At 40.7% G+C, this 69,924-nt stretch overlaps 1 protein-coding gene across 4 annotated transcripts; it reads right to left on the bottom strand.

Annotated features, from left to right (window-relative positions):
* Positions 1 to 23,729: 23,729 nt before the first annotated feature.
* hhip (hedgehog interacting protein) lies at positions 23,730 to 60,511 on the bottom strand. 4 transcript variants are annotated; one of them, XM_084931629.1, is made up of 13 exons: positions 59,681 to 60,511; positions 55,886 to 56,078; positions 51,258 to 51,402; positions 48,351 to 48,552; positions 41,242 to 41,393; positions 39,537 to 39,710; positions 39,275 to 39,418; positions 37,816 to 37,934; positions 36,513 to 36,636; positions 35,615 to 35,760; positions 34,313 to 34,394; positions 26,258 to 26,406; positions 23,730 to 26,076 (listed from the first exon to the last, which is right to left on the bottom strand). In XM_084931629.1, exons 1-13 carry the CDS (start codon positions 59,948 to 59,950, stop codon positions 25,880 to 25,882), a joined length of 2,097 nt encoding a protein of 698 aa, XP_084787755.1. In that variant the 5' UTR covers positions 59,951 to 60,511; the 3' UTR covers positions 23,730 to 25,879. The 4 variants fall into 4 exon arrangements, with proteins under 4 accessions (XP_084787755.1, XP_084787756.1, XP_084787759.1 ...); XM_084931630.1 differs by lacking the exon at positions 59,681 to 60,511 and adding an exon at positions 59,083 to 59,641; XM_084931633.1 differs by lacking the exon at positions 59,681 to 60,511 and adding an exon at positions 58,837 to 59,073.
* Between the last annotated feature and the right edge of the window lie 9,413 nt (positions 60,512 to 69,924).

Genomic DNA, 69,924 nt, shown 5'->3' with positions numbered 1-69,924 from the left:
TGTTACTTTTTTCTTCTTCACTCACCTTTTTGACTCACTTAATCATTTGTTATTATTAATCTGTCGCTCTCCTTCACAGTGTATTTTTTGTCCCATCTTCCTTCTTTCACCCCCAACTGGTCACGCCCTGAGCCTTATTCTGCTGGAGATTTCTTCCTGTTAAAAGGGAGTTTTTTCTTCCCACAGTCGCCAAAGTGCTTGCTCATATGGGGTCACCTGATTGTTGGGGGTTCCCTTGTTTCCTCTGCATTATTTTAGGGTCTTTACCTTACAGTATAAAGTGCCTCAAGGAAACTGTGATTTGGCGCTGTATAACTAAAACTAAAATTAAACTAAAAAAATTAATTACTTTGCACTTGACCAGAAATATAACCTTAAGGGTTAAAAAAAACTCTTAGGGGCTAAAATCACCAAAATTCTTAATAAGATTCTAAATTAGATTAATTAGATGCACTTACTATCTACTTAAGATCTACTCTAACTTCTCTACTAACCAAGTTTGAGTAAAACTTGAAAAAGTGCAATGGAAATGGGAGACTGCTCACCTTAAAACTAAAAGTTGTGCCTTAGTGCTACAGTCAATATGTTTCAAATAGTGCAACTTTTATTTTGAAGGCCAAGGGTCTCACAGTTTTAGTATCCTCAGAGAGTAGTTTGCAAGTGTTTGTAAAGAAGTCAGCATATTCTTAATCACTTGACTGTACATATCATGACAATTGACAGACCTTCAAATTGGCGGAGCAGTTAGCATCAGATGGACACGTGCGTGCAAAACCTCCATACCTTTAGACAGATTTAGAAGCGTCTCATTAACCCAAAGTTACTTCCTGGAGGTGTCACCAAGAAGTCTGCGGAGCAGTAACACTTTGTAGAAGGTCAGTTTTAGATAAGGGCTAGCTAGGTAGGTAGGTTGCTAGCTAGGTTAGCATGCAAAATGGTGAACAAAAAGGTTGCCATAACAACAGAATATTCAGCATTAACCAAAGGTTAGTTTAGCTTTTACTTTAACAACTTCTTCACTCAGTCAAAACTAAATTTAAAAAGTCTATGTTGTCTCAAAATCTTCATGATATCTTTTACTTGTATTTGGATTTTTCTACTCTTCTATATATGAATCCCCCACACTTGAAATCAGTTGTAACCAATGTTCGCTCTAAGCTGCGTGCATGCTCAATTGCGCAGTGTTGGCATGGTCTCTGCGCACATAAAATCTGTGTTGCGCACATAAAAAACCAATCTAACCTGAATTAAAATTAAAATAAATAAGTTAACAATTCTGTTTTGCAGTGTTAGTCAGTAAGTGACTGGCTGCTCCAGTATGGGATTAGACGTTGCCACCTTATCCCATAGTCCAGCCGCTGATGTGATTCACATTCGTATATACGCAGCTAATCAACGTCGACAGGCTATGACAGCGTCCTTATGTGCCGACACCGGTGTTTTAGCTAGCAAAACAGCGTGGCTGATGTGGAGTGAAGCCACGTAAATGACAACGTGTACAACCATTGGAGATGTGAGCAGGACAGACGGAACAATTGACGGAAAAAGTGTGGACTATGCCACAATTTAAAAACTATACCAGTTTTTAAATTGTATTGATAGGCCACGTAAAACCAGAGTTATGATAAAAATATATGCAGTGTTTGTTTTTTTCCTGAATACTATTGTTGTTTATATTTACTGCGGGAAGAAACCGTAAAAACAGCGTTTTATAAGGAAAGCACTCTCCGCCTGTGAGCAAAAACACATACACACACACCCCTCCACCCTATTGGTGGAAAAATGTACTCTGTGGACCAATCAAAAAATGATATGGCAACATGGCATTTAGTTGTTTAGGAAGGGGGGAAGTGTTAGGAGTGACGGCGGTGTTTTGAGATGTGAGAGATTTGCGATGTTTAGCACAAATCTTGTGTAGTTAGTGTGTAGTGAAGTCACTAGTTTTGTTGTGTGTGTCAGAACAATGAGACGACTGCTGAATGTTACAGGTGTTACAGGAGTGATACATCTCCTGTTGTCAGGCCTGCTTGTGATGTTCTCCTTTATCTCATAGTGGACAGAAATTATTTTTTGGAGTGTGCGGCATCAAATTTGACGCAGAACAGCTGATTGTTCTGTAAATAGTTTGAAATGTTTATTTAAAAAAACGCCTTGGCTGCATTTTTAGGTAAACAGCTGCAAAAAACTTTGTTGTTTGCATAACTCAGTTACTTTTTTGAAGAAGTAACTATATAATTAATTGCCCAACGTTGGTCATTATATACTGTATTTTGCAGACAGAGAGTTACAGGACTCTCTCCCAGACTCATACTCATAATACAAGTCAGAGCAAATAAATAAATGAATAAATAAATAAAGTTGTGTTTTCAAAATTGGAGTTCAAGTTATTTTTACTTCCAATAGTGTTAACATACTACACAGGTCATGAACAAGATTTTTTTTTAAATTTTCATTGTAAGTGGGATAAAGCAGTTAATTAAAAGTAGTCTAACATAAATGTAAATGCTGTAATTTGATTCTTTTAATAAACCATGTAACTTGGATGGATTCTAAGCTGGCGTGACCACAGTGCACACGTCTGCTGTTGCTCACAGTGGTCCAAGCGACCGCTCAGGGAGTTTGTGTGTTCGCTCAGACACATGAAAAATTAGAGGGAACATTGGTTGTAACTCTTGTCAGACCTTTCTACAGTTTCTTATACACCCAGACTCATACTATTAGCAAAAAAAAAAGCTTAATTCTTTTTAATCACGTGGCTTTGTTTTTTCTACATCTTTGATTCTATATTACTTCAACCATGCCCATCTGCTTATTTTTTATTGGATCTGTCAAGCATACTGCTGCCTATTTAAAGCATCTGTACACTGTAACTACTTATGAAACACTTTCCTCATCCCGAGTCTTTAACAAAAAAAGTCTTTCTATTCTATACAATCACAATTTCTCCCTTATTATTTGCTTTCATCGGCAAATGTGTATTAAAACTCAATTGCCTGCAGGATCACCATGTGAGCTGCATTTGTAGCTGCTCTTAAATCTCCATGTTAACAGGCTATTAAATGATCTAATACAAAGCAACTGGATTAATTTAAGATGTTCACACTGTACAGGAAGAAAGAGTCACAACCATTACTTTTTAAAAAAGGCTTTTACAATATTCTTATGGTATTACGTTCACTTTTACCAGCTTTAGGGAAAACTGAAAAAAATCTGCATGTTTTTTAAGAAAGTTTAACAAATTCAAATTTCCTTCAAATAGAAATACTTTCAGAAAACTCTTACCCATCCCGGTGATCAGCCAGAGAAAAGAAAACAAAATGTGCCATCACCACAAAGACTTGCTGACTTAGTTTGGTCATTTTGTTCCACCAGTTTCTATTTTAACCTCTGAACTACATATTAGCTTCTGCTATCCTCGGACGTTCTCGTTTTTCAGTGTCTGTGTGCTCGAAAAGCAGCGTTATCTTCTATCTTGCATGCCAAGGGGCATTTAGGTGTATGTGTGAGTGTTGAAGAGCGGAGGGGGTAATTGCAAGGTGCTGAGAGCAAGAGGTGTGACAGCTCACCTGTGTAAGAGACGCAAAATATAGAGTGGGACACAAAGAGAGGCGCAGGGACGAAAGAGAGAAATAAAAGAGGGAACGAGGTGTGAGATTGCAAAGAAGCTAAAAAAATCAGATCACTGGTCTGGGACCACTTACTGACTTGTTCCAATCCATATCACACTGCCTTCAACAGCAGATGTAGTTTGTGCTGCTGTCATTGTTCTAACAGTGCCTCCAAAGTCAAAGTGTTTGAGTGCCTATCTGCAGTCCACACTTATAACCCAATGAAAATGCCCCACTGAGACCCTGAAGAAAGATTTGGGCTTTAAATAGGCTAAACTTTAATACAGTAGCTCTTTTCCAGTCTTACAGAACAAAGCACTTAAAGCGCATACACATTCACAGAGCACATGCCACACACGCTGCTGATTGGTCTGAGGCAGCTGGATTGTTTTCAGACTGTACTGTGTGCCTAAGCTCATGATGTTGTTCTAATACAGTAGCTTTATCTTCTTTTTGTAAAATCAGTTGTTCTGCTGTCAGTAGACGCGACCTCTTTCATGTGAGTGCACTTGCACCTAGTTTGGAAAACTCCGGGTTGATTTATCAAGCTTTGTGTGACCGTTTAGCCTCACTGCCAATGAGGAAAAGAAAATCCAGATAAGGGAACGATATCCTAGGTATGTTGAACTTTTCTTTGGAGTAAAGGCCCCACGAGACCACAAGGGCAGCACAACAGACGATCCAAAAAACCAAAACAAAACATGAAAACAGTGGACTGATTGGGGATGAGAAACAGGTGGGGAATGAGGCACAGGTGACAGTAATCAGACACAAGTGGAGACAATCAGAGCGACAAAGGCACGAGACAAAGACAGGAAGGGAAAACAAAAACGGGACAATCAACAGAAAATTATCTATCAAAGAAAACGAGGGAACAACCAAAAGACAAATAACCGACACTGAGACATGTAACACTGGGGTTAAAGCAAATGAAAGTACACGAGAAATGCAAGAAAGAGTAGCTACCAACCAAAGCTTAGCACTTTTTTTCCCTTTTAGTGTTGGTTGTTGCTTACAGTACCGACGGTTGGGACTGAGATCTCAGGGTTGGAAATAACCGCTGGCAGCCTCAGAGGCTGTGTCTTTGAAGCCTTAACTATTACCAGGACTGATCAGAGTGCAATCAGTTGTATTAAGCTCAAAGACGGGGTCCGTGTCTAGAGGCCTGGTGGTCTGCTCACTAGGCTAGACACACACTCACACTCACACACACAAATCCTGCTTTAAGGCTGCATCTGTCTGATGGATGAGCATGAGCTGGTAAAAAGTCTTTTCTTTCTTTTTAAAATAAGTTTATGTCATGAGTTAGCCTCCCTACAGCGCCCCTTAAAGCACACACCAAACTGATTATGAATCTACCCACAAGCATTATTCAGCTCATTCATCCAGTTTTCAGTAAAATGGACCTTTTCTGCTCGCTGCCGACACCTCTGTTTGTCTGGCCTCAAAGCAACAAGTAACACATATTTGGCATGTTCCTTCAAAACCGTTCAGCTAATTATGAGATTACTGCAAGTAGGTGGCCCCGGGGTGTCACCGCTGCAGAGGAGACCATAAAACCAGCATAAACACCCTCAGACTGCAAACCACACAGTTTTTAAAATCAGCCAATGATGCTTGTAGAGAAACTGGATTATTTGTGGTGCTGTGTGGGACGAAAGAAGGTGCCGTTCAGGGTGAGTTCACTTTCAACCCACACGCACAGAGGGCCCCACCCAGCCCTTCACCTTGGATGGTTTTTGTCAAACGTGTCACCACCACATGTCACAGAGCGAGTTGGAAAGAAACCATAAAATGGTTGTGCGTGGTCTGCCTCAAATTAGTGCCAAACCTCACTCCGTATCTGTCACACACAATACCATTAAACTTAATCCCGCCTGCCAAAAAGGGGAACGCGGCGAGGGGGAACGGGGGAAAGCGGAAAGTGGCCATCGACAGCGAAGAGAGAATGATAAACGCTGTCGGTGTTAGCTCAGTGTGTGGCAAGTGCAGGAGTCGATCGGGGGAGTTGAGCTCTGCTCTCTCCCATCTGCCAGCATGGACGCAGTGGGAGAGGATCAAGATTTCAAGTGTGCCTCTGAGCCAATCTGCAGATTCTCCCCCCACCGCCTTCCCCTGCCTCTGACCACATTAGAGCTGTAACACATTGGTGGTCTTTGATTCCTCAGCTTGAAAAAGGATGCCCCCACAAAGAGATCAGATATCATTCGGAGCTCCTTCGCAACCCCAGCTCGCTCCAAAGTACAGTGTGTCCGTCATAAATGATAAAGTTGAGTGAATCGCTGTGAAGTGAAAATACGATTCCTGGAACAGTTTTGGTGGTTAATCGCACAGAACATACAGTGAGCCCTTCTGCTCTTATTAAATTGCACTTAGTCATATGTGATAGTGACATGCGGGTGCGCTAAGTGACAATTCAGATGCGTTCTCACATTTTTTTGAGGGGTATTTAAAGTCAAAAGCACGGAAAGTCGAATTAAACCTAATTTTACAGCTGCTGGTAATCATTTTGGAGTTGAACGTTGTCACTAATGGATTAATTTAGACTACCTTGTCCAGGCTTCTTCTGCAAATTTTTTTCATTAGTTGGAGTTTCTGGAATATTAAAATGTGTAGAGGATTTACTTGAGAATAAATTGCAGTTTTGTTAAATAAAATTATAAAAACGTGTGTAAGAAAGTCATGGAATCATTTCTCTTTGAACGACATCGATTTTTGACATAGTTCATGGATTTTCTTAACTGCTTCTTAACTTGCAGGGTGCTGGAAACTATTCCAGCTGTCAGGACACCCGGGACAGGTCGCTAGCCCTCATGTCTAGAACTGAGAAAAACACCCTCTAGTAACTACAGTCCATTTAGATTTGTCAGTCAACCGAACAAGTGTGTTCTCCGGCATAGTAGGAACATTCAAACTCCACACAGAAATGCCTCAGAACACCCAGAGGTTTAAATCCAGAACACTGAGATCACGAAGTCCTCGTTATCGGCCACTTCCTCTTTGAATCCTATTAAAAATTAACTTCCAGCGCTGCAGCTCTGGGCACATTTCTATTAATCTGTTATCAGTACTGACACAAAACATATAGACTTGTGGGCTGGTGTTCTTAGCGCAGTAGCTGCCCAGCAGAGATCAGAGTAAACAGCTGATAGGGGGAAAAGTCATTCAATTGGCTGCACCTGAGGGGACACTAAAACACCTGCTTTCAACATTTGTATAGTTTCTGTTATGGACGTGCATGTGTACACATCCATCCATTAGTGTCTCTTTAAGTTTCATCAGGGCTGAGTCCTTATTGATAGAGCACTTTGGACTTGCGCTTTTCTCAACGACACCGATTTTCTATAGAGACTGATGACACAGGTAGATATTCTCCAGCAGGAATAAATTGATGTGTTAACATGTGGCATGTTTAGTCGCATGTTCTCCTTAAATTGCTGGCTGTCTGAGCGGTGTCCAAAAAATGATGTGGGCTTCACAGATAATTGGCAAACCTTCTGGAGGGAACCTGGTCTTGTTAGGAGAGACGGCATCCATCCCACTTTGGATGGAGCAGCTCTCATTTCTAGAAATATGGACAAATTTATTAAACCCCCCAAAATATGACTATCCAGAGTTGGGACCAGGAAGCAGAGTTGCAGTCTTACACGCCTCTCTGCAGCTTCTCTCCTCCTGTTACCCCCCCCAAAACCCCATCTCCATAGAGACTGTGTCAGCTCCCAAACACACAAAAAACAAACTAAAAACCAGCAACAAACAACTTAAACGCAAAAAATCACAAAGAAAGAACAATACAGTATCCACATCCGAACCAAAGAGTAAAACATTGAGGATTATTAAATATTAGGTCTCTCTCCTCCAAGTCTCTGTTAGTACATGACTTAATAATTGATCAACAAATCGATTTACTCTGTCTTACAAAAACCTGGTTGCAGCAGGATGATTATGTTAGTTTAAATGAATCAACACCCCCGAGTCATTCTAACTACCAGAAACCTTGAAGCACAGGCCGAGGGGGCGGTGTGGCAGCAATTTTTCACACCAGCCTATTAATTAACGAAAGACCAAGACAGACTTTTAATTCATTTGAAAGCCTGATGCTTAACATTGTCCACCCCAGCTGTAAAACTCAGAAACCAACCATCCCTTTAACGTTAACTAGTAATGACTTCATGAACTTCTTCACAAATAAAATTTTAATCATTAGAGAAAAAATTACCCATAATCATCTCACAGATGTAATATTATCTACAGCTACTCTTAGTACCACTGATATTCATTTAGACTTTTACTTCAATAATTACTTCCTCCAAACCATCAACGTGTCTTTTAGACCCCATTCCTACAAAACTGCTCAAAGAAGTCCTGCCATTAATTAATGCTTCAATCTTAAATGTGATCAACCTATCTCTAATAATCGGTTATGTACCACAGGCCTTCAAGCTGGCTGTAGTTAAACCTTTACTTAAAAAGCCATCTCTAGACCCAGCTGTCTTAGCTAATTATAGACCAATCTCCAACCTTCCTTTCATTTCAAAAATCCTCCATTAGAGCACTTCGCTCTCGCACTGCAGACTTATTTGTTGTCCCTAGAGTATTTAAAAGTAGAATTGGAGGCAGAGCCTTCAGTTTTCAGGCCCCTCTTTTGTGGAACCAGTTTGGATTTGGGAGACAGACACTATCTCTACTTTCAAGATTAGGCTTAAAACTTTTCCTTTTTGCTAAAGCATATAGTTAGGACTGGACCAGGTGACCTTGAATCCTCCCTTAGTTATGCTGCAATAGACGTAGGCTTCCGGGGAATTCCCATGATGCATTGAGTTTCTTCCTGTTAAAAGGGAGTTTTTTCCTTTCCACTGTCGCCAAAGTGCTTGCTCATAGGGGGCCATTTGATTGTCTCTGTATCTATTATTGTATGATCTACTGTACAATATAAAGCGCCTTGAGGTGACTGTTGTTGTGATTTGGCGCTATATAAATAAAATTGAATTGAATTGAATTGAATTAACGTAATGCAGGATATAGCCACTAAACACCAGAACATGTATTAAGATTAATATCTGGGAACAGACTAGAGGATTTACCCCCTGCTGACCATGAGGAAGAATGCAAATTTAAAGCACTTCATGACTTCACTAGCCATCTTTTATTTACAGTCTATATCCAGTCCCCACTGAAAAGTCTGTGTCTGTGGTAAATTAACTGTTCTACAGGATGAATCAGTAATCAAATCAAGCATATAATGTCTCTGAACCAAGTTTCTAACTGCATGTATGATAAACATACTACATGTGCACACTGCTTCCTCTTGTTTTATTAATGTGCAGAAACACGCGTACGTCTGGTTCTAATCCACATGTGAATATCTGAATATCAGCATGTGTAAATGTCCATGAGTGTGTGTATGCATGTTTATGTTCTTCACATGATATGAAAGGAACAGACATTCCTTTAACACTTTATGAGTTTCTCTTTCTATACTTGAACAAAAAGAAACTGTTATCACAACATAAAGAGACGTACATGATTTGCTGTATTGTACATGTAAATAACAACTCTTGAAATTGTTTTAGGAATTAGGCCTCAATGTGAGAAAATAGGACAGAGCAAAAAATGTTAGGATGTGTGGATGTTTTGAGGGAGTTTCTCTGGTCTATGAGGAGCTCTGCTGAGACTTCATCACTGCCTAACTAGTATACTTTTTGGTTCATGGTTTTAACAGGTGAACCCAGGATGATAAACAGTCTGGGGTCAAAGTTCACTGGAGAGTACGCAAAGGAATCAGTCAGGGACGAGGGGTTAAAGGTTGAAGGTCAGAGATGAGGTCACCAGAGAGGACACCTGTGAGGGCCCGATGAGAACCATAGTGGTGGCTCTGGCAGGAAGACAGTGCAAGCTGCCCCTCTGTTGGTCTTCCTTGGTCTCTTGTGTCTGAGGGCCTCTGGATGTCTGGAGTTTTGATCTCCTCCATACCTGCTTCATGCCCTGGAGGACGGGGCTGTGGCCCCCCCACACCCTCTAGCAGATCATTACATGAAGGAACCTTTTAAAAAACAAGCGTGTCCATGCTCACAGGTGTACACACGGGTGATCACACACACAAACTACACTCTTTTTGGCTCCTACCTCACAGCACACTGTGCGCTGTCGATCTTACGTGCTGCACAATAATGTTTAATATTTAGTATTTACTGTCATATTCCCATATATCATTGTGATGTTGTTTATTATATTACTCTCGTTTTCTTCTGCTTGTTTTCTTTTTTCTTTCTCAACAGGTGATCCAGGTGATTGATATATGTATTTTTTTTTTTTTGTCTGCTTATTCTGTTGGTTTTTATTTTTTGCCCTTCTCCCCCGTCCCTCTTCTCAGCTGTTTTTCTTTCCCTCTTTCTTTCTCCCCTTTCTTTCCCCCAGTCAAGTCTGTCCCATATTCAGCAAGTGAAAATAAAATAAACAATAAAAGGTGAATCAAATAGACCATTACGGCAAGGCTGGGGTGGTCAATTTGGTAAAGTAAATCCGTTGGGCATCTTTCTTCGCCTTTAGACAATAATTCTGATGGCAAAAGAGCCAAACGGGACAGGCAAAAAGAAAAAAAAAAAAAAGGAAGACAGTGCAACAGTCTGGAGGGGGAAAAATTAGGCTTCTCCGGCCATCATTACCAACTTTAAATCTTCTTTATACTTCTGGTCTGATATGTGCATTTACAGTGCTTCAAAGCGTTTGCCTCATTCCCAATTTCTTTTTTTTTCCGCAAATTTTTCACACGTTTCAGATCATTTAACAACAGAGAAGAAACAAAGTCACAAAGCCCTTCCTAAGACTTTGGGAAGGTCCCAAGTTCGCCTCCACCATCCATCCAGGTGTCTGTGTAGAGAAAGGCCCCCCATGTTTTCTTGGTTTCTTTCTGGATACTCCGGCTTCCTCGCGCAGTCCAAATACATGTAAATATTGGGGTTAGGTTAATTGGTGATTCTAAATTGTCCACGTCCGTGTGAATGTGAGTGTGGATGGTTGTCCATTTGTCTGTGTCAGCCCTGCATCAGATTGTCAACCTGTCCAGGGTGTATCCTTGTGTACCCTCTTGCCCAGCGGTAGCTGGGATAGGCCTGCACCCTTGACCAGATCAAACTACCAAAATTCCCCCATTGTTGAAGTTGTGCAAAGTATGGAACAGGATGCAATGCCACCGACATGGATGCATATTCATGCGGTAAATGTGCTCCAAGCTAGCTTAGCTTCGGCACTGATTGTCTAGAGATTGCAACAAACGCGCCTACTACGTTATCTGATTTATGCTTTATTCAGAAGGTTATTCCTTAGAGGCAAAGTCCAAAGCTGGCTGTAGGTGTGCTCAGCTATACAAATAAAGCAGTGTTCTGGCCTCTCTGCCATAACCACATTACAGCACCAGACCCTGAATATTTAAGTATTGTACAGAAAGCATTCTTCTATTTGGCTCTTCTCATTCTTCTCTTGGCTTCATATGACAAAATGCAAGGTTGCTGGTCTACATCGGCATATTTTATTGAAAACTAGAATCACTATCTTAATCTTACCAAGAACTTTTGGTGTCTGAAACTAAGAGCGTAACCGAACTAAGTGAAAACAACTGTACCCCGACCACAGTCCCCCTGATTGTTAGTCTTTTGATTCTTGTCACTGTTGCCTGTCCATCCTCCTCATGTAAACTTTGTTGCTTTTTTAAAAAGGACTGTTTGCTCTCAGACCGTGATATGGCACCGATACCAAAGAACAGTGTGTACACATCACTGAAACACCAGGAGTCCTGACAAAGTATTTAACACTGGGCTGTTCAGGCATAAATAAATGAACATGACTCATGAAAACACGTCTTCATCTTTTAACTTCTTCATTTCAACTGCATGACTTCATCCCATTCATGTGGACTGGCATATTTTCATGCTGAATGACATGAAATACAATAACTGTCAAACTGTGTACATGAAAAGTGCTTGTTGCCGCATATGTTGCTGAAAATAATGCAGCCCTAAACCCAGAGCGCTGTGTGAGGGCAGCGTTCAGCTGCAGAGGATTCAGAGTAGATCACTTCAAATTAACGTTGCTGTGATAGAACTGGAACCTGAGCCCGAACTAAGCTGCAAACAGCATCGTGGGCTACAGATGACCAAACTATGCAGGCAAACTGCTTCCGCACAACAGTGAAGAAACAGGAATAACAGACTCAAATGTAAATGAAAAGGTATTTACTACATTAGAATTATATGGACTCGTGATGGGAGTAGCACAGAGTCATAGGTATACAGACAGGTTAGTTTTGAACCTTGCAGAAATAAAAGAAAATGCACAAAAAGGCAAAAAATAAATGTTCTATCCTCTACGTTCATTGAAGTGAGTTAAATCATTTTTTAAAAATATAATAAAATAATAATAAAAAGTGCACATAATATAAATAAAAAATAAATAATGTCAAAAATAATAATGCAAACTTAATAGCACAATTAAACAACAGAAGCTTACCCAAAGTGCTTTAGAGACAGGCAGATTTACATTCAGGTCTCCAAAAAGCCCCAGTTTTAAAATATATGAAAAGCTGAAAGTTGGGTTTTATTGTGGTAACTCATTATAATGGAAAGTAAAAATCATAGTGATTTAGTGGTCAATAAAATGTATTCAGAATTTGAAAATTAATGACAATTTCTCTCATGATTCATGACACACAACTCCCCCCTACATAAGCTGTCGGTTATGCATATCGTCTTGATGCATGCTCCATCATCCAGGTAAGTAAATCCCAGAAGGTTGATTCTGTTCATCTGGACGTAGTGTTTTCAGTGGGAGAAACGTTTCCTCACTCATCCAAGTGACTTCTTCAGTCATATCGGTATTGGAATCGGCAATACTCCTCCTATACTAACTTTGGCATCGATACCAAACTTTGCAGTATCGCCCAGCACTAGTGACGAGTGGATGGTTAAACTGGTCCTTGAATACACAGGTGGAGGGCGAGGTGATGGAAGACTGGCTTGTCTGCCAGAGAGTCGTCAGAAACAGGTGAGGTTGGGTCCTTGTGGGGAAGGTAAACCTGCATTACATTGAGACACTGACACTGGAGAGGAAATGATGGTACTCTTTAAAGGTACGGCAACTGAAGTATTGAAACAATCAAAAGAACAATAAAAGAAGATCAATCTGTACCTAGATCCTGCAGGTATCTGAGTTTTTTTCCACTTCAAACGTCAAAGTCTAACTTGAATATGCCTACAGTCACTGTGGCTGAAAAGTTTTAGCTTTCTTCCCTCGCAGTCTTTTCCTCCTGTCACCACTTTGTCATGGCTGTTAGGCTGTAGCTAAAGTGGGAGTACACGGTGTACAGAGAGGCAGTACAGCCATTAGACACAGAGCTTTGGAGAGATTAGGATGCACACAGTACACCACCATCACCACAGGCAGTCTGTGTACCAAAACGAGGATTAAAGATTTGGCAATGGTGAGGCAGCACCAAAGAATAACTCTTATACATGCAAAAAAAAGCTATCAGGAAATTGTTAAGAAAATTTATACACCAAATGTGTTTTTCCTCTTATGTGGCACCAATGAGAATGAATTGCTTCTTTCCTAAGAAGAAATGGGCCATATTTCTTTTTCAGTGCAATATTTCACAGAGAAAAGTCTGTAATCTTCCATTTCTGGATAAAAACAACTTGAGTTATTTATGATTCATTTTGTAGAGTGCATTCTGTCACTGCAGTTCGAATTATAGGGGTGCATTTGGGTGATTGTGTGTGGGTTTGACTGAGAGGCCGTGCACAGTTGCAATTTGTTGTGCTGGCAGGACCATAAACAATCAGATTTCTGTTTATCAAGGCTTTCGTTGCCTCTTTGTTACACAGTCAGTGTTGATTTATTAGTCAAGTTAAGAGGTTTTCCCCTTTCTTTAATGTTGACACATTAAAAGACTTCCCTAATCAAATGTCAGACCTCAAAGGAATAGTTAATCATTTTAGGAAATAGAGTTTATTTAATTTCTCGCAGTGTGTTACTCAGCAGTTTATTGTTTGTACAGTAGGTATGAAACTGAAAGCAGATTAGGAGAACTTAGAGCGGTGTGTGTAAAAACACTCCTGCCATCGTAGTAACACATGCTCACAAAAACACGTTGGTGTTTGACAGATACCACAAACCAACTTGAGTAGCAAGGTGCAACTAGTCCATACACGTACTAGACACTTTATCATATCCACCTTGTTGGTACCGGCTCAGACCTCCTTTTGCCTTCAGAACTGCTATAATTCTTCATGGCAGAGATTCAAAAAAGAGCTGAAAACTTTGGCATGAGAGCATCGCACAGTTGCTGCAGACCTTCCAGCTGTGCATTCATGATGTGAATCCCAAAGATGCTCTATTGGACTGAGGCCTAGTGACAGTTGAGGTCATTTGAGTAGGGTGAATTCATCGTCATGTCAGGTCAGAGGGCCCGGTGGCGCCAGTGTTCGGCAGCCTCGCCTCTGTCAGTGCGTCCCAGGGTGGCTGTGGCTACAACGTAGCTTGCCATCACCAGTGTGTGAATGTGTGTGTGAATGGGTGGATGACTGAATGTGTAAAGCGCTTTGGGGTCCTTAGGGACTAGTAAAGCGCTATACAAATGCAGGCCATTTACCATTTACCATGTCCAAAAAAACTATTTGAAATGATGACTTTTGTGACATGGTGTGTTATCCTATAGGAAGCATCAGAAGATGAGTACACTGTGGTCAGAAAGGCATGGACATGATCAGCAACAATACTCAGATAGGGTCTGGTGGTCAAATTCTGACGTGTCCATCAATGTCACAGGAGGAATCAAGACTCATCAAGCCAGGCAACGTTTTTCCAATGTTTGGTGAGCCTGTGCAAATCTCAGTGGTGACTTCTGCTGCTGTAACCTATCTGCTTCAAGGTTCAACGTGTTGAGTGTTTTGAGATGCTCTTCTGCATACTTTGGTTGAATTACTGCTGCCTTCCTATCAGCTCAAAGCTGTCTGACCGTTCTCCTCTGACCTCTGACGGCATTTCCGAGAACTCACTGAATGTTTTTCTCTTTCTCACACCGTTCTCTGTAAAACCCTGCATATGGTTGTGTGGGGAAAATCCCAGCCGATCAGCAGTTTTAGAAACACTCAGGCCAGCCTGTCTGGCACCAACAACCATGACACTGAAATCACCTTTCTTCCTCCTTCTAATGCAGGCTAATCTTGACCATTTCTACATGCCTGAATGCATTGATTTGTTGGATAATTAAATAAACTTTAAAAGGCACCAACACCATAGTCATGGCCTAGAGTTGAAATCGAGTGAATTAACACGGCAGGCACCTAGTGGCTATAAAGGAACCTGGGAATGTACTGGACGCAAACAAGATGTCAGCCCTGTTGGTGCATCTTGTGGGTTTGAACCACAGTCATTGGTGTTAAGGTAAGCTGACCTAAGAATTGTCACGTTTTATTTTATCGGTTCATCATAAATAACTTTTGAAAATAATATCGAGTAAATTGAGGAGAACCTTTGCACCTCTTTTCTCCTTCAGTAGGTTAAAAGCATCAGTCACATTGTTTTAGATCAGTTTTCTTGGAAACATCAAAAGTAGAATTAACCATTTGAGGAACTGCACTTCCATTATTTGCATATCTTTTGGAATTTAGGGAAAGCAACGCCCACTCTGACTCTCTGCTTCCAGTTAGCCATCCACATCTGACTTTCAGATGCAGTTTCATCTAACTGCATCTGTACTTAATTTCAGCCATTTAAACTGATGTAATCAGGTTTTGACTTTTGCCTTGCCTAGGCAAGCCTGATCGAGAGTCCTGAGTGTAAAACGATTACATGAAGAGGTCTACATTTGTTCCAAGGATGCATATAAATGTGTTTTGTGAGTCTGTGTGTTGCGCTATCACTTGTGCAAGACCCCAGCCTATTTGCCAGTGGTGTGTGATAAACACAGGAGAACAGGCCATGCTGGTACAGATAAGAAGGTGGCAGGCATCTGGCAGAGTTCACTGGCCTGGACACAGAAACATGGACAGGCTGATGCAAGCAACGGCTCACTTCTCCTGGAGGAAACCACATCTTTGCAAGCACCGAGAAACCAATTGTGCGTCACTTTCTTTTTCTTCCTCTATTTCTTGTTGGGGAGTGAGTGTTTGAAGAGTAAATATGTACAAAGGCGTCGTCATCACGAAGTGCTTGCTGGTTACACAGAGCTAGAAAATTGTTTTTAGCCATTTCTAATTGGGAGAAACCAAACAGAAGAGCAGCAAAACCGGGGACGTTTGCACTGCTGCAGTGGTCAGGTGCCTGTGAACATGGCTGGTTTCCTACACACACACACACACACACACACACACTATTTGACCCCAGTGTTAGCTCAAGTGTTAGCGGTAAGACTGCGGCGGATATCCCTCTGTTGACTCTTAGTGATGTAAGCTTGAGATGAGCCCTGCAGATTAAGAGTGAAGACAAACAAAAGGTCCTGCCAAAATGAGCCGCAGTGTATACAGATTAATTTAACAATACAGCCACACGAGCACTGCCGTAAACCATTTGCATAACTCCTTTTAATGTGTTTTGGAAAATTTCCTCGCTTTGCTTTGAGAATATACCCCCACGTGGAAACTTATACTTAGGTGGTCCATTCCAGCCGGCATCAGCTGTTTACCTAGCCTGCCTGAGGATCGTAGAGGGAAAGCAGGCAAAGAGCGCCGTGTTACCTTTGACAGCCACGCAAACGCTCATATAGACTGGATCTTACACACAGACAAATATGTGATGCATGCAAATTTATACACATTTATGAACCTTTACAGTCCTCTCAAAGACCGATAACCAGCTTAATTGAGATCTTTGTGAACAAAATGCCAGTGGAGGATTTCGCACATGAACACATTGAGCGCATAGTGTTTACTTGTAAAGAATCGGACTTTGGCACCAATCATCTTGCTTGTATAAAAAGAGTCTCTGCTCAACAGAACCTGCCGTCCAACATTCCGACTCCATCTAGACGCACATCATCAGGTCTGTCAAGCTATTCTTTTTTCCCATCAGGAGATACTAAATGTAAATTTTGACAGGATCCCCTCGTCATTCTTCTTTGACATCACAGATCAGTCGAATCCTGTCTGGAACATTTTGTTTCTTCTGCAGTTCAGGACATGAAACTCCTGCCCCTGCCCCCCCCCCCTTTTTTTTTCAACCTCCATCCCTCACCCCCGTCACTCTTACCTGTCGGCCAACACTCAGTGCTGCTCTGGGCTCTCTGTGGGGGTTTAGCATGTGTTAACATGACAGATTGAGCCCCAGTTGGAACCTTAATTGCATCATTTCATGGATGCGAGTCAGTGCTGTGGTCCGGGAGAGTAAACAAGCTCCGAATCCAGGAGCCGAAAGACAGGAAGGGGGGGGGGGAGTGAAGGAATGAAGAAAGGATGGAGATGGGGATGAAGAGGATAAATACAAGTGCTGAGGAAGTGCTTGAGAATGGGAAATTTGAGTTAAACTGGGGGAAACACGAGAGAGCAGAAGTATAAAGAAGTACAGGGTTGACGGCAGTGAAAAAGAAATCTCTAAGATAATAATAATAATTAAAAAAAGAGACAAAATCAACAGCTGATATCCACCCAAACCTCCTCCAAGGTGGTCGGCGCGTGTGGTTTGTTTTGTTATGTGATGAATGGAGAGCTTGGTGAGGGAGGAGGGAAGGCGCAGCAGCAGCCTGGTTGGAAAGCGTGTCCTCATTAGTAAGAGATCGGGGGAAGTACCTCGGGGGAGGTAAGATTTCAGCAGTAGTACTCAGTGAGGCCGCCAGGAGTAAACACATGAGGTCAAGGAATACACTACAATTAGCATTGTGACAAAACCTGATATACAACTGGAAAACTTCAATTAGCACATGCAGTTGCAGACATGCAAGCTCAGAAGGACCCTTCACACACTCCACATCCAGAATTATCACATAAATCAATTTTAGCTTATTCATCTATTTTAAATCACAAGAAACCTTTTTTTCTTTGGCTTTCTGTGTGAATGCAGAAGAAACATCACTGTTGCTCCCAAGCTCCTTCCTTGACAAGACACCATGATTTAAAAAGTTAACCTGTCACCACAAACTCAGCTAAATGTACAAACACACTCTAAATTTAACTGTGATTTTTGCGCTATTGTGGTGAAGACAGCGCTGCAGGGAAAGTCAGACAAGATATGAAGGAATGTCACAATCCTAATGAACATCAGGAGATGTTTTCAGAAAGTTGACATGTGACATGTGAGGTCACGGGTGGTGCCACGAAAACGCAATCGTCTGAGTTGTCATTTGAAATAACACAGTATAAATTGGCTTTGTGAAGGAAAGGAAGCGCCCGACAAGGAAAAACCCTCGAGACGTCTCGTTTTTCTGGGGAATGGTTAAAGGAAACATCACCCAGGGTGGTCTAAAAAATGGATCTACCAGCTTTAAGCGGCAAATCATATATGTGCAGCATATTCCTCATACTACACTCAAAACCACAAAAAGACTGTTGAGAAATTAGGCCTTCGCCCATTTTAAACAGACTGAAATTATAAAAAGAAAATTATATATAGTTTATCCAATGCAGAAATGGCCACATGTTCCTGAACTTGCACATTTCTGCTGTAGTTTTTGTTATAAAGCTGAAGTCTATAGCCTGATTTTGACTTTTGTAGTGCCTACGACGCAACATGACTTGATTGGTATAGAAAGTTGCAGCTTAGGGTTATAGTTTCCTCTTACATCGTAAGTTAGGGCGTAGATTTCCCACAGAAGTCTATATCAGACTTAGGGAGGTGCACGTCAGGTTACATACTGGGTTATGGTGTAGGGTTCAGAGGGGTTTGATTTCCTGCTGAAGCATAAATTGGGTATAAGGGACCAAACTTTTTTTTTTATTGTTTATCTTTACTAAGTTCCCTTTCTTCATGTGTTGTGCTCTGAAATTTACACAGAGAGAGAAAGAGTTTTCAAATAATGTTTTCAAGTTTTTTACAGGGGGGGGGGGGGAATTCAGTTGTCATAGAGGGAGAGGTGGTGTAGGTCGCCAGTCTATCAAAGGGCTAACACTGAGTAACACAGGGCTGGAGACTGGTAGGTGACAGGCCTGGCCACCACCAGTTGCTAAGGAAAAATCACTATAAAAGTGATTACTAAAGCTCCAGTCATGCGTGGCTAGAAATTGGTGCCCATCGGTCACAGTTTTTCCTATTATTATTAAAACCCTTGTTTAAAAATTGCTTTTCGTATTTACTCTGGTTATCTTTGTCTAATATTAAAATTAGACACATAGAGAGAATAGTGCCTTTAAACAGTTATAAATCAGGAAGGAGGCAAATACTTTTTAGCCATATATTTTATGCACTGCAGTGAAAGGCTAGTGCAAACCAACAAGCTGTGACAGCAGTGAGAAATGGCTCACCAGCACCATCAAAATAAAATTATTAGTAGCTTACAAAATAAATGTGTTTTAGTTAACTAACTAAATGTTGTGTGGTGCTTGTGCTGAGGTTTCCACACCCTACAGGAGAACTGCGTCTAGATGCTCCAGACTGTTTAGGCAATCAGATTCTTGCACCTTAATAGCAACACATACAGATACACCCTAGACACACACACACACTGGCAGCCTGAACAGGGACTGTCACAGTAAATTTATTAGTACAACAGTTTAATCAGTCTCATCTGTTAATGTCTTGCACAGTAAGTCTAATTTACTCCTTGTGCGCATCTAATAATTATTTATAGAGGTATTAATTATCATTTGCAGTCCCGAGAGTAACTGGCGACCTACTACGAAATAGAAACACAAGTAGATAGAGCTTAATGAATTATTTGCTTTGTTCTGGCTGAGGAGAAAAGGAATGACGTGTCTCGTTTTAATCACGGGGCTATTGTTCTGCTGCTCTGTGGGTCTCCTTCTGTTACCCTATAAGTATTGCTTGCGCTGACTCTTGCAGTCATGTATACAGTATTATAGCATGCACTTCCAGCCATCTCAGTCCTGCAAATATTTGGTATACAGGCTCCTCGTGTTTATTCAAAGTACTGGGTTACACTGTTTGGGAAAGATAGCCAGACAAGGGCCCGTTGGGAAGGAAAAAGAAAACTATTCCAAATGAAAAGAAATGATTCATGCCGCTGATAGTGTATAAACTAAAATATATGTTGGACCTCGCAGCACTATTGGACAGTTCCACTTTATGCAATTTTGATTGGATCTGAACATTGCATAGACAACTTAGTATCGCATTACTCTAAATATGGCAGTGCGCGCTCTTTGGTGTGTGTGTGTGTGAGTGAGTGAGACCAGAGTGAGGTGGGTGGTCTCCGCTCACTTATCATTACACAACACAAAAGCCTCAGTGGTATTTTGAGAAGAAAATTAATATTGCCATCAGCAGCGGCTCTTGCGTGTGTGCCTCCATGCTCGGACCTGTTTGTGTACTTCCGAAAAACGGAGCGGAGAATTTCCACTTCATATGTGGAATTTTCCCAGCCTGAACTTTGAGCGATGGCATGACGCTGCATGACGACATCGCAGCCATCACTGGGCTTGCTCCTCACTGACAGCTCTGAAGGCAGCTTTTCCATTTGAAGCGAGAATGAAGGGAAAATCTGCGGTTTGTAGGCGCGCTGTCTCCGGTTTAACTTAAAATATTTTCTCAGCATCCTCTTCTTTACTCTTCTTACCTGGCCGGAGGTAAAATTGACAGTGGAAATGTTGCAGCTGAGTTACCAGAAACTCACAATATGCAGCCAAAGGACGTGCTTTTTTTTCTTTGATTACCATCCCGTTTTGACCGATTTATCCAAAATCTTCGCTAACACTTCATTTTATGAAAGCCTGCATTTAGTAACTATACTGAGGAAATAGACACTGACAGGAAACATGCTGAAGGCGAGACAGGAAATATGTTAACTTTCCAATAAGTTCCAAGAATTGTTCAACAATTTAGCATAAAATTTGGTGCAAATTACAGGAGAAAGTGACATGAAAGGAAATACAATTATAAAGTTCAATGCCTCGAGCCATAAAAAAACAAAAATCCTGGTTTTAATTTGGGCTTTTTCCCCTTTCGGGGTCGTGTCCTCTTGCACATCTGGATAGCTTCCAGTGCTCCTGGTATTTTTAGATCGCTCTGTGGTTCTTGCACTTGTGGCTCAATCATCACTCTCTGTGAAATGACCTGACGTTCATGTCAATGATCTTTACTGGTGATGGGAGCTGGGTCTTTGGCTACAACTCAGCGTCAAAACAGCAGTTCTCAGTGGAAGATCCCACAGCGACCATGCTAACAGTCCATGCCTCAGGTCAGGAGTGCAACATTTGACACCCATGGGGTCATGCACCCCATAGCATCAGACTTTCAGTGTGATATTCGTGCTGTGAGTTACTGCTTGAAATATTTGTCCCAAATTACTAAATTGAGGTCATACTATTTGCCATTATGTGCCAGGATACAGCGCTTTGAAAAGGAGTGGTTTAGCTAAGCTCTATGCTCCTCTGTGCTTTACTCAAAATGATGCCGTGTTCTATTTACCTCAGAAGTTGGATATTGGATTTGACATCACTCTCTGCATGCGAATGTTCCAGTAATAGAGTCAGAAAACCAAGAAAAACAGGATTTGTTTTGCCTCTTAGCGAGGTAGAGCATGTGTTTTTATGTTTGCAACCGCCATCTTGGATTGCTAACTGAGGGTTGGTGGGACTGCTTCGATTTTTTGAGCTGGAAATCGGACTTGAGCGTTCCAGTTGAAAAAAGTTAAGTCTGGGAAATGGAAATTTTAACTTCCTACTTCAAATGGAACTCAGTATGTCCCTGTTTTTTGTTTTGACACAGTGGAGATCCAGGAGACAAGTAGTGGGAACAGGACTTTCCCAGTGTACAGTGACGTTAACCTGAGCTGCATGAAGAAACATGGAGAGATTGCCCTAGCTGTGATTGAAAAGCGATATAATCACATGCTACTATGAAAGGATGATTTTGTGGTCTGATTATTGAACTGCTTCCTGTTGGAGTGCTACCAAATTACTCGCCGAGGGACTTCGTCATTATGGTCACTGTCTGACTCCAGCTTGAATCAACACAGTGTTTGGATTCCTCCATCAGCTGAAGTCACCCAAATGACTGTGGTGAATGGATGTGGATAATTAATGGGATTGTTGTTATTTTACTTTAACAGTTAGTATGTAATAGTTGGTACCACACAGTGTAAAAGGTGGGTGTATCCATCTACCACTGGTTTCTGGCATTTTGAAGCTTCCATGCTAGCATTTTGGCTGCTGCCTGGTTTTTTTTGGTAGACACACACACACACACACACACACACACTGGCTTATTAGTGCTAAGTGAATTCACAAAGTGAAATGGTTCAATTTAAAGATTCAAAGTAGTGGATGAGGCCTAGCAGATGCTAATCACCTAAACTTACCTGTGTAAGGACACCTGTCAATCAGAAATACCATGCCCTTAACTCAGTTATCCAGCTGGATGAGTTTAAATATAAATCATCACACTCAAGACTTGTTATGTGGAACACACTATCCACACAGGCCAATATTAATTTTTACACTTCTCGATACTTTAACTTGAGTTTGAGTTTAACATGGGAGTCTGTGGGGACTGACTCCCTTTAGGACCCAGCCTGAAGTGGCACCCATAGAGCTGTAGTCTCCGTTATCCCCGCATTGGCTTCATTTGTCATCTGTAGGGATGGGTATCGTTTAGGTTTTATCCGATACCAGTACCAAACCGGTACTTTTGAAACGGTGCCGGTGCTTAAACGGTGCTTGAACCGGTGCTTAAAGAACGGAGAACACAAAATTGGTCCAAAAACCTCTCATGTTCAGCTGTTTTTTTTTGTAAAAAGATAAAAAAAAATAAAAAAGATAACAAAAAGATAAAAAAGATAAGATAAGATGAAATAATGATAAATGATAAGTGATAAAATGATAAGATAAGATAAAAAGATAACAATGTTAGCCTTTTCTGCAGCTATAGGGGATTTATGGCATCACTCTTGGCTGGAAGCAGTGCTTAAACAATGGAAAAAACACAAACTTTGTCCAAAAACCTCTCATGTTTAGCTGTTTTCCACTTTTTCTTTGGTCATTTTAGCCTTTTTGGCCAGGGTGAAGGGAGTATCTGCCATCAAACAAGAAGACAGCCGCATGTAACTACGACGGTGTTTGCTAGTTCACTTTACGTGCATTAATTTAATAACGTGGTTAGCGTACTCAATGTAAATTACACACGAACAACATTAAGCTACTCATGCAGAGAAGAACGGCTGCTGCTGCCATCATCATCATCCGTCATCATTTCTGCTACACTGGCAGGGCTAGGGGCCAGGACTCTACTCTTCGGGTTTTTGGGGGATGTTGCTAACTCTGTGTCTGATAACAGGCAACCCACCCGCAGTAGATGTGCTCAGTGTGAGGTCTCGCAGCAAGCTATCAAATACGGCACATTTCTCGGCTTTTAACAAAATGCTATACGTCGCCAGGTTCGTCGAGTTACCTTCTTTGCACAGTATCACCTTAAAGCACTTGTTGCAGGCTGCTGAGTTTGCATCTTTTGCTGTGAAGTACAGCCAGAGTTTGACCGCTTCGCCTTGGGCGTTTTTAATCTGTAGCTCTGCTCTAAAAGAACGTACGTACCTGGGCCCGCCTACTATCCTTGGAAACGTAAAATGATTGGCTAGAATCTAAAGTGTATGACATCTCAGGAAAAAAAAGCACAGAAATAAAGCACCAAAATGTGCGCTGCTTTTCGGTCTGGTTACTACTGTTTATATCAGAACCCATACCGGTACCCATCCCTAGTCATCTGTGAAGGTTGCTCCTTTTTCACCAAGCTCTGATTGAATAGGGAACCCTTTAATGGATGTACCACTCCTTCATAAGTCATTCATGAAATGTTTTCACTCCTAATAGTTACATTTATAGTTATGTTGCTCCAAGTTGGTCAATTTTAACTGTTAAAATTTTTTTACTGAATAGTACACACTATGAACTGATTAGAAAATTTATATGAGAAAATAATTTTAAAAATAGATACTTTTTTAAACATCTTAAACAAGAGAGACAAATATTTCAGACATGCTATACATTTTAATAGACATATTGATATTTCTGAAGAGAAACCAAGTTATCCCTACTTTTATTTACAATACAGGAATACAAAATTGTCACATACAGTACAATGGTAAAAACAACATAGAGAATTTAAATAATTATTTTATTTGTGTAACTACTTAAATAATGAAAATGGTTATTCTATTCACACCACGCCGTCTCAGCAGCTACAATGCAACTTTCACATTAAGTGCTAAAAAATTATAATTTTCCATTTTACAGCATGAATTCCTTTTTGATGTTTTAAGACCAGGTACAGTTGTTTAATTTCAGCAAACACAAGGAAAGCAGGAGATGAACAACAAGCACATCATTTATGGCCACTAAACTTCAATTGACTAAACTTCAATTGAAAATCAAGTTATTGAAACTAGATTTTCAAAATAAAAGCTGTGGATAAAGTACAAGGATAAATATTTTCCTTAAAAACTGTTAAAACAACAGCTGTCAGTTCTGGGAAGACTGGCTTTACGGGTAGTGAAGAAGAAAAGTAAAAAAATTTAATGTTCTTATTAGGGTGAGTGTCCGGTTTAAAAGAATGCATCTATATGCATCTATAATAACAAACACATTCTTAAAATTTCTTGCTTTACTCTGGAAATGCTCACAAGAGAATTTGCGCTTTCTTCGTCAGGTTAATGCCAGCCCTGCCTCTGAGCTCCTTCCACACTGACTTGGTGGCCTGTCGGGATCTTTGATCATCTTACTACAGGAGCACAATTCTGACGGTCTTGCTGTGGGGGTGGGGGTGGGTGGGTTTTAGATGAGCTTCACCAACTGCTCCGAATGACTATTTGCAGGCACAGACATGCGTTACTTGTACTCTGGGCGAAAAAAGAAAACATCCTCGCGTGTCTTTTATAAAAGCTGCATATGTATAAGTACAACATGAAATGACATGAACTGACGAGCTTAGTGTAAAATTGCTTTCTATAAACACCATATTCTCCCATATATTATTACGCTTAAAAAAATAAACCCTCCTCTATGATAACAATAGTAATGCTATAGATTTTTTTGTAGATTTTTTCTTGTATTACTAAGTAGGTAAGCTCTATTGGAAATATACATCAGCGCGTTTCATCCCTTCCCTTTATAGTTTTGACTTCAGCTTTCTGCTTCAGTGTGTGACGCAATGAAAGGAGTTTGTTAAACCATACCTGTGACAGTGTGCTGTGTGAACGTGTGGAGCTGAAACTACTCTCATTGCGCTTTTAATAAATGTTGAAATTAATTTTGAATAAAAAAGTGAATGAAAGGAAAACGATACAGTGCATGGGAATCGAACACTCCGTTCAAATTGCATGAAACTGGCGCTGACAAAGTACAATGTTCTCAACTCGCTCATTCCTACGTCTGTGTGTAGATCCTCTCTGTACACTGATAGCAAATGAGTGATACGTTCTTTATACTGTAAATTGCTGTTTATGACTATGTACCCACAAACTGAACACAACATAAATGAGTCAACACAGCCTTCCTCTTGTTAGTGCTTTTGGAATAGTAAAGCAAAAAGCACTGCAGGCTCTATGAGACGCATGCCTCGTGCTCACAGTCTGAGTGCGTAGACATTTATTTCTTTGCTAGGTTTTCAACGGACCGTGAACACAAACTGCATCTTGAGCCACCCAATTCTGAATCCTTAATGAACTCCTGAATAATCAACTGTCTCCACTGAAATGCCTCGAACTCCATTTTTCGTAAGGCAGCATAAAAGTCTCGGGGTTTTAACAGTCCGCTCCGGCAGAGTTCCTGTTCCTGTGGAGCCAGTGAAGGCGTTTTTAGAGCAGCAGAGGAAATGTCTTAGTGGAACTCATCAATCAGCTGTCTGCAGGGCTCTCTGAAATGTGAACACGGCTTGGATGCCAGGCCTGGTGTTCAGGAACAAGTAGCTTATAGGTAAGGAGAGGAAAAGCTTGGTATGGTGATGTGGTTTAAAAGCAGTCTGATGTGTGTGTGTGTGTGTGTATGTGCTTGCCCGTGAGAATGTGAGGGGAAATTAAGGGGCCACATTTAGCAAATCTCTTTAAGAGTCTTTTGAGGGCGAAAGGTAGATGTGTGTAGACTTGAGGATGGATGATGGGGAGCGGCCCCCTCCGCGCACCACTATACGACGTACTTGGTCAGGTCTAAGAGGTACGAGGTCATGTCGATGATGTGGTCCACTATCCCGCCGTTCTCCTGGTCGTTGGGCATACCCCGCTCGCTCTTCTCACACTGGTTGCCGGAGTAGCCACTCTTACACAGGCACTTGTTGGGCTCCACGCAGACTCCTCCATTGCGGCAGGCTGGTTCACATTTGGCTACAGTCACAGGGTATGAGAGAGTGAAAACACTTTAAACTTTGTTTTATTCAGACATACTCTGATTTCTGATTAGGAAAATTATGGCAGATATTACTGAACATATTTTCCACATCTGAAGTGAAAGAACACATCGATGTTGGTCCATGTTATACGCTGAGGGCGACAGATGCACTCTTACCGACTCGGCAGAATTGTCCTTCCCAGCTGGGGTTGCAGCAGCATTTGCCGGTGGGAGTACAGCGGCCGTTCTTACAGTGTCTGGAACAAGCTGTCATCAGCAGCTCCGGTGGCTCCACCTGATGCTGGCACTCCTTAGGGGTGTAAGGCCTGCAGCAATTGTTAAAAAAACGGAAGAAGACAAAGTAAGTATTCAGCAGACAAAAGCCTCTCAATATGGTGAGGGCGACACGGCGACAATTTATTATAACCAAATAAATAATACAAGACATTTCAAGTTAATAACCGGAGAACATATTTCAACTCTTAATAATAATAATAACACGTAATCAGAATTGTGTTGATTTATGAAGGGAAAATGTGGTTTAAAGGCATGTAGCTTTGGTATAATTCACTGTTTGGATGACTGCATGTCAAGAGATGTGCAATATGTTGTTTAAATTCTACCTATTAATCAGCATCTGCCTCAAATGAATGAACTGCTGTTGTGTCCAAAACAGAAATCAGTCGTTCAGCGTCCACGGGTCGTTTAATTGGGCTTACACAAGTCTGTTTAGAGGTTTGAGCCTCGCCCACAAGCACATTTAGTTGCCAGATCACAACAGTTTCTACAAAGTTTCACGCAACCTTTTAAAAAAATGTCCTGTTAAACAAAAAGCTGAGACTAAACAAAAACAAAACACTCATCCAACTCACACTGGCTGAGCTACACAGTAACACTATACCATGATTTAGGATGGGACTGTAGGAAATGTGTTCTATTTAAGCATCTAACACTTGACTGTGATGTATTGTGGTAGCTATTTATTTACCGCAAAGCTATTTTTGAATGGTACAACAAGACAAATCTGCCATCGCACGTTGCGTCCGTGATCTCAGATTTTCGAGCCTATCAGGTTTTGTTGATATGTAACTTAAGTGGGAAAGCACTTTTGAAGTGAGGGACTTTAAGATGTAAACTTTTAACCTGCCAAGTTAAAAATTTATGTATTTGCTCCTGAAGGAGGCGTGTGTTTCTTTTTCCAGTGACATGCTGTTAAAGTGACGGGGGCTCTTTTTCTACGTATTACCAATTAATAGCAAGTTAATATTGAAGCGTGTAGTTGGGACACGCTTCATGTGTGGTTGTTTTTGTTTTGACTTCTTATTCGAAGAACGAAACGACATACGGGGTTAAAGCATGGCTCCCACAGATATGAACACGGTTTGGAAAATGCACACAGACACAAACAGAAACATCTCCACACCATATGTGTCAAGTTTGAACACCAGAGAAGCATATTATTCCATATTAAGACAAACATCCAGACACGCACATCAGCAAATGGGCTGAAACAGAATTATTTCATATCACGCTCCACAAATCTGGAAATAATACAGTGAGTGCGTAATCAAGTTCGAATGTGAAGCGTCTGTTGGTGCCTATTACCCACCGGCCCACACACACACACACACACACACACACACACACACACACACACACACACACACACACACACACACACACACACACACACACACACACTTGCTAGTGTGTACATTTGTGAAAAGGAGAGAGAGGAAGAAAAATAGATGTGTAAACATTTCTGCTGTACTATACTACAAAACATTGTTGGACATTAAGGCATGTGCGCATATGTCTGACACAAAGGCAGGGTAACTGGACTCTTGTGGACCGGTGCTGGTATGAGAGGCGTGAGCAGTGAGGTCACTGAATGTGTATGTGTGTAATTCTAACTCCACGAGAGGACGGGCCTCATCAATCATGGCAGGGGAGCAAATAGTCAATCAGCAGGAGAAGCCAAAACTAGATTGAAGACATACAACCAGCAATTTGTATATTAAAGCTCAAATCAGCTATTTTTAGAATACATATTACTTCCATCTGGGTAGCTGTTCCTATGGTAGTCACGTTTTACGTTACAATAACATCTCAGAACTTATCAGAGTCTTACGATTGTGTTCTTTCCTGTTTTACCTGTCTCTAAGAGCGAAGGCTGCCCGCAAATGGCATCAATAAGCTTTTCCTCCATTTCTGAGTGTCGGCGGTGTCATAAGAGTTGCTCTGACAGGTTTTGGTAATGCGGTGTAAATGCTAACCTGGATTTGCATGTAGTAGCCCCACTGAGCAGGTTCTGTGAGTAATGAAGCTGCTCAAAGTGTTTACTTTGTGTTTGTTGTGGAAGCACCACTAGATACTCATTCTATTCTGCTTTGGTGAGGTGCTGATCACCTGTTCCAGCAGTCGGTACTTCAGTATAAATTATTTTCATTTTACTTGCTGTACAGATTTAAATGAAAGATGCAGTTTTATTACAAAAAATATAAATACACTTGATTTTGTGCATACTAATTATATATTTGAAGAATTTCACAAATATATGTTAAATGAAGAAAATCTTAAATGCTGATTTCCTGATTTGAAAAGTGTGCTGCAGGTGTTCTGACAGACACACTGCCTGTGTGTATGTGTTAAAGTTGCTTTAAATTTTGAGGATGGAGTGTCGGTGGGGGTTGATTCCCATGCTCCCATCAGCACCCAACTCCATACTCCATCTCTGCTGGCTTTTGTTGCTGCAGGCTGCATGTAGTTAAAAAAAAAGAGCAAAAGAGGGGAGAAAACAGAAAGAGAAGGAGAAGGAGAAAGAGTAAGAGTCCCTAGAGAATTGGGGGGGCTGGTCTGTAGCTAACACTGTTAATAGCAGGCAGGGGTCAGCAGCGCTACTAAACAGCCTGTACGACTGCCAGGGTGGCTGTGAAAACAGCACCTGCTGGTAGCACCACTTGACAAAGGCAGCTGGGTCAACAGCCACTGTGGGAATTTATCAACTTTGGGAGGGGTGGCGTATGTGTGAGAGTAAGGGAGTGGGAGAAGGCGATAGTGCTTCCACAAGAGTTACAAGTGGAGAGACAGAAAGAGAACAACTAAAGTCAGAGAGTGGCATGAGACACTGATCATGCCATAACTGAACATAAAACAGAGCAAAAAGTGACAAAGCACGCAAGCACAGCTGCAAAGATAACATACAGAACAGGGCAGATGAATGCAGGATCAGGTTCTTTGTGCCCTCTCTTCTTCCCTTACGTCAGCTAAACATTAACAGTGACCATCCTTCAAATCTTCCATGTCGAAGGAGTGCGAATGCTCTGCCTCAAACTTGTTGTCAGTGTGTATCTGTGTTTAGCTTGTTAGCTCGCAGGGTCTGTTTGATTGACACGAGGTGTATGTGAGAAAAGGGCTATGGAGTGGTGTACACTGTGCACTCTAACAATGGCCTAATCAAACGGCCCAGTGTGGTCTCTTTTGCTGTTTTGTCATCCAACTCCATTGTTTGGGGGCTCCTTTTGTAGCTTCTTTCCTTGTTTTAATTGTATAAGAAATTTACTGTGTATTGTAGGAGCCAGGGCTATTCAGTGGGACTAGCAAGCAGCTTTGTCAAGGGGAGGACCACAGCGGAGATGTAGGAAGATTTAGGAGGGATAGGAAAATAAAGAAAAGACTTTTTTTTCCTGTAGCGTGCTGGGAGCTGGCGTACCACACACGCACACAAGCTCGCATGTGCGTGTGTACCCACCACCCACATGGTTTACATCTATGCACACAACACACAGAAAAGCACACATACAGATAAATATATCCACGAAGGAGCACCCGTGGTCTCCTTCCTCAGCACATCTAGTGATTTGTGACTTCCATGTCTAATGCAGTTCATAAAGGAGGTCCCAGGGCCCTATTTGAAGTTCACTGTGTCTTTTTAAGGGCTCTGCTCACTGTAATTCAATCAGTCTAGCTTGCAGCTGACAAAACCCGAACGTGTGAAAAGTCCTTCTCAATACTGCTTTCCCTGTGACGAGCTGCAACATGAAGAATGGCAAATTGCATTTTGTACCAGAAAGCAGCAGGAGATCTGGCTCTATATGTTAATTAAGCTCCTGCCAAGGACTGACCGTAGGAGCAAGGTGGGGGTGCAACGTGGGGATTCTGAATTATGATGTGATAAACACGTAACTTTACTGTATGACCCTCAGAACAGGTAAAAGGACATAAAACAGGTTTGTTCCTGGCACAAATATAATGCTTTCACTGTACAAATAATTGTTATTAAATGCAGACTCAGTGGGACAGAAAAGAAGCAAAACCCAGGCCCTGAATACCTGCAGTATGTTCGAGGCACACTCAGGAGTGCAGAACCAGGGTTACTGATGTATGTTAAAGACAAGCAACAAAGGGTGGAAATTACATTTAATCACTTTGCTGTGGAAAGGTGAAACATTAAACATGCTTACACAGATACCTATTCTTATCCTCTAAACTCCAAGGTCCTCTCATTGATCGTTAAACCACAACCACATCTTACAGTCACCACACTGAGATACTGTCAGTAAAGATATTAATGATAAATATTAATGCATATTTCTATCCCACTGCAACACCAAAAACAAGCCGCGCCTTTCTACATTCTTGCTTTCTCTCGCGTACAACCTCAGTCACACCACACCCATTCGGCATGTTTCAAAATGCATGGTGGCCTATTTATTATTGGAGGGGTACTCCAACTGACAAACAAATACCTAAAAATGAAGTCATTTGGCCAGGACGTGTTTACACAAACACTGCTGAGGGATTTTATGGTTGATGTTTCCTTGTAAGCCTTTACCGCTCCCCCTAACGGTTCCTCTTTTTCCCACTCTATGTTCCCAAACACAAAGTTGATTAAAACACAGCGTGAGATGCTATACCGGGCCACAAAAACCACCACACTCTAAAACAAACCTCTGTCTGAATGGGCTTCAGAGTCCAGATGTCACTGCAGTAGGAAAGAGAAAAGAAGGGAGGACCACCAGACTTGATAACGTGCTGGGGTCAGACACGTTAGCTACCCTATTCATTTTCCCCCCTTTGCCCCCTCTCTCCATCCTCCCTGTAACAAAATCCTAATAACGAAGCCAGAGTGTATTAGGAGTCAGGACTCTAACACCACAGGGTCCACACAAACTAAACAAGTCCAGTTGATGGTGGAAAGAACTGTTCTCTGGGAGAAACGCGTCCAGCAGCCATGCCAGAAAACATAAATACGAAGCAAGCCATCAGGGCCCCCTTTAAAACATCTGTGCTGTAATTAACTGTGCTAATGCCTGGGTGGCACTGCCGTCACCCAGGAATAATAAGATGTGAATATGTTTCTATTGTGTTCTTTCTCCTCAGTATGCTTATGCTACTTTATTTACTTCTCTTAATCACAAGCCACTCATTCACTTGAACTGGTAGGCCTACAGGATCTTATGCTCTCATCTCCCTGCAAAAGCACTGATTAAAAAGATAAAGCACAATCACTGAGTGGGTTTGGCTTGAGACTTTATATGCAGTTGGTTTGAATTACAAAGTCTTTTTATGTTTGAAGTGATTTCTGTACTGCAAATATTTCGGATCGAACTTTTTATACATCCCTCTTGTATTTTTGTGGGTCGAATTCATTACGTTTTCATATTTCCTCATCTTGAGTGACAAATGTTTTTCACATGTACTTGGCTCTCCAAGCAGAGTTTATAGATCTATCACTATCAGAATGATTTCTAATACTGCGATGCATATGGTAAGGATTATGACATGGTGACATGTACTGACATATAAATGATGAAGCTGCACTTGTGCACATGTTCCCTCCACAGCTAATTAAGCATTAAACTGGAAAAGAAATGGATTTCACCTCCCAAAGGGAAGTAGACGTGTGCTGGAGGGTTCGAATCCACCAGCCAGCTGTGGCCTTCCTGAGTGGAGTTCTTTCTCTGCCTGCGTGTTTGAGCTTCCTCCCACAGTCCAAAGATACGCATGTTAGGTTAATTAGTGATTCTAGACTGGATGTAGGTGTGAATGGCTGTCTGTCTCTCTGTGTTAGTCCTACAATAGACTGGCGACCTGTCCAAAGTGTACCCCACCTCTTCCCCTATGACAGCCAAGATAGACTCTAATCCCTCTGTGACCCTGAATTCAATAACTGGAAGAAAATGAATGGATAGTGTATCTACATGGATATTTTGGCTATACAGAGTTTGTCCATATCACCCTGTTAGTGGTTAATATGTTGAAATGTCGCTACTTGACAACAGGTGTCTTTGTCTTTTCCCTCACACTTACCAAAATATCACTGTTGCATATTTAGCATCTAACCAGTAGACAAAAGGTGAATAAAGCAATAGAATCAGTGCTGCCAGCAGTGTTTTTCTAAGCAAACAATTTGAAAGGCTATTTTTTTTCTCCAGTAACCACTCAGCATCCATTCTGGGAAGCTGTAATGTGCATAAACAATTCTACTTGCAGGAATGTGTGTAAGCAGTGAGGATGACACTGTTCTTCAATGTGATGATCTGTGAGTAACTAAGATCTCATAATATGCTGTTAGGCTCATCTAAATTTCACAACAAAACAATCACAGCATGAAAATAAAGCTGGTGGTTTACTGTAGTTCTTCCATCTGTAATAGGCAGTCCTGATTAGGGGTGCTAACGGATATCCTAAATTTGATAACATGATCCAAAAGGAAAAACAAAAAATAAACACCTGCCACGCGATTGTGAAACTGATTTTATATTGTTGAAAAAGCAAGAACTACTGATAATTTCTCTGTCCCCGCTGCACAGGATGATTTCCAAAAAGTGACTTTGCTAACAGTGAAGTATTCACTTGCATTAACACTTGGTGTGCAGCAAGTCAGAACAGCAGAGGTGTGTGGGTCCGAGGATTGTAAAAAAATAATAATAATAATAATAAAAAATAAATAAATATATATATATATATATATATCTCAATACTAAGAAACTAACTGACAATACAAAATTAATACTGATTAGATCATCTTTAGCAATAGTATTGATATTGACACACACACACACACACACACACACACACACACACACAGTTATCATAGATAACTGCACAGAACCTAGCTGTTGTCTACAAGCATTATCCATCTACCGGTAACTATTAACAGTTACCTTATAGCCACACTAGCTGTCTATTATCATTAAGAAAGAGGCTAGCAGCTATGGCTAATATAAAAAAAATGATAACCTTAATGCTTGAGCAAACCTCCTGCCTGTCTGTAATCCTAATACAATGAGTTCATTTACCATGATATCACAAATATTTGTATCTAGAAAGTATTGTGTTTCTTTTGTTTTTGATCAAAAATAAAAAATATGGTGCCAAGTCACGAAAAGTGCAGTGCGACCTCAGCCAACCTTACATGTTTACCTTACTGTATTTTCTTTATGTCTGGCAACCTAAAAATGCTGTCATCATTGATGTTATTAGTTTTATTGTTCTAAGCGGAAGTGTAATTTTTATCAAAATCAAAAATTCATATATTGTATCTAGTATTTAGAATATTTTCCTGGGTATAAGTGTCAAGCTTGAAAATCAAGTATCGTGACAGCCTTAGTACATACAGTGTTTGCTGCTTCACCCTTCAGATATCATCCTCCTGAATTATTTTTCCAAACTTTAGCTGTGATTATGAATTCATGATATCGGTTAAACAACTTCACACTGTTGAATTATTTGCTTGTATTTTTTAATTTTTTTAACCTCCTTAACTTTTTAAAGCTGCGTTAATATGCCTAAAACAGTTAACGGTAAGAATTGGCTAATAGGCTAATAACATGCTAAGGTAACAATTATAATTGCTGTCTAAAAAAATCCCAAATTCTCCGATACTTGGGAACGGCTGTCCTGCTTGAATATACTGAAAATACTCTGTGTTGTTGTTGACAGGAATCACAATCAACACTTAAAGCTACTGAAAATGTTGTTCAGACTAACTCGAGCGAATAACTCAATTACAACCTTTGGGGAATGAGTTTATAACTAAACTCAACTCAAGAGAGAGCGATTTACCAGTAGTTTTGTCTCTCATTGTCTTGGTTTGCCCTCTTGTGGACGTAATGCAGGATTTTTTAATGAATAGCTGAATGTCCTCCCCACTAAGAAGGAATCACTTAATCACCGAACAACTAACTACATACCAGCACAAATTACCAAGGGACTTCCTGCTTTTACCTTTTCGGGTCCACCAGCTTGTAGAGTTTCCCGCTGTGTGACTGCACCATGCTTTTACTACTTGCAAGTATGTAGACTTCACCTGCAAAAGAAGAACAGTTAAGTGGGAATCCCATCAGCATCATCTGCATGAAATACTTCCAATGTCCGAACAACTATTCAGCAGATCCCAGTGTCAAACTAAAGAAGAGACAAGACAAGACAAGGAAACACAAGAAAATGAAAGGGGAGGACATGAGGGGGTTAGGAAAATGAGTGTATCACAGGCTTCTGCATTTCTGCACTTGCCAATGGATTTTAATATAGAGTTTAATGAGACAATTGGATACTCATGACTGGGAACCAGGCAGATGATTTAATGAGGAACAAGCCTGCAAGAAAATTCCATAGGGGGACAAATTGTAAACATCTGTCTGTGGGGCCTCTTTTTTGGGGACATAAGCCTGGCCCCCGCTGCAATTCTTGCACCACTTGCAAATCCTGATCGAATACAGAAATCTTTAAATATCTCATCAAACAATAACTCCAAGACCTGGCAACAACTGTGATCAAAGATTTCTGATGGCGAACAATTTACATCATGTGTTCATTTAACATCAGAGCTGACGGTTTACAATTCTTCGAGTGTGTGGTGGGGATCCAACTTATAAAACTGTCTTGTGTCAGTTCATTTCAGGTTACTCTGCATATATTAACTTAATCTTTAACTTGCCCAGAGAAACACTTAACACATGTCATGGTGGCACAGTAAATTAAGGAGGTTTTGGAAGATTATGACTATCCTACGAAAATGACAACTAACTAAGATGTTTGGACTACTTAATGAGGCGTGTTGGCTTTATCATCCATCCATCCATTCGCATCTTTATCAGGGTTGTGGGGGGGCTATCTCAGCTAACATAGGGCAAGAGGCAGGGTACACCCTTGACAGGTCACCAGTCTGATGCAGGGCTAACACATGCACACTCCACACAGAAAGGCCTTGGCCAGACAGTGGTGTTATGAGGCAACAGTGCTAACCATCACGCCACCATGCTGCCTGTTTTCAGATTTTCATTGGTGTTTTATGCTGTGGTTATGTGTGTTATGTATGTATGTATGTGCTGTACACACAGACATACACACACAGAGTCAACAAGCCTTCAAGGAGTCATGGATTAAAACCCTTGCTTCAGAAAATATGTCATAACATAGGTCAGGTGTAAATCTAAAGAAAGATCAGTGCAAGAGAGAAAAGAAACAAAGATAAAAGATCTCAGAAGCAATTACATTTTTAGCTTTTTTATTAATTGCCATACTAACCCAATTCATCCTCTCCAAAACCCAAGATGTGTCCAACAAGCATAGTGCCACAGGAGTCAGCTGAGCCCAGGCACAGAGCTTTTTCCTGCCACTCTTCACCACTCGCTGATGTGGAAGATGTAGACTTCTGAAGGATGCGAAGGTTACTAAAGTGAAAAGTAAAAATACTCATGGTAAGTGACTGCAGACTGGATGATACTGTAAAAGGTTCAGTACTACATTTGTGCACAGGGGAGAAAGCAAAAGAAATAAACTGTAGTAGCATGGTACAGCATGGTTCATGACCCATCTTCTTTTTCTACACCATGTCCCACATGGTGTTAGTTAGGAAGTCAGCCTGTAGTTTCAAAACAAACATCATGCCGGAGCCTTCACTTTGCCACAACAAAATGCTCCCAAATTGTAATAAGGCACAGAATTAACTGACCACACATTGTTTTAAACACGGTGCCAGCTTGCGATAATTGGACGGATTGGGGAGGGGACACACTTTACCCCCTTTGTTTACTCAACTGTCAGTGTTTGACATCAGCAAAACAGAGAAAACCAGAGAAACCAGAGAAAAGTGTGAACAGCACAGAGAACAATGTGTAATCTCCACTGACACTCAGTGGTCCGCGCTGTCGTGGTGACATGGGAGTCTATGTTTTCCTCCCATGTGGATGAACTTGGTGTTTACACTGGCACATGCTAATGCAAAGGAAATAGTTTTTAATATTAGAAGAAAAGTCATGTTGATCTTACTAAGTCATAAATCAACTCTGGGAGGATAAAGATGTTAGAATGACTTTGAAATATAGATTTTTGTCATCATGTAAACAGTTCATTCTTAAAAACATACAGCTACTTAAATAGTCTGTTTAAATATATTAATCAGTCATTTCTTTATTGTACTTACCCATTTTTATCTCCAAAGACATAACTGCCATAAAGTCTCCTAGACTGACAGCCCCTGTAGATGAAACCCCCCACAGGTGGTGCTCCACCACTGGAATGCAGGTCATAGGCAGAGGGCTCATTTTCTATTGGGACAAGGAGACGTAGGTCTTATTTAGGCACTTCCAATAGACTCATAGACCTACTGCCATTCATCTGTAACACCATCACAAACTGTCTGCATGCATGTTTTATCCAGAGACAATCTCTTCTGTCTCACTGATGTTGCAGGGATTGTAATCTACTTAACTGCTTTTCTTGATTCATGCACTGGTGTTGTTTTGTTTGTTTTGGAATCAAAAACATAGACCACGTTCATCAGACATAATTGCTGTGTTGTTTATATGAGACACAAAAAAGGAGGAAAGAGGGAATTCTAGATTTAAATCGGACGTGTTTTATCAAAACTGGAAAAGAATGTATTGATCTTTTATTCAAAAGCGTGATGGTGAGGCAATGTGGCACATTTACTGGATTACGATTTCTTGGCAAGGAAAAATATGAATGGAGGTTTGCCGCCCTTAAAAATTTATGATCCGAGACGGGGTGTGCTCATTTCCCAACCGTAATCACTTTGGAGTTTGGGTAACTGGCTAAATCGGGCATCAGGCCAAGAGAGAGGTGGTCTGTGGCAAGAAGTGACATTTTCAAATGGAGTGAGAGATCAAAGTTAAGGATTAACTTAGCGCAAGGATAACCTGCCTCATATATTTTGGAACAAAGAGCTGTAATTTTCTTTTTGTGGAAAAAGGAAGGATAACCAGTGTAAAGTGCTGCTGTTATTGATTATTTTCTCAATGTGAGAAGAGCTAGATTCCTCTCAGCTGTGTTTTCAACAGCGCCAAACCATCATCTAGACAGTTATTATTGTTGACAGCTTTAAATCTTACTTGTGGAGACCATCTTACATTCCACTGGCAAATCTACACACCACAAGTGGGGAATATTTCTGGATCACATCATTTTTACATTTAACCTTCACTGTTTCTGCACTCAACCTGGTGTGTTTCTGAATCTGTTGCCAAAACACTGTTCTTACAAAACGAAAGACATTCATAAAAACACATGTCACTTTCAGGGAAATAAATGTGAAAGGTTATCCAGGATGTTAATGTATTTTCACTTCTTTCTCAGGATGTAATGCAATCAAACAAAACTCCAGCAAAGACTGTGCACAACTGGGTATATTAAAACTCCTTCCAAACATGCGAAAAAGGTAAATATTGTGAACATTTTTGGAAATTCTCATGGAAATTGTAACTCACCATAATCGCCCCCCTTAGTAATTTCCAGTATTCTTCCTGCTGTTGTGTTTCTGCCACTGGCATCTGTACAGAGGATTACAAGACTCCCATTGTCTGACTGAAGTCGATCCACTGCACACCTACAGAGCACAGCGTGCCAGGAATGAATATAACATAACTAGAAGTAATATCCAAACACCAAACAAATAAAAGGTGGCAATACAAGTTTTCTGAAACTAAACACAAGCACAAAAAGGTAATTTGCATGCAGTTGATTATTTCTTTATTGTAACGATGCATCTTGGTAAGAACTTTTATACCGTTGGAAAGCTTGTTTATTTCCCATTAATGCTAGTGCTACATTTGTTCTGGGTTGAGCATGTGCTGAACAGCTTGTTCTGCTATTGAGTCTTGTTTCGAACTTCTAGTAGCCTAGTTGCTGAGAATCAGGTGCCTGACTGGCTAGTGTTTAGCAGCATCTTGGGATGAGCACGGACCGTGGTACACCGGTCAGTTGGTGTATGCCCCAGGCCAGACTGATCTGAATAGGGCTGTCCCATAGGGCTACTTCCAGCTGATGTTAAGCAAAACCAAGCTGCTGCATTATTTGGAGGGAGGCCTACTGCCACCTCCAAAGTGAAGTTCCATAAATTGGGCAATGCCAGAGACAGGCTGCAAGGTAGGCGTCTCCGTCAGGTTGTTTCCTCACTCTCAGCACTTGTGAATCATAGGCAGTCTTCTACAAAACTACAGTCAAGGTTTGCAAGATGACACGGCCAACAGCTTTCTACCAAGACAATCCTGAACAGACTGCACACAGCTAGTCTCCGGTCTCACAGGGCTGCCATGACTGCCTTCCACTGCTGGCATCAGCAACATGTGCACAGGAACCTGAACATGTGGAGGAACGTTACATTTAGCAGTAAGTCCAGGTTGATGCCATCACACAGGAGTGTGACCAAGCTGGTGACCAGCTGTTGTGGCTGTGTATAGTTCTATATAGCATCAAATGACAACAGCAGTCACCTCAACATACTTTATACTGACATACTTTATACTAAGGTAGAGACCCTACAATAATACAGAGAAAATCCCAACAATCAAATGAGACCTTTTGATCAAGCTCTTGGGAACAGTGGGAAGGAAAAACACTGTTTTAAAAAGGAAGAAGTTTTCATGGGTGCAGATCATATATCAAACTCTGTTGTTCAACTTGTAAATGGATTTTACTTGTGTCACCATATAAGAGGAAATAAACAGGCTTTCCAACTGTATAAGATTTATTGCCGGGAAGCATTGTTAACAACAAAGAAACAATCGACCCAACACAAAATGCCTTACTGTTTGTGCTAAGTTCATATTTTCTACAAGAGCAGTAATGAAAATACCCTATAGTATGAGCAGAATTTCTACATTTGAAAATTGAAAATTGCAAATCAGTCATAGCAAGAATCTTTAAAGAGTGCAGTGTTTCACTTACCTGCCTGGATCATGTAATCCATGTGCAAAGATTTCAGGTGGCTGGTTGGTGCTGTTGAAGTAAGGATTGCTCCGTGGTATGGAATATGGAGAAGCACAACTATCTGTGTCTATGTCGACCCTTAGCACAGACCCCGTGAAATCACTGCAAGAAAAAACAAGAACACGCATTCAAAATTGTACACGGTAGGTCACGATTGAAACATGGAGCACAAAGCAGTACATAAACATCAATAAAATGACCCTTGGACTTTTGATCTTACCTCAGTCCATCCATTTCTTCCATATCATCCAAAGTGATCATGCCATCTCCCAGGATGATGTGCAACAGACCATCAGGACTAAAAAGAAGTTGGCCCCCAAGGTGCTTCCTATGCAGCTCCGCCACTTCCATTAGTACTCGGACTGTCCTTGTGTCTACCTGGTTTGGGTTCTTCCTGAGAAAATCATAAAAAATTGCAAATGCAAAAAATATGTTTGCTAAACTGCATTTATAAGGAGTACCCACAACATTTCTATACCTTGATGCTTTTACGCTGTCTTATATATAAGGGGACTTTTGTCTGCTCCCTTATTTTTAAAGGGGTCTGGGTTCAAATGTATGATATCTGAAAGTGGACAGCTGGCCTAAAACGTCATTCTGACTGATGTAAAAGCCACAGACATATGGTCATATAGTGTTTTAAAATATACAATAAAAGATAATGCTTTTTGTAAATGAATTTTCTGAACTGTTATCTGCTTTTTTCTTCACTAATTTGGTGCAACTTTATATCACACAGACTGTTAATGGGGAGCTGGCAGGTTAAAGGCCATTCAATTCAGCGTTCATGTTTTCACATGTGAAAAGCTCATGGTGATAGTGCATGTATAACATGCACTATCACCATGGATTGTCTGTTTGCTTCAAATAATGACTCTGTTAATGGGTACAATGACACCAAGGCATGGATAAGATATGCTGACATGACACGCTGAACAAAATCCAACATTAAATTACTTTAAATACTTTGTTTTCTGCAGACATTTAGTCTTAATCTAATGTATCGCCAAAGACAGTGGGTGGAGATGTAAAGACAGGGTGCAAAATGTTGCACAATTTCAAGTGAAGTGCAAAATGAGAATTTAGTTTCACAGTATCAGCAACTAATATGGCAAGTTGTGTTGTTTTGGGTAGTCGTGCAATTTTTAAAAAGCCTAAAGTAAAAAAAAAAGTATTTTAAGCTACCATTAAGTACTTTAACTACCATTTCTCTATTGGACCCTCAAATTAAGGACTATGTGCTGCAGTTACCAAGACTGCATGCCAAGATTATAATTAAGATTAGATCATTAAGTCAAACATACAACTGTGATTATGAAAATTAAAATGTAACACTTAAACATGTTCGTGAGAAAAGATTGTTTTCTTAATCACAGGTCATTGTGAAGGGAGTGTAAAGTACAGACACAGGAAAAGGCAAAACACTGTTATGATAATGAGAGTGTTGCACATCTTTAGCAAAACACTTTTCTTGGCGATTTGACCTACTTTCTAAATCCTCAAAAGACAAAAATTATCTGTTTTGATTTCTTTGCATGTCTAGAAGAATCCTCAGTGTGCCTTTGAAGGTTTTGTTACCATGGTTTCTTGCAGAAATTGAGGTTAGCAGGTTGGATTTATTAGTGGTATAATCATAAAATCCACAATTCAGTAATCAGAAACTTCCATATGAGAAAAGTTTGTCCTTTTTATAGTGTTTAGAATTTAAATAAAATTAAAAACAATGGGAAATGGGAATGTTCACCACATTTCATAGGTACAGTACTACAAATCACAGTTGTCTAAAATGAAAACTGTTTTGCATTCATGTGCAAAAGATGTCTTAAAATAAGTTTGCATATCCAGTCTCTATTAACCTCAACCTTTTATGTACCCTTTATGGTGTCATTTCAGGCAGTGGTTTGGTGCACCACTTCTCCCATTACCTCGAAACGGTGTATTCAACCACACGGAGAATGTGGTCGTGTGGTCCGATGGCCCAGCGCTCTTGGTTGGTGGTGTAGGAGACGTAGAGCTTGCCATTCTTCTTATAATTGGGGTGGAATGCCAAGCTTAGCAGGCCCCTTTCATCTCCGCCCTGCAGTCAGATGATAAACACAAAAGATCCAGGAGTTAATTATGTCCCTGCTTGGCTTGTGCTTGGCTGTGTGGGGTTGGAATCACCCCCCTTGGTCATCTTCATCATCCCCAACACACAGTCTCTATACATCCATAACCCCCTGCCTGTTTTAGTTCTCCCACTGTCCCCACCCCCTTTTTTTTTTAAATTTGACGTTCATCTTCCCTTTTACTTCTTTGCTTTTCTCTCACTCTTGCTTCTATTTCACTACACACCTTTAAAACATATACTTTTACCAATCATTAGGAAGCATTTGACTCAGGGTTTAGCAGCATCTCCTCTGCAAATCATAGACTTTGCCAGGTCTTCTGCAGCCTGTTTATGTGCGCCTGTCCCCAGGGTCGGGGGCCCCAGTGACGCCCAGACCCTCCCGGTGGCCTCTATTGTGCGGTGATTTGTGTGTGTAATCTTTGGGGGATATCTGTGAATGCTATGCTGAGTGGCTGAAAGAATTTATTAGCTCACTCACAGTTCATAGAGAGCACAAAAGTGCAGAGTGCTTCAGTCCCTGCTTTTCGCTCCCCATCCCCTCACTCTTCACTGATTTACACAAAATCCATGCAAAATACGAGGCTTGGAAGGTGGGGGGGGGGGGTAGGGCTAGAGTAGAGTAAAAAAGGAAAAAAAGACAACCTAAACAAGGAAAGAGCTGCCAACTCCCACTGTCTTGGCAACATGTTTAGAAAACATCTAAATTGCTTGTGTAATATGTAAACCTTTGTCTAACCCTGGAGGCAGCTACATCAGTTGTCACTACCTTGGTGGTCCTCCCGTCATAGTTAGCTGTAATAATCAGCTATAGCATTTCATTCCCCAGGCAAGGAAAGTCAGGTTGGCTTTTTTTTTAATGTTTTACTCTCTCCCTGTATTTCTTCTTGACTACAGAATGAGCAGAATTCTCAGGTGTTAAGAACATTTTTTAAAGTGATCCTTAAGCAAGTATATAACACCGTTTCATTTACTATCAATAATAGCTTTAAAAAGGTCTGCAGTTACTACAAAAGCACTGACATTGCACTCATATTCCTCAGGTATTCATTCTCAAAACAGTAACAATGAGAAAGAAAATCATAAAAAATATATACATATAAATATTTGTTTGCACTATAGTGGCACTTTTCTGGATAGGTGTAGTTTATTTAACAGGACAAGAAAAACATAAACTGGTATACTGGATCTACTAGTTCGGTTCACACTGCACTGGACCCAGTGCAGTCCAAACACAGGCTCCATACACATGTAAAAAGATGACTCTTTGCCAAGGTATTACTCAAAGTACCAATGAGGAAAAACAGAGACCCACAGGATAAGCCACAGGAGGTCTATCAATCTGAATATAAAGTGAAATACTGTGAAGGTTGACAAATAAGTCTCCACCCCAAAAGGCAGGGTTCCTCTGCAAAAATTTATGAGTACTACTAAATGTCAGACCATTGAAGTCAAATAAAAACAAGAGTTATATGGGAGTGGATGCAGCACTCTTTACTTGGAGACACAGTGAGTACCCTGTGTCAAAAAGTTTCTTGATGGGAAGAGAAATTCTCCACCTCACCTTTGGAAATTTTGGATCCATATGTTAGATTTAGAGATGCAGTGACCCACATCCCCAAAATAAACTCACCATAGGGAGTGGGTCAAAAGCTGTGATTCCAAAGAGGCCTAGATCCGGAGCCAAAGTAGGACCACCAAGGTACACAGTGGTAAATGGGCTGAAATATTAGCTCCCTTGCTAATGACTAGCTCCTTCAGCAGCAGGCAGACAGCAGAGCTAGCACCAGAGCCATAAGAAACAAACACTGCATCAGCGAGCCTTTCACTGTAAGCCGGTCCATGGAGATAGCTTGATTAAAAGAAGACAAAGTGCCAAACTGGGACTCGTGAGCAGTGATCATGTTAAAACTGCTGCCAAAGCTGCAGTAGGTAAGATATTTTTGGCATGGCTCAAAAACTTACACACTATATAAACAACCTCATTTAAAGAATGTACAAACTGCATTTTTGTGCATATTGTTAGGTGTAAAGCCAATTCTGAAGCTTTTAGGGTTCTCTAATGCACCTACATATAAAGATGTTCAAGTACATTGACTAGAGTGATACCACGTGTGTAGCTGAATGCAGGAGGAGCTACATGTTTCTGCCATGTTTTTCCATCTATATAAGGGATGATTCTCGTAGTTATAGATGCTGCACCTGTACTTCAAAGCTCCCTGATTGTTGTCGTGACTCTGTCAAATTGTACAAATCACCATGCACATTGTGTCAACTTAAAACACATTTTTTCCATGAATCTCTTTGTCTTTTTTATGACTACCATCATTCTTCCAAAGCAAAGTAGGGGGCTTCTGATCTCTCACCAGGTATTATCTCTTCATTTTTCACAAATACCTGTCCCTGCATTTCACTTTTCCCTCAAACACTGTTCTCTGGAGCTCTGGGTTTGGCTCTATGGAACGTGTGGCATCATTCCAAATAAACCTGGGAATGTGAGGTGCAGGGATAACAACCAGCTGATATCTCGCGGTGATTATTTTCACAGAATTATGAAGAAAATGTCACAAGAAATGCAGCAATTTCCAATTCTGCAGGGATAGCTGTCACTGAGCATCAGTGACACATGTGTTGGTTCATGCATTATAACCCTGAACCTTTTGATCCTCACTCCACAAAAAGACATTCCATTAGAGTTGATTGGAACAAAAACACCCTCTGCACCCTTCACTCAAAGACAACCTGCAGCATGTATGCTCGTACCTCCCTCACAAACAACATACACAGTTTTTTTGCTGTCTCTTTTTTTCTTGTGCAATAAGAATCACACAGTCAAGTTTCCACTGCAATGCCTTCAGCTGGTGATACTTAAATTCTTGGACCATCGAGAAGCCATGCACAAATTCCACTCCAACTAACCAAGAACGAGATATAATCCATCATCAACCACAAAGATGATGATTTTTTTTAAAGCCAACAATATTTATATGAGCACTGCAGCATTTATGTGCAAAGCTGTTTTTATAGTACTGTGGTGTCCACTTGCATAGCTGTTCAGCTACAGAGAAGGAAGGATTATAAGATCTCGATCAGCGCAGTGGATACAGAGATACACCTTTGTGCACACTATCACTTGTTTGTAATATGCTGATTGGTTAAAAAGTTTACTTAAACAGGAAAAGGAATAAGCACAAATAGGAAGAAGTGGGAAACAAACCCCAACAAAGATCAAGGATGCATGAATGAGAAATTCATGGCTGCAGTGGACAGTTTTAATTTTCCTTAACACTCGGTTTCACTCCACTACAAACACGTCCTTTATATAGCTCAACTTCTGCCCTCTCCACCATGGGCAAAGCTTAAGGTAGAACTACAACCTCAACAAGAGCAGCCAACACTACATACTGCTTTATTTTACTCCATCATCTCTGATCTTCTGATGCCAAGGACAGCACAAATGCTCTGAATCATTTGGCTGAATAGGGAAATATTTTATGAGAGGCCCACTCACCCACATGCATAGTGATTCATAGGACTACTGTTAGCTCTGGGATGCTGGTCACCCATATCTGTCCACTGTTATTATCATGCATTGTACTCTCAAGTAGCATTTCTAAAGTTTTTTGCACACTGTTTCTGATTGCATTTTCATAGGTTGCTTTGAGAGCAATTCCAAACACGTTCAAGGATATTTGTGGTTCCTGACAGGTTTAATAGTGTTCAAATGTATGTTTGTAAAAGCACTATAAAATTTTATGTAATCTTTGTATGCTGCAAGCATTGCTTTCCATAAATCATGAAAAGTACGCAACTGGAAATACACCTGTGGTTCACTGTTACTGGCAAATAAACAGGCTAACACATAACCATGTTTGCAAAAATAAGCTATATAACCTAAAATAAACTATTAAGTTTGCCGTCTTGATGCATTCTCAATCGAGTGACAAAATGTTTCTCCCACAAAACGCTACATCCAGATGAACACCATCAACTTTTGGAGATATTAAGTTTGCCCCAATAGATACTAATGCTGGGGAATGAAGTTCAAAAGATCAACAATAGCTTGCCAACTCACCAATCAAGGCCATTTTTAGCTCATTTCCAACTGATGCATTAAATAAATATTATTATTATTATTATTATGTGATTCATAATAAATTAAATCTGCCTTGCCATAGTTTCATGTCACATCTGGAGGATATTTATAGCAGCTGTTTTGATTTTTAAACTGTAGCGTAATGTGACTATACTTCTTCTACGTAACTTTTTGGTCCACCAAAGTGGGGAGAAAATGGTGATGAGTGAAGGGGAACTAGGTGAGGCATTTTAAACAGAGTGGATGAGTTAGTAGAGCTACAGGTGTAAAAAATTGGAACTGACATTTGAGAAATAAATTCTCAGTGTTTGTGTTTCTCTCTCACCAGTGTGTAATGAGTTTTCTGAATTTAGGCCACACATTGTATTTTAGGGAGTACAGCCCTAATTGGTGCATATTAACCTCCTCTGCCATCCTTTCCTGGCAGCAATGCTTTGCAATCCAACAGGAGAAAGACAGTATGATTGAACTATGGAGCAAATCGCCCAGCCCTATAGGCTATGTAAAACATAGAAAGGATAAAAAGAAATCTTTGTATAATTAACTTAAAACCTATATTCAATTAAAAACAATACAAATGTAACATATTAAAACAATCAAGAATATGCTCATTTGATGCCAGTAACAGATTAAAACAAACAAAAAAACCCCAACAAAACAAACTTGGAGCAGCATATGGGGCCATCTTTTTGTCCCAATTTATTGCTTAATATAGTGTCCAGTGTTTCTAATGGTTTACAGGTCTGAACTGCGGGTATGTGAGTTTTTCACCTGGGCTCTGTTATAGTGAATTATTGTTTTAAAATCTGGATGAGGAAAGCTATCATGTAAAAAGGCAAGAGATGTAAACCCAGTATATTTTATCTTCACTGATGTGCACCTATGCCACAAACAGTAATATAACCACACACGATCACAGATAATCGCTTTGGAACTGTGCGCTGATAACAAACCCAATGGTCCCTATTCTTTTTAACAACATCAACAGTTACTCAGATTTGACATGCTATATTGTTTCTTTGCAAACAACAAGTCCAAAATAGGGCTTAAATTATTTTAACAATTAAAGATTTCTGCAGACAGGATCCCGCTGAGTTACATAATCAACTGAAAGTTTGTAACATGAATATATAAATGGACAGTATGACTTTAAAAGCAAACTGAATTTCTGAGAACACCCACAGCCATGTAGAAGCCCACACCAGAGTGTAGTATTGTTTTTGTGCAGTTCAGCTAAATTGGCACTGAGGGATCCATGGAAGGAGGGGGACAGAAGAGTAAGAGGAAACATAGAACATTACAATCAAAGCATGTGCATGAGGTTGATGATTAACCCGTTATCTGCCTTGTCTCTTGAGAGCATGGGTTCCTCTTTATGTATAAAGGCAGCTCCATCCTGTTGATGCTGCCAGTAAACACCTTAGCCCTCCCTTGGAGTGGATTGCACCGTTATGGCAGCCAACAGTTCAGAATAGGACTCCTGGGGCTTGCAGGGGGATTGAGCCACATCTAATTGTCATAATAGTGACTTTATCCACAACTAGTTTGGAGTAAATTAAGATAAGAGAGCTGAGAAGAGTGGGGTGAGCATCCCAAAGGGTGCAGCTTAATATTCAAATGCTCTGCTCCGTTTGACTCCTTGTAAGCAGAGGACCTTGTCAGTGGAGGAGCAAGAGGCATGCGTGATGGATAAATTTCCTGTCTGGGAGTGTGCCCCCCACAGACATCTAAGCTACCACATCTCCTCATGCAATCTAAACAATTCCTGAACAATTACCAAATTCAAAATCTGTGATTACCCAAGGTCTACGGATATAAAAATAAATCTTAAGAAGATTAAGTGTCTTTGGAAATGATATATCCATAGAGAATTTATAAAAAAAAAAAAAAAAAGACATTTCAAGAACTAGCAGCGTAGCACGGCACACATACTTTTGAGAATACATCAACTCAAGGACACAGCAGGCCTAACTATTTCCAAAAGAGTGTATCATGTTCAAAAGACATAAACAATAAAATTCCTGTGCACCTTTTTTTATTGCTTTGGCTATGTTTACTTTTCCCACATAGGGCAGATAGCCAAACAAAAGTAGAACATATGTTTACCCTGCCATCCTCCCTCTTCTGGCAAGAGAGATGGTCAGACAGACAAGTTAAATGTTACAGAGGTGCGGATAGATCCGCCTTTTCAGGTCTACAGGTTTTATTTGTATTAATAACACCCCCATGACTACACTAAGAGTGCAGGACGAGGAAAAAAGATTTCACAGACCTCTAATATGAAGTTATTTGTTTAACTGAACTACAAGAATAAACAAGGTTACAATTTAAACTTAACTGTCATTCCCATTATCACGTGTGGTAGTCATATAAATAAGTCCCTATAATATTGAAACCCTTAAAGGAACAATATGGGAGAGATTAAGAAAGCCATTAACCATTCTAATGAGAAGTAGCAGAAAATTATCAGTTTGCTTAATGTTTGCACTGTGTACATTTAATTAGCAGGTAATAGCGCAATGCACAATCACAATTAATGAATGACTGCTTGTTTGGTCTAATCATATAATATAATACTAATAGTATGCAAGAAAGACTGCCAAGGGATTTACCTTGCCTGGAGACATTCCATTACACAGGTGAAAACATTTTGTGTTGGGAAGACGTGTTGTATTACTTCCTTACTCTAGAAATGTAGCAGAAATATTTTATGTACTCTCAGCCATGTTTCTTTCTTTCTTTTCCCCTTGTTCTTTACAACTATGATTATCTAGTTCAACATATTACCTCTATAATTCACAGGTAACAGTATGAGGCAAAGTTGGTCCTACCTTCAAGCCGCTCTGCACTATCTTGTGGATGTCCAAGAAAGGCTCCTTAATTAGCTCGAGGTTATGGTTGAGTATCCTGACAATTCCCTCCCTCTCAAGGACAAAGAGCCGCTGGGAACCATCTCCACAGTGCACCACAGCCACCGGCTGCCTTAGACCACTCAACACCTCCTGGGCACAGTAGCAGTTGTGTTTGTGTTTCCTGGGTAACAAGGAAGATACAAAATGTCAAGGGCCCTGTTCATATTTGCCATCAACATGCGTCTTGGGTGATCCGATCATAAACGGACCGTGCTAAGTGCGTCATTTCACACTTGGCATTAGCATACGTATCGAGTGACCACTTTTGACCGGATCTCACTCTCCCACTTTACAGGCAAACAAACAAGTACTCTACATTATTTCCACTTGCTAAGACCAAATGTTAGAATCCTGCATGGGCTCAAGTTTGCAAACTCAATTCTGCTTGCAACCAGAGAGCAAACGGACTACTAAATTACTGGAACTTACTTGTTACCAACAATTATCTCTAAATTCCAATCCAGAACCACCACCCTGACTGACCAGTTTTGAGCACATGAGCTGAACCATAGCTAAGCAAGGTCAAACACTATAAAGTGTTTTATTTTTTCTTGCACAACAGTATTATTCAAAACAAATGGTTAATGATAGCTGCAGGTAAACAACTCAATTCACTCTGCCAAAATGCTGTTTTTCACTAGGGAGAGGCAAATCACTAGAGTACTACTAAAAGAACTGATGCTATTTGCTGTGCAGACCACCAGAAATAATGGACTGACTGACTGACTCAATGTGACTGCTTCATGGGTGCATTCAATACTCTACTGTACTATACTATCTCTATGTATGATTTATTCAGCAGTGAACAAATAATCTAAGACACATTTTAATGCCAGATATGAACAGGAACAGAGAATGACTATGTCAGTGAATCCAGCAATAAGACAGAACAGGAAGACTTTCAGGTAGCAGTGCAGATGAAAGAGAAAAACAAAATAACCCCCAAAACATACCAGGGTCTTTATAAGATATTTGGCAACCACCTGCCACCTCAACAAGTTCAGTGAATCTTGGCATTGACTCTACAGGAACATTTTTCTCACAAAAAGATATCTTGTCATTTTATCAGAACATCATCTAAAAGAAATGCAAATACCACCAAGAGCTATGGTTCACTGATCCACATCATCTTCATAATCATGACCTATTATGCTCTATAAATGTCTGATCACAGGCCAAAGGTGATCACACTGAACAGATCTGCAGTCACCCTTACCTCTACTGGGACAAACAGACCTGAAAGCAGTGAAACCTCCATAGCTTTACGCCGTAGGCTTCAAATGTTGAGGGTTTTTCCATACATAAACTAAAAGAATAATACAATATATCCGGCAACAGTATACATTACCTGGACAATGATTAAAAACAATTATTGCTGTAGGTATTTAAAAGGTGTCCTAGCTGATAACTACTAAATCCATTTACATGCAAAGCAAAACTAAATCAGCTGCACTGTCATATTTTATTGACTGTCATGATCCCGGGTCTTGGAGCTCTGAGGGGTTTTTTTAAGCTTTGTACTCTTTGTTCTTAGACATTTTATTTGGTTTCTTTGCGAGTTTATGTTCTTAGTTGTCTGATTATAGGTTGAGGGTTTACTCCTGGTTTAACTTTATTTCATTTTATAACCTGTTTACTCTCCTAGTGTGTTTCCCTGTATTTGTTGTGTCTCAGTTCAGGGACTTCATTATTTGATTATTGAACATCACGTCCACCTAATAAAGATAGATTTTCTGTTTAACCTGCCTGCCTCCAGGCATCTGCACTTGAGCACTCTATCTGCAATTCATGACACTCAGAACAATAAAATATTATAAGAAAACTGCCATTGCCCATCTTTATTCAAAACATTGATTTTTCTGGGCAATAATTGTGTGTGTCAGATCTGGCTCTTTGAAAGAAGAAAACCCAGTAAGTTCAACCTCATCCACCTACATTTACCCTCAAATGTGCCAGTGTGAGACGAGGGCAAGAACCCCTGCAGATTTCCAGGCTGTGGACATGACTACTTAGGTTAATCTACATAAGAGAGGTCAATATGAAGCGCTATGGCAAAAATCAGTCTATAATCATCCACACCACCCAGTGACAACATATTTGACTATTTTTTTTTTGCCTATACCATAAAAGTGCACAATTGCCACACTGCATTGTGCAAGGAACACAGGGCATTTAAGCCCTGTGCCTTAAATCACCAAAATGAAGCTCATATTCTCAGTCAATAGCTCAGCTGACTTAATTCTGGCTCTTTCTCCCACCCTTTTAAAGTAATGGAGCCTGTTCACTGTCATTTATGTGCTTACACTTCTCAGAGGATATGAGACAGAAGAGACAATTTAAGCCCTTCACTCAGTAACTGTCGGAAGTTATTTGACGGAAAGTTGGTTGCTGCTGTTCAGGTGCCTAGTCTCTGGCCTTTCTGCCCTAGGGAAAACTGAGATGAAAGGCATCCCCCCATGGACAAAAGGGCAAAGCTCTCTGTGATGTACAGACCTTTGCAGTGAGGGAGGAAAACAGAATGACGCAGGATAAGCATTTTCATTATGTTAGCAAAGCTGAGCAAAAGCAGTCTGGACAAACTTTAGGATTACAGGAGAAATTGTATGGCATGTCAGTTTGAAAGTATGGACCATGTCAAAATGGACCAGTGAACCCAAAACATGTTCCAAAGCTATGCCTGCTTCTCATAGGTATAGAAAAAAATCCAAGAAGCTAATTTTGTTAGAACACATGGCACTGTCAAAACTTAATTTAAAAATTACTTTAGAGCTTCCATAGTATCACGCAATCAATGCAGTAAAACACTGTAAAAGTCAGACTACATACCTGCTGATTTCTTCTATTTTCTCATCTCCCAAGTAGTTAGAATCCTGACGATGTGATTGCTTTCGTTGAAAATCTGGAAAACACAAACTGGCATCTCTCCTCCCATAGTATTGGCAGAACTCATCCACATCGGCTTGGAACAGTTCTAGAAAACACAACAGATACCGAGATATGGAGTCATGCACTCACTAGATACTGCATGGCTTCTTATACTTGGCTCGTCTGGCCTGCTTGCTTTGGTTTGCCTATAATGTATTGTGGCTATTGTGCAAGAGAAGATGAGATTGTAAGTGGAGGCAGAAGAAGAGAGATGTGATGAGAAATGATGTGATGTGCTAGTATGTCGGGGAGAGTTGGAGTTCTACTTGACGAGCCAAAACAAATCCTGGCTAGACTGAGCTGAAAAGAACAAGTGAAAGCAAACTGGGCCAAACCAAATGGATCACAGATTAGAAAGGGCTCTACAGTGAACTATACCTCTTCCGGAGAGAAGAATGACTGCATTCTAAATTTTAGTTTACCTTGTCATTATTTTTATTCATAAAATAATGCTCATGCCTTAGTCCTAGTAGAAGAGACTGTCTTTCTATTCAGTTGGTTCAACACCATGCAATAATGAGGTTGTATTTGCTACAGCTGGATGATCCTTTAATTATAACTGCTTTAGATAGTTAAACCCAGTGGTGTGCTGTCGATGTACACTAAATGAAAGCTTACTGGAAATGAACAGCAACACATTGCAAGTGGCAGCAAAATTCATCAAGCTTGCTGAGGAAGTACACATCTCAGCCGTTGTACATGAAAAAAATCTGAAATAAACCTAGTACAAGAACTGGCATGATGAGGACTATAATTTTGTCTGTTTGGCACTAAAAATATAATTCTTCAACTGATTCATAGATCATTTGATGGTTGACTAGGTTGTGACATACACAGAAGTGGTCTTAAGAAAGCTATTTCTAGGGAAAAAAAGAAAAAGAAAAAAACCCCACTGCACCCCAACGAAGACTCCACAAGGAGTTCAATCATTTTGAAAAATGTGAGACACAAAGAAAGCCAAATATATGATTACTAGAATTATTAACTAGGTAAACCCTTGCCAAAAGCATCTGACTCTATACCAGAAACAATATGTCTCCATCGCAGTGAATTATGGGAACCAAATTAATTTCATGAATCACACATATACCCCCTTGAATATATTCTGCAACACTATAGATACAGAAAAAAATAATTTGAAAACAAATGTCAAAAAAGTTACCAAATTACAAAACTCTTCTAAAACTACATTTTTACAACTTTTCCCATCATTATTTCTCAAAATCAACACATTAAACAGTTAACTAATCTGGTGATGCTGGATGGCAGTTTCCAATTTTCAAACTGTGTTCATTCACTTAGCTGGAGTTAAAAATGTTATTCATTCATTTTTCTTGCCAGTCACAGGTATCCTAAAATGTTCTTTGATCAAATAAAAACAAACAAACAAAAAGAGCTGCACATGGGCATAGCCTGTGAAATGAAAAAGTCCACCTGTTTAATATGGCATGTGACTGAATAAACAAAATTGTTTTTCATCACTTGAATTGCCAAACAAAGACATGATGTTCCGAAATGCTGACTGATTGTATTTCCATAAATTCTGCCCATGAGTTCAAGGTAAAACTGACATCACATCATTCCTTATTTCCCTTTGGCCTGCTAGTTTACCTAAAACGACATAGTGCCAGAGTAGAGGGTAATCTGCATAAACACAGCAGTCACACAGAGCTGCCCCTCGAGCCAGTGCAGTCACAACATTATTCCCGGCAATAAGCAGAGTGCGCAGTGGGTCTTCGGGGCCCTTAGTGACCTAAAAACAATCTTACCAATATTGTTTCCTTTAGTCAATCCCTCAGAGGACAGAGGAAAGCAAATACACCAGTGGTAAAAACACAAACAGGACTCTCCCTGTCCCTCCTTTCATCTACTCCCTTTGCCCCACACCGCAAGGGTTGACCGCACCAAATACTGGAGGTGATAGGATATCCCCTCAAACATCTAAACATAACATGAAGATCAAACACACGTAGAAACACACACACAGCTCTGACTATACCACCCACACTCTAGTGTCTGCAGTTATCTTAACCATGCTGGTTGGGGACATCGAATGGAGGATGCGGGGATGAGTGGAGGAGGACATAAGAGAAGTATGGAGAAGGTGGGAGGCCCCCAGGCAGAAGTGAGAGTCAAGGCAGTAAATAGCTTTATGGAGAAAAGGGGTACATGGGCTAATCAAGGGCTGGTAGGAAGTTTCATGGGTGCAGAACGACAGTTATGGGTGCAGTAAAGGCTACTGTTTCAATTTAATACCTGTGACTGGTGATTTTGTATTAGCAAAACAGGTGACACTGATAGGTAAGGTTTGTGGTTATGTTCACTTTTGCTGCCTCCCATTACAATATTCAGGTACAATAAAAAAAAGGAATTGCACATTCAAAAATTCCAACTTAATTGTTACCATTTATGCAAATGCCTAAGAAAAGCATTGCTCATATTGTACATCATTCAATCAAATTAATCTGTCTGTAGTTTGGAGATGATTTTCAGGAATCACCAATACCTCCTTGTATGCTTGACAATGTCTTCTACCTTCATTGCAGGGTGTGCACTAACAAAAGATACTGTAAAAGAGTTAACATTAAAAAAAGGCAGGAAACAAACCAAAGGAGAAAAGAAGTGAGAGAACAAGGGAGCGAAGGCAAAGACACACAGAGTGAGAGACAGAACTCTGTCCATATTCCTGGCTCCCCACTGCTAAAGTTATACTTCCATCTGGTTATCTTCCAAGGCAACCTGGGTGGCCCACCCAAAGTACTTGACATCTTGATGCACTTCAGCAGTTTTACATACACACAACCTTTGTAGAAAAATAAATGTGTCATTCGTCACCACATATGCTGATCTGTGGGGGCTGATGGGGGGTGTACAGGGAGGAGCCTACACTGGGGGGACGGGGTGGGAGTCGTGTCTGGATTCTTCTCTTGAGGTTTTCTGGTTTGACTCTGTGAGCCCATATGTCTATCAGTTCATAAGGAAACAATGTAACTCTGACAATGCCAGACTTCTTCTTCTTCTTTGCCTTTGCTCTGTAGAGTCCGTCTCGCCAACATCAGTTGTAGTTGAAGTGTTGTACATGATACTACGGTAGGCCATTAAATGCAGATGAGCAAGGACTCCGATGGAATGTATGTGTTTGATATTTGACTTGAGCTGCAGCGTATCATGTGGGTGGATTGCAGACAAGTGTGTTTGAAACTGTTCTCTGTTTGCCAATCTTAGCAGATCTAATCAGTTTGTGGCGACCGAGACTGGAAGAAGACTTGGCTGTAGGAGAAGAGACAGTCAAGGAGTGTTTGATCTTGTGTGGTGTGCACTCTGAAGGTACCTGTGATCTTCTGAGAAGCAAATGCTTCAGTGATAGAGGCGTCCCATTTAACAGTACATTACACATATAGGAAACTGTTGCATCAATGGCTTTTTGTTTTTTTGTGTTTCTGCCATCTAATAGTCAGGAACGACAGAGGCCAGTACAGCAACACTTCAGCTATGTTTACAAATCATGTTAACCTACTACCCAAATGAAAACAGTTTAATGGCAGAGCATGAGAGAGTTTTTTTAGGTGACAGTTTATGTCTGAGGAAGGCAAAGCACCCAGCAGTCATGTCTAGACCACAGCTAGGGTGCATATGCATCCCAAATACAGAATCAACTCCAGCAGTTCAGTCTAGCAAGTTGTATCCAGGAACAGGTTATAAAATAGTTCACTTTGCTCCAGTCAGTCAAGTTTTCTGGAACACAGGTCAGGCCGGCTGGATTTTGTCAGTGCATTCATGAAATTTGTTTTCACACCCACCTTTGCATATCTAATATTTTCCATTCACATGTCACGAACTGTCTCAAGTCTGCATATTGTTACTACCTTCAAGGGCTTCAGAAAGTTAATTTATTGCAAATTTCTGCTGATTAAAATAACCCTGCATGATCCCAACAGACCTAACAGAGACGTGAGAACAACAATATCGGCACCTGATGACATAAACACAGCTAGACTCGATACTGTGTCATAAGAAGCACAAAAATCACTCTCCAAATTTGATTACTCAAATGTGCTAGGCCAGCCTGCACACTAATCAGGTGCTGGGTCCGTACAGCCAGAGTGTGGCAAGTGATTTTACTGATGCATTAAGAAACGAGGTAGAAAGCAAGAAAAATGGGTGAGACAAGCAACAGCAAATCGGGGTGAGGTCAGATGAGGTAAGAGCTGAATAAATAAATATCCACAGACCAGACTATTGACGCACCACTTCTTGCATAAGTCCAAAAATCTTCCAGCTGCACATGCATGTGCAAGCTGAGTCTCAATGAGAAGTGTGGCTGGGTTTGATTATTATTATTTTTTTAATAAATCAAAATCAACATGTTCGCATCATTTTGAATTTATGAGAATTACAAATGACCAAATATAGCACATGCTTACTTTAACTTAATCTTTTCCACTATGTATGTTTACTTGGATACCATCAGGTAACCACACGGGCAACATTAAAGTTATAATAATGGCTATTATTATCTGTGTAATTACCTGGTATGTGCCCCCTGCAGGTGTAGTAGAACTCGCGGCAGAAGTTCTGGCAGAGCCGTGGCAGGTCTGGCTCCCTGTGTGGCATCTTATCCATGTCCAAGGAGTGGAACAACACCTGGGCATTGGGGGAGCAGCGAGCACACTTGATCTCCTCCAGGAGACGTCCACATTCTGTATTGTTGGTGGAGAAAATCTGGAGACCACACGCAACAAAAGCATACGCCTGATTAGAACGGCTTGCTGTTTGCTTTTACCTCTCACTTCACACTCACTACGCAAGCAAACATATAGTTTAGGGTTAGCTGGACATTTGGTGATAGCAGCATGATAAATATTACACTATGAAGAAGGGAGAGTTTAGATTGTGAGATTCATTTTCAAATCTTTGTTATAAATTCCTGAATATGACGACACTGAGAATTTAGAAAAACTACGCAAGATGCTTTCAAATGATCTCACTGAGTTCAAATTACCCTTTAAACTGGACTTTTAGATATTTTTGTATATTTATTTCAGTGTTAGGCTTGTATATATCAGCTCAGTAAATATGTGTATACGATGTCTAACATTATGCTCCCATTTAACTACATGAAATTAGCCAATGTGATATATATAAAGCAAGTACTCACAAGATTTAAAGATAGTTATAAGATATATATGACGTATAATTTGTTCACTACATACATGAAAAGTTTAATGTTAATGCCATGGACTCTGTTAATGTTCTACAGTGGATATGTTTGGGTAGTTTTTATTTAGTTTTAGTTTTTATTTCTTTCAGTTTGAAGTCTTCAACAACTCCATAATTGCATCCGCATCACCCGACTCCACATTTTTAGCAGCAACTAGTGATGTCACTTACCTCCTTGTTCTCCCACTGGAGATTGCATGATCCCATTCATAAAAGTGAATTCTAACAAAGGTCTAAAAGTTGTTTTTGTCTTTTCCTGAAATACTCAACATGCTTAAATTTTCTATACAATTGCAACATTTTTTATTCAGTCGCCTTTTGTACAGACTTGTCAAGCCTACAATCTGACCTCCCTTTCTGTATACAGAAATAAACAAAAAGATCATCTCATTCTCTGCCTACTTACCAAGTTCACAAACACTTAAAATCAAATTACGATACCCACGCTTGACAAATTTCAAAGCATAAAATGAATGAAACCAAATAAGCGCCTCAAAGCCTGACTTGGGGTGATTATGCAAAGGTATACATAGACTTCATCCAAAAGAAATTAGCAGGATTATTTACATAACAAATTAGCTATAATAAAACACAATGTAATCTGTTTTAGGTCAAGTGCTGTTTGCAGGCAGCAGGCTGGTAGTGCTTTGCTCTGTGTGAGGTCCATGTGTAAACACCAATTTAGAGATAGACAGGCACATCATTCCCTCTCTGGTATCAACAAATTAGCAGTCTGTCGAAGTCAATTAGACCAGGGGACCCAAGGCTAACATATGGACACCTTACAATTTACTCTAGTTGCAGAGCGAGTTGAAGCTGCAGAACAGATTTTCTCTTCAGAAGTTGTACAGTGCTGATTTTGCCCAACAGGTGAAATACACTTTCAGACATGCAAATAGGAAATCGCAATTCATAGAAGGCAATGTAATGGACTAAACAAAGACAGAATCATACTGAATGGTATCTTTGTTCTGCAATTTATCTAACCCCTTTCCAAAAGGGAGCTCCGCGCTGTATGTACAGTGTGTTCCTCTGTCTCGGTATCCTCTACGCTCATGCCATGTAGTGTTGCGGGCATGCCTGCTCTCCTGCTCTAAATTGCCCATTGATTCTGCGTGCCATAGGCTGGCACAAGGTCCACAGAGAGTAGCATTTGTGTGCTCTCAACCATGCCCTGTGTCCATATGTTACTGGGATGGGCTCCAATGTTGCCATCATCCAAACCAGAACAAGTGAACCTTTGTTTGTTGTCTCTCGCTCAATCTTGGTGAGTACACGCCTCAAAAAAGCAGGGAGAAAACAGCAACAAGGAGGCTCAGCTGTCACACTTTCACAGAGATCAAGAGCAGAGTCACAATCGGAAAAAAAAAGTGGAACTACAATGGGGTACGAAAATTAAATCATGAGTAACTTAACTCCCCTGTCATTTCAGATTTTTACATTGCATTTTTTTATTTATTAAAACTCCCTTCACACCTGCAAAGCTCAGCCTCGTGTGGGAGAACAGCTGCTCCTTCTATGATCGCATCTGCATGACTCAACAGCAAAAATTCACAGAAGAAACACATTAACACATAAAAAAATGAAAATGTAAAATACGATTCAGCTGGAATAAAAAAAAATAGAGAAAAAATCTGGACAGTCCTCACACAATCAGGGAGACTGGGATAGGAGAAGGGAGACTAGCACTGAGGTAGGCAACACTAAGCGTTAACAAAACACTTGTCCTCAGGGAATAGGTGTAAGTTTGTTGCGGGGGGATATAGTGAAAGACACGCACCCTCTCAAAGGCATTAACACTTGGACAGGGGCTCATGACTGGGGGGAGAATGATGTTCTCCAGCTTCTCCCATTAGTGAAACCAACAAACACAATGGTGTTGTTGTTATTCTTTTGCCATAATCAGAAAGGGCTCCGTGTGTGGGCAGTGTAGTTGGGAGGAGGAGAAGTCGAGTTCGTCCTATTCAGTTTCGACTCCCCCCCCCCACCCCTTCTTATTTGCATGACTTGAGCAAATTAAATGATGCAATATGGCTTTTTGTCGCAACACAAAGTGAGATACCACCCAGCCACTGAATGATTCGAGGGGTGGTTTACATGAGAATGGCCCGGTGAGGATCCAAAGGAATCTGCTACAAGTTTGGCCGCATACACTCGCTGTTTTTTTTCTCCTTCCTGCATTTCCGAAGAGCGGTTTAATTACCCCCCCCCCCCCCTCCCCCCCTCTGAGCTTTGCGCTGCATTACATTTTAACACTTACATTATTACCTCGGTTGGCGCCATAACGGTCAAGAGTGGAAGGTAAGAGCGCGAGACACTTAAAAGACGTTAGACAAACAAACGTCTGAGCGTTAACTCTGAGAACCAACGGCTGCCAAACAGCCGGCAAGAGGGGAAAAATCCTTATCAGCTTCCAGTTCCAGTAAAAAGGTCGACGGCTGACTTTAAAAAAAAAGGTACAGCCGAACTCCTACCTTGTCGGGTAAATGGCTCAACAGTTAGTTACCTAGCGCCTCTTTCTGTCACTCTCAGCCGGCGGTTGGAGCTCACTGTGGCCAGCGTAGAAGTAACGTAAATCGGGCGAGTGATTGCCATGGTAACAACGAAGCGGATTGGACACACCGAATTAGAGTTGAACCGTATTATGCGAAGCTGGTAAACATTTTATTGCTGAAAGCAGGATTTTTGTTCACTTTTAAGGCTGCCTCCGATAGAAGCAGATTAAGTTGTTCTCCGAAGATTGTATAAATGCTACAGCGATACTGAAAAGAGGGGGAAATAAATAAATAAAATTAAGCCACGCATATGCTTACAGTTTTATGAATGGGGATTTCATCTGAAGCTATTTAAAGGTCGCCTACCACTAAGGCTACAATAGCTTTCCCACAGCAACATAAAAATTAGGACTTCTTCTTGGCAGCATAGCCCAAGGCAACTTCCTCTTGCCATCCTCAAATTCAGCTGTCGGTAGTAAGAAGCAGAATGACAATGCACAAAGGCTGTAAATGCATGTCCTCAGGTGCCTTAGCAATAATAATAATTTAAAAAAAAGCCAGTCTTTCATTAGAAGAAAATGCTGCGTGTGCGGACGGACTTTCACTTACCCTGGGATCCCTGCGGTGCAGGATCTGATAGGCGGCTCTCCTGGTGGGGCAGCAGGATACGCGAGGATACAGCCTGTGGCAAACTTCTCCTCCGCTGCTGCCGTCAAGCAACAGTTTTCGCTCCCTTTTCTTCAGCCGCTTGGGCAAGCTTCCGTCGTAACATCTTCTTCTCCTGGGGCTCATTTCTCCTCTCTCGCCAAACTTTGCGTCCCCACATTCCCACACGTTGACCGCGATGGCCAGCACAAGCACAAATTGCAAATGCTTCATAGTCTCAAAAGATAATAAAATACGCTTGCAATAATATTAATTATAATAATAGAAAATAAAACAAAACGCGTCCCTTTAAAAAAAAGAGAGAGAGATGTTGACCTGGAGTGCACTATATTTTTATATGTATATATTTCTCCACGCAGGAAAAAAAAAACAACAGTCAAATTTGTACACGCAGGTGTTCTAAATGTGATTCGGTAGTATGAAAACAGGTGTTTAAAATAAATTAGCCCTACTTTTCCCTTCTGGTTATACAGTATAACTCCGAAAATTAAAATAATATAATAATAACAATATGAAAGCAAAAATAATAACACAGTTTATCCTGATGAACAGAAAAAGCCAAAACCCGCAAAACAGTGGAAGTGGAAAAAATACAAAAAATAAAGCCGTGACGTTCCTTTAAGATGTAATTCCTTTTTGAGCACAGCACGGCAGTTTGGACATGCACAGGTAAAAAAACATATAAGAAAAATAAAAGTTGCCTCTCACTAAAGTCCTCAGAGCGCTCACATGTTTTCCCGTGCTCTTTCCTCCTTCTTTTTAACCAGCGCGCGAGAAGAGGAGCGAGCACGGTGACGTATGACTTCGCGGGAGCGCGCGTGTGGCCACAGTCGCGTCCACGTCGAGGTAAACGGTTACCTGGCAGAGCGGCGGACGGAGACAGGAGGTGGTGGGGGGAGTAAAGTACCGAACGCTCATTCGACGGTAGAGGCGATTAAAACGACTGTTGCTCATTATTCACTGCCTTCCTGTACTTATTACGTCAGTGTAATGACTTATTTTGACAATAGCGAGAGAGAAATGTAATAGACTATTAAACTTCTCCTGAATTCCCTCCCTAAGACGGCCGTCGTTGTTCGTAAATATGAAAAACCTTTACAGTTGTACGTCAAGTAAGCATTATTCTTCTGATGTAGTGTGGTGTACCTAAGGTACATTTACTAAAACTGTACCTGCACGGTTCTGGGGAAGGCTAACGCAGGCTTTTAAGAATGGGTAAACTAGCCAGTGACTATTTTAATACGCAGTAATTACTAGCTACGCAAAGACTTGCATATGCTCTTTTAAACTTGTTAAAAACAATCAACCTGTGCCTTTTTATACTACTTTTCTGTCTGTCCCCCCCCCCCCCCCCCATATACAGATTCTCACCGTATTTTAGTTAATGAACAGTCATGTCAAAAATGACTTGCCTCGGTTCTTGAATGGCTTTGCTGTGGCAGCGACTGATATCTCTTAAGAGACTGTAGCATTAGAGAAACGTCACATTGCATATTGTGTCATGGGTTGTTTGACTTCGTTTATGGTCTAAAGGCTTTGCTCTGCAGTACTTTTCTTGTAGGCGGTGGATAATTGGCTACAATGCGAATCAATCACTAACAATCTGATGCCCAGTGATTTGTTCCTGTACAGTCGTACTTACAGTAAGGCATCTTAATTTGGCTAAAGTCTCCTGATAATACCAAATGTGGGACAAACCCTCTTTCATTCCGCTCTTCAGGAAAGTCACATGATAGCAATCCAAAAGGGACTGTTCAACCCAAAGCAATCACCAGGGAAACATTGGGAAAACCTGAAATCAGTTACATTAGCGGCACCTGTTCTTACTTGGGGGTCTCCAGCACTCACCAAAGCTGCGGCACAGCTTATCTACAGGAATCTGGAGCGGGTGGAATCCAAGAGGGGTTGGTTTGATTGTGGGCAATTATGGAAATGACTCAGTGTGCTATGAAGCTGTGGCAGACCCTGCCAGTTCTGACCCCCTACCTTCTACATTCTTTACATTACAGAACTGGAGATTTTTCAGGACCTAAGCGGGGCCAGAGCGCTACTTGCTTAACTCTGGTTTAAGGGCAGATCAGGGCCATAAGAATAGTAGGAATCGTCCACCACCAGCACCACCACCACCAGTATCACCACTAACATTAGAGCTCCGAGCAGAAGAGAATATACGTGCATTGTCAAGCAGCGTGAAAACATGTGGGATGCAGCTGTGGAGCAGAAAAGAGTTCATCTGCTCGGAGAGACAGACCCAGAGAATCACAGTTAGACAGACCACAGTTCTTAGCTGACATAGTGAGGCACAAGCTCAGAGCTGAGGCACATATACATGCATGAGAACAAAAATCAGACACTGACTCTCTTTTTGCTTGGCCCATTTGGCCCATTCAGATCACATATTCAGAATGCTGATCTAAGTGAAACATCCACATGCAAAGTGCGTGATAATTTCCTGATGTGATACCACCTGCTACACCCTTTCATTTCTGCAGGGTCAGTGGGGGAAATCTTCTCTTCGCTCAGCATCTGAACCTCTTTTAAGGATATCCCAAGGGATGATGGTTAGGTTTGCGTGTGACCACATAAGCATCAACAACATGACTCTCATTGCCGCCTCTGCTGTTTCCCCCTAAACTGAAGAAATACTTACTCTGTTCTCTCAGTCCGTCTGTTATTGCGTTGTTTGTCTCATAGCTCAGCATCGTGATCGTGTGCGTCCACCAACGGAGTAACGACAGGACTCCACTTGTGTATTTTGTTAGTGTTTCCATTCTAGGCAGTCAAAACTGCCACCTCACACCTAACAGTTCATAAGTCCACCTAAAGTTGTCTCTGAGTGTTGTTGGAGGTGGCCAACATTTAACTGCAGGGTCAGCAGGGTTCATCTCCAAAGATGAAAGCACAAATATAATTTTTATTATTGCACTGAATAATAATAAAATCTTGAACTTGAACAGAACATAATGTCTTTTCCAAAAAGCAGTGAAAAAAAGAACAAAACAAAACACTGGAATTAGTCAATTTCCATCTCTTGTGTTGTTGGTGTCATTTTTAAATGTCTCTTAATTAGAAAATTTGAAGTACCTCAATGGTAACTGGGTTTCCATGGGCATCAGTACAGCTACAGCACCTCTACAGCTAATACAGCTTTGTGGATGGACTCACAAACAAAGATGGACATAGCTAGAATGACATCACCCATTTGTATCTCCATTTCTGACTATGAAATCTCACACTCATTAGCTACCAACTTGTCAGTCACAAGTCATTATCCAATGAGCATCACCCCAGAAAGCCTTCCTTCCTGAAACTTTAAAAAGAAATTTTCATTCAGTATGGTCACAGATTAGTTGCTGAGCCTATAAACTCATTATGAAAGTGCCAACAGAGGTCAAGTCCAGGACTGTTTTTCCACTGATTTCTAATAGGTCCTATTGCAATCAAGGGCATCGCCGCCCAGTGGCAGTTAAAAATAATGCAGTTTAAAAGCACTGTGCAGGTTTCACTTTTCTTGCAAGCTAGGTCCATCTTTTGTGGTCTTTATGGATAGATCTTTCTAACTTCATATTAAGAAATGCATGTGTGTGCATTTAAACAAAAATTAAGCTCAAGGTGCTTTAGATTGGGAGGTAAAGACCCTATAATAGTGCAGAGAAAACCCCAACAATCAGATGACCTTATGAACAAGCACTTTGGTGACAGTGGGAAGGAAAAACTCACTTCTAATAAGAAAAAAACTTGACAGAACCAGGCTCAGGGAGTGGCAGCCATGTGATTATCAGTATTATCTGATTCTAATCTCAACTTTGACAAACATATAAACAAGTTCAGCCAGTCCTGATACTCCCACATGAGGAATATCTCAGAAACATGATCAATAGTTTTAATAACACTTAGACTATCATTCATGCTTTTATTGCTTCTTGGTTAGATTATTGTAATTGTCTTTCATTAAATATCAATCAGAAGACATTAAACAGACTTGAGATTTGCAGGAGCCAGACTTCTTACAAGAGCCAAGAAAAGTTAAGATATTACTCCAGTCTTAATGACTCTATACTGGCTGCCCATTACTTTTTGAAAGGATTTAAATATTTTACTTATTACTTATAAAGCCATTCATTGTCTGGCCCAGATTTTATACCCAAACTGCAGTACTTGCACTAACCATTACACAACCTCTGATCCTAAGGCAGAAACCTGTTAACTGTTCCCACCTCGGACTTAAAAGGCAATCGAGCTTTTCCTGTTAGGACTTCTCAGTTGTGCCTCAGGAAGTCTGGCTTAATTCTTTATAACACTTCTTCTTTAAAAATCACTGCTAAAGACTCATTCATGCAACAAATTATATCAAATTTTAGAACAGATTTTTTTTTTTTTTTTTTTTGGAGGGCGGGGGGTGTTGTTCTTTTATTCTGTGTTTCTGGGAAGCTCTTTGTAATGCTGGTATTGCTAAATGCTATAAAAATAGGCTTTATTATTTTTTATTCAGATTAGGTACACATGTCAGTGTTCCCTTTAGGATTAATTTTTGCTTTGTAGGAATAACCACTGGCTGACCCTTCATTCTAGATGTCTAGTTGGTATAAAAATAGTTCTAAAAGGAAAGTTGACACTGAGGTAATGTTGACGACGTTCCCACGCCTTCTGCCCAAGATTCTTAATGAATGTAAACTGGGCATATTTCCTAAACTTTCTAGCAAACAAGAGTTTGTGAAAAGGAGTATTGTGTATCAAATGCTTTTCTCAGATGGAAAAAATAAAGCTCATGGGAAGGAAAAGGAGGACCAAAGCAATAAATTGCAAGGTGGATTTTTACTAACCTGTAACCTGAAATTGGAAGGCAGTAGAGGTGATTATTATGCAAATTGTCTAGTGGGTTCTAGAAAGAAGATGACCAAGTAATACAAAATGAGAAAGGTATTGATTTACACATATAAAGGTAAATGTCTTAAATATGTTTTTAAAAGAAACATTAAAAGTTTGTAGAACCTGTCATGTTGACCCACTGTCTTGTATACAGCGGCTGATATAAACGTCACCATTCTGCCTACTTGTGTTTTATGTTTGTGGCTGGAGACCGGCCAAAGAGCAAGTAGTCGTAGGGGTTTAAGTGCCATGGAGGTAAATTTTTATTTGTGTGCACTCTGTTTATATATTGCCAATATTGTCGCAATTACTTATTTTTAGCAGATTACACATGTGACCCTCCCGACTTTGGACAGCTGACAACGATCTGACCTAATAACAGCAGTTAGTTATTATTAGCTAACATTATGCCAGCTAATATTAGACTCGGGTGTCCTAAAAATCACTTTCTCTCTGACAAACACTTTGATTATATTCACACATCTTATGAAAGTCTATTCCAGGGGTGGCCAACTCCAGGCCTCGAGAGCTGGTGTCCTGCAGGTTTTAGATATCGCCCTGGGTCAACACACCTGAATCAAATGATTAGTTCATTTGTTGTCTCACAATGACTAGACCATTAGTCCTGTGTGCTGAAAAATGTTCTGCATGAATTTAAATGTGACATAAAAGCATCGTTTACAGGCATCCATATGTGTTGAGTTGCTACTGATGGACCAACTCGTTAGACAGAGCACAACAAAGGACACCTTGTGCATAATTTGGAGACGTGTGCAGGTTTGACAATTTACTAGCGCCAAATCACAATAACAGTTGCTTCAAGGCATTTTATTTTGCAAGGTAAAGGCCCAACAAAAATACAAAAAACCAACAATCAGATGACTTCTTATTAAGCACTTGGCAAAAGTGGAAAGGAAAAACTCCCTTTTAACAGGAAGAAACCTGCAGCAGAACCAGGCTAAGTGAGGGGCAGACATCTGCCACAACTGACTGGGAGCGAGGGGAGGGAGACAAGACAAAAGACAAAGGGGCAGCATTTGGCAACCCAACCTACTGAGATGCTAAGATGGAATACTATGAGGGTGAATACGATAAACATTTCACCTGCCTAAAATCAGCATTTTAGTATTATTGTGACCAAGAGAGAAAGGAGATTTCAGGAGGGCTCTAACATCGCTTCACAAAGCCATCACAATTAGACTGTCAGTGCTTCATGTAGATTGAATAATACCCTATCCTATCTAACCACATCAAAAATCCCAGTACAGATATAGCAGTGAACATTTTTAGATTATATCTCTGTTTCAGCCTAAACGATATTGCCTTTTTGAAAAATACTGCTCCCCTTCTGTCTTATTCATATAACCATAATAAATGTAGCTAGTGAAAGTATGACCATCACGACGTCAGATAATTGGTCTTAGAAAGTCACAGAAACAGTTATCCACCTGCTAAAGATGCAGTTCTGATGAAGTAGCCCTACTTATTTGTTTGGATTTCAACAGTTCACACTTTTTAAAACAAAAGGCAACACAAAGCTATTATCTGAATGAAATTACTTAGTTGATTTAACAGTGGTATAAGCCCTCTACCCCAGAATCAAAGCACATACAGCTCATACATACAGTATGCACTGCACAGTGAAATCATTCAGCGCACTCCTACGGTGCTGAAATCACATGACGTTATTTAATTTTTCTCCCCTCCACTGCAAACATGAAATCATTAATGTCAGCTCACTGTTAACAGTCGTCCAACCATGTGTGTACTTTTCTTTCATGGCATCCATCCCTCACCTTGCAGCACACAGCAGCATTGCGTTACTCTCACACCTTCTTTAATGACCCTGCTTTGGCAATCGCGTGCCTTAAGGCATACAGACCTCGGAAAGTGTTCACAATGTCATTAATAGTTCTGACAACAGCTTAATGAGCCTCTGCCATCTGTTTATGAAAGCTTCAGGGAAAAGCAGGAGAGAAACAAGAAAATCAGATCCAGTAGCCATTCCCAGCTGTGCAAGTGTGCCTGATTTCCACTTGAACAGATCTAAACACATGAGGACATTTTAAGTGTAGTGACTTATGCAGCGTCATCCGTGGTGAGTCAGTGACTGAGCCTGGGCTGTCTGCCCAGTATCAACAGCCTCTAAATCACGGGCTTCAACCATAAGACCACACTACCTCGCCTTTAGCTTCCTCGCCCCTCCTTCCTCTGTACCACCCCGGAGTGTCCTTAGGCCTTGTTTGGCTAAAGTATACACATGGCATGAATAAGTGAAGCCACCCAGGGCTCCCTAGTATGGTGGCACGAGACACATACCGAGTTGCACAAGCTGAGAAGATGGAGTGTCCCGTAACTGCTGGAGCTATGCTAAATGCCTGATGCATGTAAATACACACAAATACAGTGACACAGCTCCATGGAAATAAATACAGCAGCTTTGGCTTCCATTGCTCCTTTCAGGAAAAGTAGAAAGCCAATCAGTCATTTCTTTAGACAGATGTCTTTCCAGATGTTTCAACACAGTGACTCTTTAGATTTCCAACTCAGGGAGCTTATGATGAGTCATTCTGTCTTTCACAGGTCTCGAATCTCTCGCTCCATGTCTTTTTTTTCCAGTCATAAAGGAGACAGCAGACAATAATTGAAGCAATTATAAAGTTGTTCTGTTAGGATTTGGCTAATTTCTCCTATACTCTGCTTTGAAAGAGGCTATTTCCCTTTCCTCCTTTTTCCACTTTCTTTGGTCTTCTCCAAACCCTATAATAGAGAATAGCATAATCCCCCCTTTACCCTCCACCAAGTAAGAGGTTAATGTGCAGATTGATGACTCTTTATGGTAACTTGTTTGTAAATGTTTCCATCGGGGTTAAACAGATCCCAAAGTAGTACCATGTTAGGCACTACATATGTGTGCAAATTGCAGATTCATTACAGCGAAGAATCACTGTACTGAAAATGAATTTGGTGGGATGGGGGCAGGCAGGCGGCTGGTGGTAAGTGCAGTCTGGTGTGGGCAGCAATGATGGTGGTCCCTGACTGTCGATGCTCTCTCTCTTCTTTCCCTCCCTTTGCTCCCTCATTCCCAGTACCCCGCCGTCCTCAGCCCATCTGTTCCTGCTTGGCCTCTCGAGCTCTCCATCAGGTAGGCCTGAGCCATTGAGTGCTCCTTCAACTCATGGCATCTGAATAAACCAGGCAGAGGAGTGTGTGTGTGTGTGTTTGCGCATATGCACCTGCACAAGGTCTTTTTTTAATGTACCGTCTACAGTGTTTGATAAATAGGGGCCTTCAAAAGTTATTATCCGACTACTTAAACTGGCCAGCTCTGTCAAGGTGACATCAAAAGCCATGACGCACATTTTTTTCCTCCCGTTCCATTTTGCTCACTAAAAACCCTAAAAAGTGACTGTTTTAACGCTCTTTCAAATCTAAACAGCGTTTCTCTCTCCAAGCAATTTCTACCAGTGTGAAGAACAACACTGCTAAGTTTACACCCCAAATTCTTGCTTTTGCTTGACGAATGTGGAAAACATCAATTCTCGCTAAACGTGAATATTTTATCTGAGGAGTCAGTCAAACAAAACGAGTAGCAGGCCCACCAACCAGATTAATCAGTTCCACTCTTATTTAGATTAAGCAAATGGAAAGAATTTTACTCCATCATTTGGAAAAGTACTGTAGTTCTCAAGGTGGTCCTCAGCATGGGTGTAATTGGTCTGATAGTGCCCTGTACAGCTTCTCCCAAAATTGGACGTCATATAGTTTTTCCAGGACTTGTAGTCAGTTGTGAAATCTCAGTTTGCACAGTCTCTTTGCGTCTGGCTCATTTTACATCGGAAAAGGAAAAGAGGTGACTGGAACAGAAGGTGTGGAATCAGTTAGAGAGGTTTTTTTGCTTTGCATGCTCCCATTTAAAGGTCACTGTTTGAAAAACTACCTTTGTTTTATTGTCCGTGGGAATCGTTGCGAGGTCTGATTTCAGAGTAATATTCCTTTGGCTGGTCCTTTTTCTTCTGTATCAAAAAGTCAAAGTGAAAACTTCCCCTTTGTCTGGGATCTGATTACCAAGCATGAGTCATTTTTTTTTTTATGATGCACCAGTCTCTCCTGTCAGGATGCTTTTGTTGTAATCCCTTTCACTTAGTCTGAGGTATGTCTGCTATAAAACACTGCCCAGTTATTACAGTATACATTTTCACATTTCTTGCCTAAATGTAACTCAAACTCTGGTCTCTTTTGTGATTTCGGTTCATAATAGCCATGGAAGGTTTTTGGTTATAGTTCTGATAGTTTTGAAGTAGGCTAATAGCTTGAAAAAAGTAAAGTACCTGATTTGCTTTTCTTAGCTTCACTCGCACTTGAACTCAGTGTGACGCAAATTTGTTTCATTATTCATGTTCAGGTGCATTTCTATCTCGCTTCTGCTAATATTCCTTATGAATCACGTAGCACTTTGATAGCTAGTTGATAGCTAGTTGCTTGTGCACAAATGCATGTTAGTCAGATGTGTTTTGCTTTCTTGTGGCCTGCCTTTTATTAGCAGCAAAGCGATGGCAGGTTTGAGTCAGTCGCTTTATATCATGAAAATGGGCAAGAGAAAAAGACTCAATAGGGCTTTGGAGTTGACGTCACGCCGCAGTGCATTGTGGGATTGCGGCACCATGTCAGAAGGCAACAAATCAAAACAAACACACTGTGTTGGAAGCGGGACTGCCAGAACCATGCTTAAAATCAGCGCAAAAGGGCTGTATCGCGACCGATTGCGCCCAGAAGCCAAGAGACGGTACTTGGAAAAAATAGCGTGCAGTGGACTGGAAACCCAGACAGCCTATCGCCGTTGTCCTATCCCGATATCTTCGCGTACCTTGTCTGTGGAGTCAGCGCATAGGGGAAATCATTTTCATAATTATAAATCCCTGGAGGCGCACATCTGATTCACAAACGGTTGGGTACAAGATTTGGCCGTTTTTTAAGCCTGCACGTTGTGAGTACGTTGACCATATGACCAAGATACAGCCAGAGGTTGCACATAACATTGACTTCTCCTCAGCACCTGCCCCAAAATTTGCTCTAAATGAACGATTCACGATTGATGCCAGCTGTGCATTGCCAGGTAAATAGTTTGCATTTCATGTGTATGTACTTGCTAAGTACATGTGAACAGATCTTGAATAAAAAAAATAAACATACTTTTTTCTGTTTTATTGAAACCACTTTACAGAAAGTACAATTATTTACAATGAACTGTACATGCAACACAGCAGTTTTATGAATATTCAACAAGAGCAAGTTTCATTTGGCCCTGGTTTGACAAC

Source organism: Perissodus microlepis, chromosome 6 (assembly GCF_051167445.1).
Source record: "Perissodus microlepis isolate ML-2025 ecotype Zambia chromosome 6, ASM5116744v1, whole genome shotgun sequence".
In the NCBI taxonomy this organism is placed as follows: Eukaryota; Metazoa; Chordata; class Actinopteri; order Cichliformes; family Cichlidae; genus Perissodus; species Perissodus microlepis.
Note: the sequence above shows the minus strand (reverse complement) of the source record. Positions and strands in the feature narration are given on the sequence as shown.

What these genes read in the sequence shown, in the direction of transcription:
- hhip (XM_084931629.1), bottom strand. Translation starts at nt 59,950, where the DNA reads ATGAAGCATTTGCAATTTGTGCTTGTGCTGGCCATCGCGGTCAACGTG. An exon ending in AAAATAGAAGAAATCAGCAG is followed by an intron (nt 48,553 to 51,257) that starts GTATGTAGTCTG and finishes CTTGTTACCCAG; the next exon opens with GAAACACAAACACAACTGCT. An exon ending in AAGCTGGTGGACCCGAAAAG is followed by an intron (nt 26,407 to 34,312) that starts GTAAAAGCAGGA and finishes CAATTGCTGCAG; the next exon opens with GCCTTACACCCCTAAGGAGT.